This window comes from Saccostrea echinata, unplaced genomic scaffold, assembly GCF_033153115.1.
Source record: "Saccostrea echinata isolate AGI-Se365-2 ecotype Australia unplaced genomic scaffold, CSIRO_AGI_Sech_v1 ptg000054l, whole genome shotgun sequence".
NCBI lineage: Eukaryota > Metazoa > Mollusca > Bivalvia > Ostreida > Ostreidae > Saccostrea > Saccostrea echinata.
Genome location: NW_026889803.1, coordinates 65,086,865 through 65,147,812, shown reverse-complemented (window position 1 = coordinate 65,147,812; position 60,948 = coordinate 65,086,865). Strand labels below are relative to the sequence as shown.

The 60,948-nt window shown below is 33.8% G+C and overlaps 3 protein-coding genes and 1 long non-coding RNA gene across 5 annotated transcripts; 3 read left to right on the top strand and 1 right to left on the bottom strand.

The window, feature by feature from the left end:
- Positions 1 to 1,056: 1,056 nt before the first annotated feature.
- On the bottom strand, positions 1,057 to 21,069 carry LOC133205735 (coiled-coil domain-containing protein 150-like). 2 transcript variants are annotated; one of them, XM_061341602.1, is made up of 21 exons: positions 20,992 to 21,069; positions 19,494 to 20,113; positions 16,265 to 16,450; positions 15,095 to 15,224; positions 14,508 to 14,644; positions 13,794 to 13,901; positions 11,758 to 11,867; positions 11,392 to 11,569; positions 10,527 to 10,688; positions 10,110 to 10,301; positions 9,687 to 9,878; positions 8,758 to 8,927; positions 7,345 to 7,471; positions 6,951 to 7,145; positions 6,485 to 6,715; positions 6,215 to 6,259; positions 4,934 to 5,020; positions 3,904 to 3,983; positions 3,283 to 3,391; positions 2,036 to 2,182; positions 1,057 to 1,933 (listed from the first exon to the last, which is right to left on the bottom strand). In XM_061341602.1, the coding sequence occupies exons 2-21, from the start codon at positions 20,025 to 20,027 to the stop codon at positions 1,886 to 1,888; spliced, it is 3,168 nt and encodes a 1,055-aa protein (XP_061197586.1). In that variant the 5' UTR covers positions 20,028 to 20,113; positions 20,992 to 21,069; the 3' UTR covers positions 1,057 to 1,885. The 2 variants fall into 2 exon arrangements, with proteins under 2 accessions (XP_061197586.1, XP_061197585.1); XM_061341601.1 differs by having other exon boundaries at positions 19,494 to 20,137; positions 20,992 to 21,046.
- A 95-nt stretch (positions 21,070 to 21,164) lies between these two features.
- On the top strand, positions 21,165 to 22,750 carry LOC133206259 (uncharacterized). The gene is made up of 3 exons (XR_009723725.1): positions 21,165 to 21,220; positions 21,505 to 21,675; positions 22,555 to 22,750. It is a non-coding gene; the product is annotated as an uncharacterized LOC133206259 (long non-coding RNA).
- Positions 22,751 to 32,715: 9,965 nt separating this feature from the next.
- Positions 32,716 to 38,946, top strand: LOC133171576 (uncharacterized). The gene is made up of 12 exons (XM_061306344.1): positions 32,716 to 32,962; positions 33,743 to 33,962; positions 34,200 to 34,339; positions 34,816 to 34,969; positions 35,088 to 35,408; positions 35,501 to 35,788; positions 35,917 to 36,201; positions 36,316 to 36,470; positions 36,597 to 36,753; positions 37,538 to 37,674; positions 37,789 to 37,933; positions 38,045 to 38,946. The coding sequence occupies exons 1-12, from the start codon at positions 32,938 to 32,940 to the stop codon at positions 38,376 to 38,378; spliced, it is 2,361 nt and encodes a 786-aa protein (XP_061162328.1). The 5' UTR covers positions 32,716 to 32,937; the 3' UTR covers positions 38,379 to 38,946.
- A 16,618-nt stretch (positions 38,947 to 55,564) lies between these two features.
- On the top strand, positions 55,565 to 58,659 carry LOC133171547 (uncharacterized). The gene is made up of 7 exons (XM_061306314.1): positions 55,565 to 55,830; positions 56,145 to 56,349; positions 56,831 to 56,976; positions 57,087 to 57,249; positions 57,517 to 57,653; positions 57,783 to 57,930; positions 58,132 to 58,659. Exons 1-7 carry the CDS (start codon positions 55,806 to 55,808, stop codon positions 58,409 to 58,411), a joined length of 1,104 nt encoding a protein of 367 aa, XP_061162298.1. The 5' UTR covers positions 55,565 to 55,805; the 3' UTR covers positions 58,412 to 58,659.
- The last annotated feature ends 2,289 nt before the right edge of the window (positions 58,660 to 60,948 follow it).

The window sequence follows — 60,948 nt, the reverse complement described above, 5'->3', positions numbered from 1 at the left end:
TCCTGGATTGTTAAGAACAGAACCAGAGAAAATGAGACAATTATGTTTCACTGAGCACAGAGATTACTCACTGAGTACAGAAATTATTTTTAAATCTGATGACTAGGGAATTTTTTTTTCATTTGAATTAATTTCAGTTCATCTGCAAGGCAGATTTTACTGTCCAGAAATTTACATTTACATCCTTTCACCACAGCCCATAGATATGATTTTATCTCACATCCAAACATCAACACATTAACCATTATTATACCTCCTGCAAACAATTTTTTTTTTTGGGGGGGGGGGGGGGTTATATAGAAATTACTTTGTGTGCTTGCCTGTCTGTTTATCTCAGCAATAATGTTTGGGCCATAACTTTGTAATGGAGAAACATTCTAAGCTCATATTTGACACAAATATTACTTGTGAGGTGAAGATGTGTCATGACCTTCACCAAAGGTAATTTCTGCAATTTCAAGGTCAATGTCAGAAAAAAAAATGTAAAATCTGTGTCTTTTCCATAACTTTCAAATTGACATTACCTCATATAAAGATTGCTTATGACCTGAAAGTGTGTCATGATTGACCCAAGGTCATTTTATCAAGATCTCATTTAGAAAAAATGTATAACTCCTTTACTGACTGTATCTTGTAATGGAGAAACATTGGAAGCTTAATGTTATTTGGGCAAGTACAAGGTCACTTGCAGAAAAAAAGTGTAAACCATCCCTCTAATGGATAAATATTGGAATTCAATAATTCAAAAAAAAGAAGGATATATCATAACCATAACCAAAGGTCGGTTTTGCAAGTTCAAGGTCACTCGCATAAAAAAAGTGTTTTGTCTGATCCATAAATTTGGAGAAGCATTGAAGTTTCTACTTCACACAAAGAGAACTTGTGACCAGAGGGTGTGTCATTTTCTTAAACTAAGGTCATTTTGGCAAGTTTAATCATTTTTAGGAATTCATATATTAGCACTTTAATAAAATTGCAGTGAGGATATAATTTTGTTAACTTGCTTACAGAACTTGTACGTCTAGTTCACTCTAGCAATCTCAACGAAGCACCAAATTCAATTATATATAATTTATTCAGTTTATGCTTGATTTCAGGAAATGCAAAATAAATGCTTAGATGCAACTGTATCAAATGTAAAGAATTCATGTTGCAGATCAGTTTACTTGTACTTGCTATTAAAAAATATATCTGATATTTTATATTTGTTTAATTTCATAATTTCAAAAGTTGTACATATTTACTTAGTTAACTCAGGTAAACCATTACCATATCTGAATAAGTCAATGTCTTTATTTAAAGTCAAATAGAACTGGAAAATCAGCACAAAATGCAGATGTATAAATATTAAGAAAAATAAATATTGCTGCACATATAGATATCACAGACATACACCAGCACAATAATGTCATCAGATTGGTGATATGTACAAGGAATGTTCCCTGATGATTAAGGATTCACACAGTTACATACACAGTAAACACACATGTATACTAGACTAGAAAAGAGAAGACAATGGCAGTTATACACATGTACATAGTCACACTTAATGGGAATCACAATGAAAGGGCAGTAATGCAGGAAGGTGTTGGTTTTGACAATTTCCTGATCTTCAGCTGTATGAGTAAGTTTGTCTGGAGATAGACCAGTAGTTGTCTCTTTGCTGTATGTATAAGTTTGTCTGGAGATAGACCAGTTGTCTCTTTGCTGTATGAATGTTTGTCTGGAGATAGACCAGTTGTCTCTTTGTTGTATGAGCAACACTTTACTGGTAGAGTCTACTGGACTTTGATCTGGCCTTGTCATTGATCTCACCATCTTCAGTGCTGGATTTTGTAGATTTCTGTGGAAGTGATTCTGAGGACTCTTTACATGATCAAAAACGCTAATGGAATTCTTTTAAGAGGTGTTCTAACTGACGTGCACTGGCTTCCTAGAAAACAAAATTAAAATCGCAGAGCTTAACCGACATCTTAATTTCAGCTGTACAAATTAGGTCAATTACCAGTGAATGGATAAGTATTAAGCTTTGTACCTTATACTTCTGATGTTTCATCTCCAGGTATTTAGCATGATCTCTTTCCTGTTCCAGTTCGGCCTGAAGCTTCAGTAGTTGATGTTTTGTATCAGTATCAGCAATCTCTGCATAGTTAGCTAACTGACTGATTGTCTGTCTGCTTGTCTGTGATATCAAAAAAAAAAAAAAAAACTCAGATTAACATTACACATCAGGTTTGTGTTTAACAAAATAAATATCTAGATGTTATTGGAAAGCGAACATGTTTTACTTTTTTTAGTAAGAAAATCTAATTTATTTTCTTCCACTACATATTCAGAGTAGTCTTTTTCTCTTAATTCTGTCTTCAGATTTTTTTTTAATTCAAAACCATCACATTTTAAAAGTTTAACAAGTTAGTACCCAAGTACCCAGGATAAACTTTTGAATTTATAATGAAAAGGTCACACAAATCACCACCTCTTATACCAGTTTGAAAAATGGTAGGGCAAAAGTGTAAATAGATTGTGACAATTATTAAACTGGAACTGTTGAATTGGTGCATTGAGACTAAAACAGAAAACTACAGTACAAGTCTTTGGTAATAAACAGATACATGTATGTATAATTCATATTCATTGCAAATGTATTTGCAAGACACTTTGCAAATATCAACCAAATGTTGTCTGGAGATAGAATTTGATTGGAGGGGGGGGGGGGGGGGGGGTTATCAGTAATTACATTGTAAAGGGGTTGATGTTATAGTTGTTATGTTGATGTTCTCCGAGTGCAATGCATTTGTGAAAGCATAGAAAAACTTTGAACACATAGCACTCTAAAAAATTTTACTTGAAAGAAGAATCAGAAATGAATCCATTCAAATGCCTCTCTACAATAAATTCTCTTACTATTGTTAAATTCAGTTATTAATTTTTTTTATTGCATGGGTGTGGAATTTGTTAATTAAGTGTATCTTAAAGATTTGATACATCCTCAGTTTACACTGGAAAATTATATTAAGCCAAGTGTCACATTAGTAGCTGGTGCTAAAAGCTAAAACTGTCACTAATATAGTACCACGTTTCTTGGCTTCTTTTCACCCTGAAATGCCTTAATGTAAATGAAAGATACAAGAATAAGTATAAGAAAATATAAATGTACAATAATTATACACTTTCTTTTTACAATACGTCACATAAGTAGATAGTGTTAAAGTGAATTAATACACATTCCTTGATGACAAGACACAGCTTTGTGATGTGTTGTTATGGTTACTGAATGGTTACCTTAATCATGTCTTTTGCCTTCTCTGCGGCTGCGTGGGCCTTCCATCTTTCTACCTCTAGCTGCTTTTTTTGTGCCTGATTTTCATTTTCCAGCACATTCTGAGTTTTCCTACAATACACCAATAAAACAAAATAACGGTGGTGCAGGAATTAAAATATTGACCAAAAACAATAATTACTGTGAAATCATTTGATTTCATGGTGGATCAATTTTCATGGAATTCGTGGGTACCTCTCATCCACGAATTAACATTCTCCACGAATTGATGAATAAGGGTTACAATGTCACATTTCCTTTGGTAGGTATTAGAGAATACCCGAATTTATGTCCCCATGAACCCGTAAAATATAAGCAATCCACGAAAATTGGCCCCCACAAATTTTAATGTTTCCAAAGTATTATAATAATTTTTCTTTAAAACACATCTATTTTTTCACTTAAGTTGCAAATAAAAGTACATTTTACAGTGTTAGACTGAGTCAAATGTAGGACAAGATTTTTTAAGGTATAAATCATAGCTTACAGTTCATCAGCATGTAGATATACATGTTTCAATTTGACTATTATCTGATAGATAGTTACATTTACATAATGCTGTAATGAATCTTGTTTATATTTACCTAGAGTCTAAAATTTCCTGCTGAAGTAGATCAAACTTTGTCTTGAACCATTCATGTGCATCCTGCAGGTGTCCAGATACCTTTTGATACATGTGCAGTTACAATATCAAATGTATTTCTTCATACACATACATGTTAAAAGGACATCCTTTCAAAGGATATACAGATATGATGATATTCTCTTAAAAGATGAATATTTACAAAGATACATCTAAAACTACATGTTTGTACCAATATTTCAACAATACAAATTTGTCTAAAGTGTAAGAAAAATTTTTAACAATAATATGCATTGGCCTTAAACTCTCTTTTTTCAGAATTATTCAAATGAATATTCTTTTTATGGCGTCGAGCTCTAGAGCACGAACGTCATCTAGTTTTTCATTTGTCCCTGAAAAAGCATTTACAGTAAAACATGCCTATAATAAAGTGCCAGGGATAAATAATTTTGCTTCGTTATAAGCGTAATTTGTTATATCCTTTAGTTAACAATACATTTTAAAATTGATCACAGGGAATAAAAATCACTTTTCTGTAAGCATCAATTCATTATAAACATGAGTTTTGGTGTGTTTTACTGTAGTTTAAGAGTTACTTAACATTCCCTTAACAATGTTATCCTACACTGATGTTTTCAAATTCACTATATACAGCTGTTAACTTGTGATCATATAATCTACATGGAAAGAAGTCAGTGTGCCTGGAGAAAATCCAAGTTCAAATGGGCATCCAATTTTCTCTATCTGTGAACTAAACCCTGATCAGAAGAAGCGAGTTTACTATCATTCCACAACCAAGACACCTTAATGTTCACAGAAAGGACATGTCATTTGCTCTGACCTTGATCTTGGATGTGACCTTCAATTTCATCATCTGTTGCATTTTACCATATTAAATTTTACCATGAAGTTTTACAAAAATGATGCAAAAGAAAAAGTCCCTTTATAACATATATATATATGAATGTGAAAAATTTACATCAATGGACAGACACCATGATGATGATTTGTCTGTATATTCAATTACTGACCTCCATAGACTCGTTCTGAGCTCGGCGAAGTCTTTCCTTTGTCTCTCTCCTCATTTTCTCCACTTCATCTTGATGTCGCTTAGATTCCTGAAACATAATTATTTTTCACTTAGGTTAGAGTGCCCATCAAATGTATACATGTAAAGGCAAATTTTCACCCAAGTTATCTTCAGCATCAATCACACCTAAAATTGAAGTGGAGGGGGATTTCTGAGTATAAAATAATGTATTAGACACAGCACACAAAAACATTAGATATAGAAAGTAAAATCAGCAATCCCTTTTCACTGTTATTGCAGTACACGTTACATCTCAATCTACTGGTCCTTATTTTTATATGTTTTAAGATGACCAAGTAAGATTAAAACCCCTGTATATTTCAGCCTACAACCTGAAGATTTCTATTTCAAGAATTCATAAAAGTGATTGTATCTTTGTATTGTATGTTCGAGGGGGGGGGGGGGGGGAGTTATTAAAAAACCAAAAGTATGTGTCTGAAGATTGTTTTTTGACTAAAATGTTTGGAAATACTGTACATGAGACAGACAGATGTTATGAATCATAAAACGAGATACCATGTGAAGAATGACTGGAATCTGATTCTGGAATTCTAGATACAAATAACAATATATGACAGTTAAATGCATACAAAAGTATCTTGAGATGATTTGTGATGTATTTAAGAATAAACCAATGTTCTGAAATCCATCACTGATCCTCATTCTCCATTTTTTAAGAGCAGTGCAAGCTGTAGCAGAGCACATCATTTATCATAAAAAATTATGTATTACATACACCGCTAATATTCTGTGACAAAAGCTTATAAAATATAATCCAAAGAAGTCAATTTTAGGTAAAATAATTCAAAAGCTTTCAAAACATTTTTAAAAGGTGCAAAATGGACAAAACTACAAAATAAAGTTTACACCAAACAAGATGACCACATGACATAAAATGTTCTATGAAATGCTGGTGTAAGGCAAATGCCATAGTAAAAAAAAAAAAAATCAAAGTTCTATAAATACACATGTACCTCTTTTGACTACACTATTCCTTTCTTTACTAGCTAAATGTAAGTGCAATATAGATACATGTATATTAACAAAGTAGTTAAAAGTTTACTAAATTCTTTTGTATATTACATTGTAGGTGAGAGTGCTAAATGATAGATTTTTATCTTCATTACAGGATATTCTTTAGTGGGTGAACAATCCATTTTATAAGCACACATGCACCATTCTACAATGGCTTCCACAATCTGGGGATTTCTGACACACCTACCTTAGATTTGTTTTTATGTCTTCCATTTTCTGTTTCTGAAGAACTCTGTCCAAATACATCACATTTCACATTTCAAGACTGTTCATTATCAGTTTTTGGTTTTATTTCATAATTTATTGTTCTGTTAGTGTTCCTATCATTAATCAGTCAAATCAGCTTTTTTCTTAATTTAGGAGGCCTTTCCACAGGTTTAATGGCCAAAAATGTAAGAAAATTTGTCAAAGTCTTTAATCAAAAAAAAACAAAACCAAATAACACAATGACCCTTACCTTGTACTTTTTCCTGAGTTCATCTTTGAGCATTCTCTCTTTTTCTATAGCTTCATCTCTTTGTTTGACCAGATCATTAGTTCTGAGCTGAGCTTGAGCGAGCTGTTTCAGCTCCTCTTGAAGTGAGCTAATCTGAGTCATAAACATATTGATCATCTCTCCTTGTTCTGCGTTTCTATGGATGTACTCGTCTCTGAGTTTCTCCAACTCCTCCATTTCTTCTCTCATTTGCTGTCAATCAACATCACAATACAATAGTTATACTCATCGCAGCATCTTATTTGTTTTATATTCTCTAGATACAACCTACGTAGTAAATTGTAATTATCAAATGTGGTAACTAAACTTAAATTTAAAATACTCCAATAACAATCAAGATTCATACACTTTTTAATGATAAATAAATTCTTGAATTCTTAGACTGTTAAAGACAGTGTAAACACTGACCATCTGAGATGTTCATTACCTTTAATCTGTCAGAGTTATCCTCCATATCTTTCTTTGATCTGTTCAGATACTCGATCCTCTTCTTCTGCTCAGACACTTTATCCTTTAGGTTTTGTATCAGAGTTTCAGTTTCCGAGTGTTTGTGGCGTAGTTCTGTGTTAGCTTTCACCAGCTCCATGTTCCGAGTCTGCAGATTGTCATTTTGTTTCTTTATCTGTGTTAATTAGAATATTTAATAACATACACTGTAGTGATAAAATCAAAAGAAATCATCAGGCATTATAAGTTCTTAAACATTTTACTTCTTTGCAGGTTTTCTTTGTACAGAAATTTTCCAACCTACTGGTATTACAGAGTAGTCTCCCTGCCTGTTCACCTATAAATAGTCAAGGATTTCCCCTTGAGAGCCTCACCTCTGCTATGTCCCTGAGATTCTTCTTCTGTAATTTATCTTTTTCTTTCTTCAGGTCCCCTCGGAGGGCCTCCATTCTTTCCTCAAACTTCCTCATTTCCTGCTTCCACTCCTCCTGCTCTTTGTTTCTGTTTAAAAACAAACAATACATTGAGTGTCTGTTTGTTATTGTATCTTGTAAATCTGCCTTAAGGATTTTATTTCATATTGGATGGAACAAATTAATTTCCTGTCACAGATATATTAAAATTGGCATGATAAATAGAGGATATTCGATGTTTTGTAGATGAATATGGAATTTATTTCACAAGTGGGACAGGATTTTTTGATATTTTCACGAGTGCGAAGCACGAGTGAAAATATCAAAAAATCCTGTCTCACGAGCGAAATAAATTCCATATTCATCTGCAAAACATTAAATTTTCTGTTTATTACATTTTCTTTGGTTTTCCCTTTGCCTCTGTCTTTTCTTAACACAGTGTTATAGGCTTGACGTCATAGTTGAGCGGTTGAGACGTCATAGCTTAGCAGTTGTGAGATTGGAAACATAACATAGCATGGAATTTAGCAACATATTTGGGAAGAATTTTGCAGTTTTAGCTCTATCAAGATGGTTAGTTATTATCTCTATCTTATGACAGGCCAGAAATTATTTTTTTACTTACTTTGATATCCTTTCACAGTGTGAGAGAATATCATTTTGGTATCCTTTCACACTGTGAGAGAATATCACTTTTATTCAATAAATAAATCACAGTATTTCACTGTTGAAAATGTAATAAAATTGAATACGGCACTGTGATTCTATAAATGCAATAACGACTCTGATAATATGTGTTTGATCATTTGTATGAAGAGCAAATGTGTTCCAATTTGTGTTGGACATGGACAAAACAATTTACAAACAAAAACCTTCTGTAATGTTACAGTACAAATGAACATCATTTCACAGCAGTTCAAATCAACTTTACAATACACTGTAACAACAAAACTGAATCATAATACACTCAATTATCACAATGTAAATGTTCTTGTACACTGTATAATGATGTTACGTATGATGCATTGAATATCAGTTTTTAAGTATGTAAACATGATGAGAAATACTGATGATTTAAACAAATGTGTAAAAATGCACACAGAATTCAGTGTTCTACAACATTTACTTACATTTCATAACTGAAATTTAAACACATTTCATGTTTAAAGAGATAAATCAAAAATTACTAGTCACTAATATTAAAAATTTAGATTTAATTGATCTGATAAAATTCAATCTCAAGGACATTAAGACAAACATGTACAACTACATGTTTTTGAGGAAGCATGGATCTCCTAAACCAGTACCTAATGTGACAATGATGTGCTTAATCTACAGGGAGACCATTTTTCTACTCTAGTTATGAACACCTACTTCTCTGACTTGAGCATTGCTATTTGGGAGTCCTTTTTCCCAAGGTCCACTTGGAGCCCCTCGACCACTGACTGAAGCTGGGAATGGGAGGACATAACTGCCTCCAGAGTGGACGCTATCTCCTTATTGACTGCTTTGGCATCATCCAAGTTCTTCTGTAGACTGCCCACCTGTGAAATTAAAGCCAAGTCTACTACTAGGTGTTGATCTTTTAATGCTGGAGATGATGACTATCTTCCATAAAATGGAAACTTAAAGAATGATGCAGGATAATGAAAGCCATAGAATTTTAACTCAATGATATTTTTTATAATTCTCTGAGCTTCCTAGATGATTCAGAAACTTTAACACTGACCCCTCTACCCACATTAATTTCCTTACCCCTGTTATACAGTATATATGGTATTTAACATGAGATAAGGATCAAAGACACTTCTAAATACATGTAGGTTAAATGCTGTTTATGATGTTATGAGGTTAGAAAAGCAGTTCAGTAAGAACTAATGGAATCAGATCTTTGTCTGTCAGCTGATCTGTACACACAAACAACACGGATTTATAACATCAACATTTCACATCAAACCTCAGATTCTGTAACTGTAGTCTGTAGTAACAAATTCATATGCAAAGTACTGAAATTTTTCCACAGAACAGAAAAAGCATCTACATGTACATTGAAGAATTTATCATTGTCATGATTTTTTAATGTCAATAAGACATTTTATAAAATCCTTTAATTTTACCATACTGTAATGCCTAAAGTACTGGTATATACATGTTTCATAAAATTTCATTTCCCTCTGTCTGTCAGTTTTTACAACTTTTAATTTTCAAAATTATTTTCTTATATTTGAGCAAATACCAGTGAGCTTGAATCTTTAAATGTTAGGCTTCACCATAATTCATGCTTTATTTTCCAGATTCGTTACCTTTTTCTTTTCCCTCTCCTCCGCCTCTTTAAGTTTTTCTATCAGCTGAGTTTTCTCCCTTAGTGCCTCATCACGGGTTGTCACAGCAAACGTGTAATCCCTCTCTCTGGTTTCCACGGAGCCTTGTGAGGTACGCAACTGATTTTCCAATCTCTGAACATTTATCTTCAAATCACTGATTTCCTTTTGAGCCTGAAATAATGTAAAATCAGAATTTCTTAAGTCAATGATTTTCCAAATTGATAATGTTTTATTCAGAATACCAAGATGGTATTTTTTTCTTCAGAATAGGATATTCCTTCAACTTTGTTTAGTTTTAAATGCTCATATGTGGCATATCATGGAAACTAAAAGGTCTTAAGATTATGATACAACTGTTACACCTTAAATTTTCCCATAATTTTGACAGTAATGAATACACACATAATCATATCGAGACTGAAGACTGCTGTTTTTAGCCCTGAGATGCTCTGAGTCAGAGCTGGAGGTTTTGAGGATGTCCACTTGACCCCTTAATTCCTGAACCTCTGTCTGCAGACGTCCGTTTTCATACGCCAGTTTATTTTTCTGTTCCATCATCTCCTTCATCACATTCTCCACACGAGTCTGAGAGTCCTAGATATCAATATGGAAAACAATTGAGTAAAGTTTTAAGTCTTCAGTACATGCTTTGAAAACTTTATTCATTATTAAAAATTTCTTAAAAATAAATCTTTAATAATCGCTTTGAAAACTTTATTCATTATTTGAAATTTCATAAAAATAAATCTTTCTAGCAACATGACATATCATACAAATATAAAATAATTCTTTATAACACATTATGGTAATTAGGAGTACCCTTTGTTGGTCAAACTGTGACACCCTCTCTAGCAGGGTGGCATTCTCCTGCTCCAGGGCATTCCTCCTTTTGGTCTGGGTTTCCAGCTCTGATTTTAGTTGCTGTATCTCATTAGTCAGCTTGCTACGCTCTTCCTGCATGGAGTCAACAGTCTGACTTACCTAAATAACATTAATATATGAATAATAAGTCCTCATAAAGTTTAAATTTGTTTACTTACAAGGCTGTTCGGAAATTATAGTGACATTCTAAATAATGCCTTTTGGTGAAAATTGGCGTATATGATTGACAAACACTAAGAATTTATAAAATTAAAAAAAATATTTTACAAATATTTTTTACAAATATTTAATTTCTTCTTTTCAAAGGTATATTAATATGTCAATGGAAGGGGTACCCTATGCAGTCGCAAAATCAGATATTGAAATATGTAACACCAATGTTCTTACTCCCTGAGGACCCATAGTAAGGGTGAAAAATAATTCAAATTATTTTTGTAATTTTTCAATGTTATTTAGTCTTCATTTTGTGCAAGTTTGTTAGAATTTTGATCAGAAATGTTGACATCATAAAAGATTTAAGCACAATATGGAAATCTGACTATGACAACAAAATGGATTTTGACATCAAAGTGGCACAGCAAGCATATCTAAAGTTTTGTGTAGCACTGTGAAGCTCTTGTCCAGACTAAATGACCTCCTATTTTCTCTCATCATAAAGAGTAAAACACATCAGAAACAGAAAATATGACTCTAACATAACACTCACCTACTCATGAGGAGTAGAGCATATCATAAACAGTGAGGATGACTCTATTATAACACTCACCTCCTCATGAGAAGAAGACTTTATCATAACACCTACCTCCTCCAGCAGATTTTCTTTATCTTTGGTCAGTTTAAGTTTTTCTTTGTTGATTATTGTGTATTTGTGTTTAAGTGAACTGAGTTCTTTCTCCAGCCCTTCTGATGCTTTACTATACTCTTCATCCTTTGCCACATACTTCTTGTTCAAACTCTGCAATTCTTTCTCTAAGTGAGCTCTGAAAAAAAAAAGTTATCCATTCCCTGTTTATCAACACGTCTATAAAGACATATAATACCTTATACAAGTAGGAACATTATTACCATACAAAAGAGTGAACACATCATTGCTCATACTAAAAAATAGTGATACAGTGATTTTTATATAAGAATCATTTTTTGAGATTTTTTTTCCCATTAAACTTACAATTTTTTCTTTAGGGTCTCATTTTGTGAAGAGAGTTCCTGGACACGGAGTTTACTCTGCAAAGCGTCTTCCTCAAATTTTTGTTTTTCATTCACTCTCTTTTTTTCAGCCTATTTTTACATAAATATGAATATTAGAACGTAACAAAGTCATGTACATATATTGGATTCTCAAAATTGTTTTAAATAAAAAAATATAATATTGTTTTACATTGTTTTTACAAGATATAGTAGGAAGCTTTGTGGCAGTATACAGAATACATAGATCACACATTTATTGAAATCAGTCAGAGATTCAGTGTATAACAATATTGCTGTAAAAGAAAAAGATCTGTGACAAGGAGAAACAGTTCATCTAAGAATGAGAACATGTCAGTAAAATAAATGTTTATATAAACAAATCATTAATGTCTACAGATTGTAAACAGTGCAGTATAATACTGTTCACCCTACACCATACAAGCCTTCACCAACACTCTGTAACCTGAACTATGTCAAAGGCACACATCAACTGATATAAAATCAAATAGCACTAGATTAATGAGTCCATCTCCCTAACTACTGCTGCTGTTATGTAGTCATAGGACACATGTATTTGTTACGTAAATGTTCAATAGTACACATATTTGTCATGATGTTGATCAAGAATGACAAAAGTGCTTACTTGGCTACTTCATATAATCATGACTTAAGCTTTTTTTTCAAAAAACAAACATGTATATACTTTTATGAAAGAAATGGCCACAGTAAAAAGACAATGCAAGCCTTAAAACAGATGGCAATATCATGTACATGTGCATGTATATTGATTTAGCCTTTTGATGATATTGCAAAAGACATCAGGCTTATGGTGATGCACATACATGTATCAATCTTATGATATACCTATATAGATATCAGCAGACAGCCACATCATGATTTACACTATAGATATTAGCCTTATAATGATACAGATATCAGCCTTATAATGATACAGATATCAGTAGATATCAGCCTTAAATGATACAAATATGTAATGGATATATGCCGAATACTGTTCTATATGTAAAATTATCAGACTGTTTGAGGCCCGTTAGGGCCGAAAACAGTCTGATAATTTTACATATAGAATTGTATGAGGCATATATCTTACTTAAAACATTGCTATTTAAATGTCCAAAAGTTACCTGGAGGAGTCCGATAATTACACAATAGGAGTTCAGGCATCAATAGTTTTCTACCTGAAACCATCTAATAAGAAGACAAAAGAAAAGAGAAAGTTTTTCCTTTCGATAGTAAAATCAGTGAGTGAACTCTTTTGTTTCATTCATTCAATGGCAGTCGTTTGGCTTAGCAGGAACTATGGACAGTGGTCAGGTGATGAAGGATTTTTTTATGATTCGGAATATTTTTTTATTAAGTGTGTTTGATCATGTTGATATTGATACAGATACAGTGTTGGATGATATCTTCAAAATGCATTTAAAGTAAAAATGCGGACTTTTATCTAAAATTTTGATTGAATGATATAATGAAAATCTTGGGTTTTAAAACTGTGGTCATTGGCGAACAAACCTCGTGAAATGAAGAGATTCGCAGTCTGGTTCTTTATCAGAAATGGATCTAAATTGGCTTATTCACAGTGCTGTATCGAAAAGGCTTTGCAAAAAACCGAATGGAAAGTGTTACTTTTGAGGAAGGTTAAAACTCCAGTTTCTTCTTGGGTTTGCTATTCTTAACAACTTAATTTCCTCGCGTTCCCTTTCCCTGAATTTTTTCTCCCTAACTTTTTTTCTGGTTTCTGAACAAATTAAACCTTGATCTCACTCTAGTTATTTTTTAACTACTGTCCGATTTTGTTATCACTGCCGTCCGATAATATATTATTGGACTGCTAATTATTATTATCAGACGGCTACAGGTAAATTTTTAGACTGCAAGAACAAAGGCATGACGTCACAGCAATGTTTTAACTGTAGATATCAGCCTTGTAATGATTCAGATATCAGTAAATATCAGCTTTATAATGATTCAGATATCAGTAGATATCAGCCTTACCTCCAGCTCTCTGTCATGCATGGATTTCATCCTCTCCTTCTCCTCTGATGCAGAACTTAGGATTTTGTTTAGATGTTCATTCTCTTGTTCTAACTTGGTGTTATTGGACTGATACAAACAAAATCTAATGTTAGCACTATACACATATATACCTGTGTATTAACATACTAGTATTCAACCTAAGTTATCTTCTATTTTTCTGTTATCTTTGTGGTTAACGGTTTGACAACATACATGTAATTCATGTTACTTCACAATAATTTGTTATATTTTATTATAGCTGTTTTAGAACACTCAAACTGTAATATACTATATGTTAGATGTTTTCCTTATCCCATAATGCTTAGTCATAATAGTATCCCATAATGCCCTTCACAGGCTTACCTTTAAACGAGTAAACTGATTGGCTAATGTGATTTTGTCTATCAGAAGCATTTCCTGTGTAACATACTACCGTTATCAATAGAAGCCTTCAGAGTAAGAATTCAATCAATACCCCTCACTAAGGGTAATACATGTACATGTACTATAAATCATATATTGTCAAATGTCATGAAATACAGAACATACATAAAGAGGTCTATTTATTTCTAAATTTTCCACATATATTTGAGTATTATGAATCAGTGTCTGTGAACAACCTGTAAACATTTACTTCCTATTAAATTTAATAATCAGTGTTCAGACTTAACTAAATTGTTTAAATGTTCCTACCTTCTGTTGATCCACAATGACCTGTGTTTGCTCCAGTTGTTTGATCAGGTCTTCATACTGAGTCCTCAGTCTCTGCATCTCTGTTATCAACAACTTTCTATCAGACTCCGCTGATTCGTAGTTCTTCCTGAGTTGTTCTATCAAAAACAAAATGTTTCAAAATATCTGTCTTGTAATTTACATGATTTCTAGAGAAATATAAATTTTAGTATTATACATACATTATAACGTGGAGTTTCTAGTGTAATAGTAATGTAGTATGTCATGAACACAAATTAGAATACTGAACTCAGAATTATTTGGAATGGGTGATCAAAATACCATTTGGCATGAAAATATTTTTTTTTAAATAAAAATACTTAACCATGAATCAGTTAAATATACAAAGGTTGTCTCTAAGACCCGGGGGCCAGGGAATTTCCAGCCTATAATGTAATTCCCCTGTTATTCTGGTATTCTCCCTCCACCCCCTCTTAGGGGAGGAACCCCAGATCCCATTCTACTTTTTTAATATCCCCTGCTACTTCAAATCTTAGGGACAATCCTGTATACAGGATGATAAATCTGCTGACTAAAGTTTTCCATACCATTTTCCTGACTGGTTTGTTTAAACTGTGACTCGTATAATTCCCTCTGTGATTTCTCCTGCCTCAGCTCCTCTCTCACTTTAACAGCATCATTCCTCAAATGGGAACAGTCATTTGATAATGTCTGTACCTACAACATGTACAATAAACATGAAATTTATATCTAACATTATCCCCATTTACCATAAATGAAAGACTTGATTACTGTTCTTATCATAAATCAAATATGCAAAATTTACATGTCAGTTAGAACATTTTTTTTAAATACTTGCAATACATAAATCCAATTCATTTAGATTGTACCTCCTTCAAGGACATTTTCTGAAGTCTCAAAAATACACCTGTGCATTAATTTACAGATAAACTCATTTCCTTGAAGTGACACATACTTAGAAGATGAAACTTCCATGTACACAAATATATATATTGACACAAATGAAAGTTTTTCTTATCTTTTTTCATTGTGTCACAGATGTTTAAGATTGTATAGCCTTGCAATTGTATCTTGGTGATGACAAAGGACTTAATTCTGTTCCGCTGTAAGTAAATATTGAGTGGACACTGTCAACAGATTGGGAATTTCCTTATTGACCTACTTCATCATAGATTATTGTTTTTCATTCACCTGTATTCCAAACTCATGTCTTATCAACTGATTCTGACCCAACCAATGACAGAAAAAAAATGTTAGATCCTCAAAATTCATCTGTGTCTTATCATTTAGCATTATTCTTTGATAGGATTTAAAAGAATTTATATCCATGTATAAAACCCTATAGGAAGTAATTCATTTGAAATTTGAAATAAAAACCATGCTACAAAGACTTTGAAAGTTCTGAACATTTATAAAAGAATGTTAAAACTGTTTAAATATAATTTTTGTCACATGTTTACTCCTTTATACAGTGGATATAGCTCATAAGATATATCATTTTAATATCCTCACGGTTGTGACGTCACAATGGTTTTTGTGTGAATTTGTTCAAGTCAAATATTATGGATCTACATATATGAATAATGTAAAACATGAAATAGTTATGTGTAAACCGTGATAAAAAAAAGTCTCCCATGATTTGTTGTAAAATATTATTTTTTTTATTCACTCTTTGTGTGGTTTTCATGAAATTCATATACAATGAAGAACAAACTACACTATAGTAAAATACAAACCTCTTTTCTTTCTAACTCCACTATTGATTCCATTTCTCTTATCCTGGCTAGTAATGTGTTATGAGATTCTTCTAAACTGTGTCGCAGACTTTTTTCGCGTTCAAGTTCTTCACGAATTTCATTAATACGCTTCTGAAACTTAGATTTCTGAGCTGATAATTCATCTGTTGCTGCAGTAATGGTTTCCTGTTAGGAGGGAAAAAATTCAAACATATATTCATCTATCAAAAGACACTATCTTTTATGATCCAAGAAAGTAATGGATGTCTTGGTATGAATCTCAGGATATGTCAAGTGACAAGCAATATTTATCAAACTATTTAGAAAACGGTACAGATCCACATATTTTATAAATTCAAACAACATACTAGAAGACCTCGTATTAATATTAACTATTACATTGCATGAGAAATCCATGTATTAACATGATAAAGATAAAATTAGTGTGCAACAAAATCATTTAGGAATCACACTGTCATGATTTTAACCACAAATCTTTTCTTTTATCTACAATAAAGTATACCCGGTATAAAGGTATCTTTTTTTTCATCTTTAATCCTGCATAGTGCATTTTTGAGGAAACAATTCAATACAAGAGGCCCAAGGGCCTTAACGGTCACCTGAGTACAATACAACAATTTAGAGGATCCATAGAGTATTAAAATGAAATGAAAGGTGAAGCTTTGTTGCCCAAAAGCAAGAAAAATAGGGTGATCAGGATCAACAAAATAATTAGTCTACTATTCATTAACAGTTCATAAATTAGGTTCTAATCTGTTCCCCATTTATCACTATCACCATACAGCATATTAACAAAATATCAGTGCTTTTGTACTGTTTTAATTCCTTGTTGTAATCTCTTACATTGGCCTCTCTTGGTCTTTGATGAACATTTAAGTTATTTTTGTCTCATTTTTATTTATCTATTACTTACAAGTCCACATGATCATTAAAACTAAGAAAATACTTTTTGTATTATACAATAAAAATTCTTGCATAATTCTCTTATTCTATTAATTTTTCAAGTACATTATTTACAGTGATTAATTATCAAAAGTAAACGGCAAAGGGGAATAACTCCTCTCAGTAGAATGCAAATTAATTGAGCCCTGGCTAGGACCAGAACACCTGACCAAATGGTCCAGATGTTCAAAAATCTGGTAAAAATACCCTTCCTTATTACAACTTTTACACTTTTTGCCTCTGATATGCCCAAGTGCAGAGAAGATTTTTAAAGAAATAATGCATTTTCACTACAGATTCACTATATTATCAATAGAGCCCCTCCCCCCCCCCCCCCTTCACCACCGAGAAACACCAGAGCCTCTCACCCTGGGACCAGAAGTTTCAAGTTTACTCATCTTAAGTAATCACTTTGTTTAACTGCTTAACATTAAGGAGCAGACAGGATTATTTAATAGAATTAATGCATTTTCACTACATTATCAACAGCCCCACCCTTATACCAGCACATCTGACCCAGGGGTCATGCAATTCATTACTCTGGAAGAAGCACTCTTGCTCATCATAACTATATACTTAGCTTCTTTGCTTTTTAACCAGAAGCAGAAAAGAATATTTTCAAAGAAATTTTGATTTTTCACTATATAATCAATAGAGCCCCCCCCCCCCCCCTTTTGACCAGAACCCTTGACCCTGGGACCATGACATTCACAATTTTAGAAGATCCATCCTTGCGTATCATAACAATGTACTTAGTTTGTTTAAATAGTACCCAGGGGCAGAGAAGAAGATTTTCAAAGAAATAATTCACCTTCACTGTAGGAGCTATATAGCCCCACCCTAGCACCAGAACCCCTGTCCCTGGGGCCATGAATTTCACAATTTTGGAAGAGGTGTCCTTGTTTATCATAACAATGTACTTAGTTTGTTTAAATAATACCCAGAAGCAGAGAAGATGATTTTTAAAACATTAATGCATTTTCACTATATAATAAATAGAGCCCCGCCCTATTATCAGAACCCCTGACCCAGGGGCCATGAAATTCACAATTTTGGTAGAGTCACTCTTGCTTATCATAACTATGTATTTAATTTGTTTAAATAATACCCAGGAGTAGAGAAGAAGATTTTCAAAGAAATAATGCACTTTCACTATATGATCTATATAGCCCCCCCCTCCAGCACCAGAACCCCTTACCCTGGGGCTATGAATTTCACAATTTTGGTAGAGTCACTCTTGCTTATCATAACTATGTATTTGATTTGTTTCAATAATACCAAGGAGTAGAGAAGAAGATTTCTAAAGAAATAATGCACTTTCACTATATGATCTATATACCCCCCCCCCCCCCAGCACCAGAACCCCTGACCCTGGGACCATGAATTTCACAATTTTGGTAGAGTCACCCTTGCTGATCATAACTCTGTATCTAATTTGTTTCAATAATACCCAGGAGTAGAGAAGAAGATTTTCAAAGAAATAATGCACTTTCACTATATGATCTATATAGCCCCGCCCTAGCACCAGAACCCCTGACCCTGGGGCCATGAATTTCACAATTTTGGTAGAGTCACCCTTGCTTATCATAACTATGTATTCAATTTGTTTCAATAATACCCAGGAGTAGAGAAGAAGATTTTCAAAGAAATAATGCACTTTCACTATATGATCTATATAGCCCCGCCCTAGCACCAGAACCCCTGACCCTGGGGCCATGAATTTCACAATTTTGGTAGAGGGCTCAATGCTTATTACAATCATGTCAACAGTTTTACTGCTTGTTGCCCAGGAGTAAAGAAGAAGATTTTTAAAAATTGCATTAATTTTGATGGTTTTAGCCCCACCCCTCAGGCCCCAGGGGGGCAGGGACCATGAAAATCACAAATTTTGTTCCCCTTCACACATAGATGCCATATGCAAAAATTGGCTGAAATTGGTTCATCGGTTTCAGAGAAAAAGCTGAAAATGTTCAAATGTTAACACACGACGCACGACGGACGACGCACGACGACGGACGAAAACAGATAGCAATAGGTCACCTGAATGACTCAGGTGACCTAAAAAGTGGAAAAGTATGCATGATGGGGATAAATGAAGCTTACACAACACATATGATGAGATATATTTTGCATAATATTCCCCGTACATGTGTACCAATGCTTTTGTACATGCATTTTATTCACATCGCAGAAAAAAAACAAACATAACGGTTTTGCTCCAAATAATTCACATGCATAAATATTCATATTTACAGTAATTTCTTACTTTTGAAACTGTTGCATTCTCCAACTCTGTTTTCAGTAGCCTTATTTCCTCTTTTGACTTTAGTCTCGCCTCATGCTCTGTTTTTAAGTCATCTGTCACCTGGTCAAGTTTCCGTCTTAATTTTCCAAGTTCTTGTTCATATGTCTCTTTTAGCATATCATATTTTTGTTCTTGATCATCTGAATTCTTCATTTTTAAATCCCTGTCACCATGTAAATTTATCATATTCAGTTTCAGTGTTTGAATAACACTTTCTGTTTTACACACTCTTGAAACAAGGGTTTCATAATTATCCTTCAGTATATCTACATCCACAATCTGGGCTTGGTAGGGGGAAATAACCTCTCTTTGATCTATCACATCTCTCTCTGCTGGTCGAATATTTTTGCCAAATCCCATTGTGCCTAATTTTTCAATTAAGTCCTGTGTATCTTGTTCTGCTACCTCCAAACGCTTCTCCAAAACATCCAGAGTCTGCTGTGAAGAAGGCCCCTCCATTGATAGTGACATTGGTGGAATAACAGCTCGTGACATCTCAATCCAAACACTCCACTTTGCTAATTTGCTGTCTGAACCTGTATACAGCTTTTCATTGCTGAGATGTGAGATTCAAATCAGTCCTATTTAAATATATTAAAACTGACCTGTGAATCAAAGATATTAGATTTTATCAATGCTTTTCAGCATGCTTCACACGTTTAAAGACAAGGCAATGATAAAATTCCTAATTATGCTAGACATTGACATTAGGGGCGCATTTAAATATCCATTCACCACAGTGATCCCATAATGGTTTAAAATTCTTGCAACTTATGCCTGAACAAATAAAAGCTTGGATACAAGTTATTGACAGCTTCAGTGATTTACAGATTTAAGATAGCACACAAGACAGTGATATTTTCCCTATACAATGTGACTGAACGATAGAATTAAACCTCTCTGTATGTACAGCAAACATACTGTAGGGGCTTTAATAACTTGAATTGTTGACTTTTCGGCTATATGTCGTTGTAAGATGAATGAGGTGTATAAACTTCTCAAAGAGTAGCATTGCTATTATACTCCATAAAACACACAAACTTTAATAAAAATGCAGTGAGCTACAAATAAAAATCAACAGAAGCATACTTCACTGCTTATTTAAAATACAGCAGATTTGTAGTAATGCTACATTAAACATGTCCATACTTGTACAAAATGCAAAAAATAGGAAGCCTTATTTGAAATAATAGAATATGAATATTACTTGCTTCTAGTTACTTTCTTTAAAAAACAAATATGACTCACCCAAAATTTAATACATAACTAAGTGGTGAAACTACATCGATTATAAGAGTACATTTTGTATCTACATCTCGTCATTTGTGCATTTTTGATGCAAAACTGAACAAGTTAGAAAGGAAAGATCGTTTAAAAATAATTTAAAATATCAAGTTCTTGGCTTTTGAAAAGTGTAAATACATTTAAACAGTTTCGTATGCATGTCAAACAACATTACCAGAGCCTATGAATATCCACATTCGAAAAAGAGCACTCTTTGGAGGCCATATTTGTATACAAAGAATTTCATTGGTCACAGGCACTCGTGGTCACAGGCGCAGAACTCTTCAACGTCTGTTAAGTGTTTATCATAAGAAGTGTATATAGCAAAGCGCTCTATTGATTGTGATCCTGAAGTAGAAAAGCACAGGAAACCTATAAATTTCCGGATGCACGCACCTGCTAAAGTAAGAAAATTGTTTATTTTTTGATCATCATGTGTTATAGTTTAAACAAGGATACTAATATATGGTGATGGTATATTTTTTCTCCTATTAAAGTACACTGAAAATCATTATTCTATAAAAATAAGACTTGAAAATGATCCATTGATTGGCTACTTTCACTTCCATCTCCATTTTGTTTATTTAAGAAGTGTTAATAAATAATAAACAATCTGGTTATATAATTCTGATTTATCTTGATTATTTTTAACCTTTACTTTTATTATTTCCCCCGTTATATTTTACAGGGAAACCAGACCATGTACAGTTTGTACACTTGGTATTGCGCAACTTGACGAAAAAAAGAAAATCGGTTGACATGGAAACGCTTGAAGAACTGCCATACACTTTACTGGTTGGATCCATCGTAATGGTTTTGATGATGTCATTTATTGTTACACGGGTCTTGACTGGCACATGTATGCTAACTTTACCCCTGTCCCCGCAACAGCTATAGGGGGTATACTGGAATCACTATGCAGAATCCGTCTCTCTGTTTGTCCGTCCTTCTGTTCAGGTCTGGAGGAACCAGGGACGTTAAATACTTTACATTAGAATACTTAGTGAAAATAAGGATTTAGCCCCACAAAAATAATGTCTGGTGATCTTTTTGCTCCCTTTTTGCTTTTCAAGAATTTCTGTTAGGTTGTATACCTTATACCCCCTTCAAATCACCCCCCCCCAATTGAAATTGATTCCTACAGACCTGTTGTATTTTTTTTTTTTTTGAAGTTGAAGCTCTGTGTGTAGATTACTTCCTGGCTTATTTCAAGAGGCTATTTAGTCTGAACTTGTGGATAGTAAATACACATTTTGAATGTGCCTGGGAGGGGAATTGTTCATGCTGGGAAAACTTTCAAATCAAAATTGTGAAATTGCTTAGCTTTTTATTTTCTTTATCTGTACATGTATAGAGATTTTCACAATTTTACACAGAATAAGCATTTTTGAATGTGCCTGGGAGGGGAATTGTTCATGCTGGGAAAACTTTCAAATTAAAATTGTGAAATTGCTTAGCTTTTTATTTTCTTTATCTGTACATGTATAGAGACTTTCACAGTTTTACACAGAATAAGCATTGTTGCCAAATATTTTCTTAAGAACAAATGAGAAAATAATAATTTAAGCATATGGTGCAATTCTTCAAAAAATATCTATGTGATACACCTAGCACTTTTATGTAAATGGGAATAAATTACATGTATTAAAATAGAAAAAGTATAATTTCACTTGTAGGTAATGTTTGCAAGGAGAAAAAAAAGAAAGGATTAGACACTTTTTTCTCGTTCTTTTTCTAGGCAAGAATACTGGTGATTTTCGTCCAAAGCCAAAATCAACCTAATACAGCACTACAACTTTATACAACAATTTTGTCAATTTATTTTATATCAGCATGTTGGAAGTATTTTCATTGTATATTTACATTTTTAAAATGTTTGTTGCTTTTTGGATTATTTCCACTTTAAAATGTTTTATATAAATACTTTTACTTAATTTCATATCTTCAAATTTATTTTTTAAAATATGTTGAAATGGACTATGAACATCGTGTATATAATATGTGCAGTTGACAGATCAACAAATGTTAACAATATAGAAGACTTATACACCGAACAACAAAGGAATCCTCCAAAACATTTCTGCCTGATAAGTTTACAGGATTTGTGATGCCCTTTTGGAATTTAATTTTCCTAACCTCAAAAATATTTTATTCTTTTACTACTTCAGCAACTGTTCTATAATAACTTTGTTACACTCAAAATTGTTAATAATGCTTTTTACAAAGGCTTTATTATAAGTATGCTCAGCATAGGAATGACGGCACATGGAAATGGACAAACTGCTAAACGTTTACTGTATTCACTCCTCCAGAGAAGAAGTAAAGGTCGCTGCATGCAACGTCTTAAACATGACTGGTTGTTTGCTTATTAAGGTGCAATATTGCTGCAAAATTCCACTCAGATCTGCACCAAAAAACATTTTTAAATGACCACTTCTTCATATAACCAGACATACATGTATTTGGAAAATGTACTTAACTTATAGAACCTGAAACCTTGTTGCAGACATAAATACATCGTCGCAAACCTTTCCCATTCTGGAGAGACCTATGTGCGACTCCGGACCGTGACTTGAGACGATGTCCTTAGCAAATTTAAATTCTTAGACTGCAAATGTAGAAAAATAAACTCCTTTCATAAGGAAACTGAATTTTTTTATCCCAAGGAGCGAAGGAAAGACACCAGTAACAGTAGACGCTAGGAGGACACCAATATTAAGTATGAATTACACTCCATATAACCCCTTTTGCAAAGCCAAGGATATTTTGGTATGATATAAAAAATAGTATAATCCTTTTAAAGAAAATTTTAAATCTCGAGCAAAAATTACAATTGTGGTTCTACAGATCCTAGCACCACATAATATCCTGTTCTTTTCTATTATTACTGGCAAAGATAAACGGGCTCTTTTTTTCATTAAGAAAAAAAACACTGCGACAGGTAGATGTATAAGGGAAATTATACCTAAGGTGTTTTCTATGTTAATAATATTAACCTTATTTTATTTCATAATCAAGTTGTTATCATGATCGCTAATGATCAAAGCAACACCTGTACAAGTAATAAATGTTCAAGTTTTATTATAATTCCCTCTCGTAGCACCACAAACATCATCACATGTGCACTGCAATAATAGTTAAAAAATTATTCCAACATGACTGGTTGTTTGCATTAATTAAGGTGCAATATTGCTGCAAAATTCCACTCGCATCTGCTCCAAAAACATTTTTGAATGACAACTTCTTCAATAACCTGTCATACATGTATTTGAAAAATGTACGCCACTTACAGAACCTGAAACCTTAATTATTGTAGACATAAGTACATCATGGCGAACCTTTCCCATTCTGGAGAGAGCTATGTGCGACTCCGGACCGTGGCTTGACACGATGTCCTTAGCAAATTAAGATTCTTAGACTCCAAATGTAAAACAAAATAAACTCCTTTCATAAGAAACTGGATTTTGTGAATAATATCAATTATGTGATTACACTAGCTAGAATACAGTGGACAGAGAGGTGTTAATTAATTGGAATTTAAATTCCCGGCTACGAAGCGAGTGTCTAAATTAGTTTTCTTAGCCAGACAGAGGGACAGACAGGACAAAAAAATTTACCCCCCCCCCCCCCCGATAGCATGAAAACATCAGATTGTGCAATAGATTCAATGTCTTGGACCAAGAACAAAGCTTACATACAACTGAATGCACATTTTTGTTGAGTTATAATGACATACTAGGAAAAGTTATAAAAAGCCTACATAAGGATATAATCAAGCTTGTCATTGCCATTTTTGTTAGGCAAAAATTGTTAGACTCTTTGATATGGATTTTATAAATTTTTGTTCCGGATTACAAGTGCTCTAGGACAACCATCAATTAATGCAAAAGCAAAACCGTACTTTTTTTTGTTTTGTTTTGTTTTTTTACATAAATTGGTAAAACTTTTAAAAAATTTCAGTTCAAACGAAATGCACCCTGAAACAACGAAATGTAAACAGTTGTAAATGCGCCCAAAATATATTTCATATACATGTATATAGCGTACTATATCCATTCTAGAACTGTGAATACTACATATAAACTGTATCAATGACAAGTATACCTACACCCAGTATATAATTAACCAAGTTACTATTATGTAACTAAGTATGATTAAGCAGAGATGTAGAGAATTATAGAAATGAACATATATTTTTTATGTCGTAAAAACTCTTCGTCTTGTTTTTCTTGTACACTTGTATTGTGGTCAAACACACACAGTATCTCGTGATTGTGACTAATTAGACTGTGGCCCAATCAAAGTATTGGCTAATTAGACTGTGGACCAATCAGAAGTACTCTGGTCCCATTCATCGTTATTTGCTTCACAGACCTTGCTGTAGACAGTCACTGAGAGTTAACGCGCACCTGGAAGTACACCAAAGTGTAAACTACGTACATTCGTGACGATCGCTTTCTGAGATACCAATAAGAAAATGTAATTTAGATAAGTCCTCAAAGAAACGAACAGCTTTTACACCCAAAGTACCTACATACCTACCATTAACGTTGTCGAAAGATAAAATATGTGATCAAAAATCAGTCCTGGTATTATGTTTTATCGTCATTTATTTATTTATTTAAACATTTTTTTTCCTAGTCAAATTCATAATCTATATAAAAAGAATTTTACCCTATTTTTGAGTACAAAGACCGGAATCTATACAGCACTTTCAAGAACTCACATGTAGGGTTACAGCTAGAGTCAAGGAAGAATTTAATTCCAGTTGTACATACGGCTGCCTAGCGTACAAGAACTTGACAATTTACATAAATAAAATTGTATTTTCTCTTTAAGATAATAAACTGTTTGTCTTTTATTTTAAACTATTTGTATGGACTATACAGTATACATATATAAAAGAACCCACCATATCTGCATGGAATGACAAACTGTATTGTACATGTATATGCATATGTTGTTTTGAACATATTTTATTGAAGGAATCAAAAGGATTGAAAACAAGTTCTTTACAACCTACTGGTTCCTCTCCTTGAATATAACAATTCTATGTCATGCAAGTGGAATAGTACATAGAAATATAAATGACAGGTGATACAAGTGAAAATTCTGTTCAATAACGTAACATTTTAACATCAGTAAATTTATGCGAAGCAGCAGTTTTGGGTATCGTATTTTGATGTTCTCACGCTTGTGTGGGACAATATCACTGCATTCAGTTCAGTGGCGGATCCAGGAATTTCGTAACGAGGGGGGGGGGGCTGCATTGAAGCCCCCAGTGGGTCTAGGGCAAAGCCCTTGTGGGGGTCAGGGGGGCGAAGCTGACAAATTCTTACAAATAAGAGATGTTTTTCCTTGAATTTAGGATAATGAACATATAAGTTCTACATACAAAATATTCAAACCGGGGGGGGGGGGGGGGCGCACGCCCGGCGCCGGCCCTGGATCCGCTTTTGCAGTTATACATGCATATGTTTTTCTGATATCCTGTAAGGCAAAGAATATATTTTTTAACTATTCATAAATGAAAACAGACTTTAGAGGCATTATTTAAAGTATACACGGACTATTCACTCTTCAGTTAGAACCCTCCTCTCCTCTAATATGTCCATTGGACAAATACTAACTGTATTTTAATTGAAAAGTCTGCATGAAGTAAAAACATCACCAAATTACTTAGTATGCTGCAGGAATGACGGTGTAGTAGTCCAAAGAGAAATATACAAAAAAGTATAAATACGGGAATAAATATATTTCTTCAAACTGGAATAAAGGGAGAATTAATACAATGGCCGCAGAAACCCGGGGGGGGGGGGGGGTGCACCCCCCCCTCATAATTTTGCCGATATATAGTATACTATAGAAAACAGAGTTACTTTATGGATGTGCCTCCTCGATAACACGCGTGATGACATTTTTTCCCCTTTTCTTTCTTTTTTCCTACTTGTCAAGGAATATTTTCTTGGTAGTGCTCCCCCCCCCCCCCAACTGAAAATGTTTGGTTGTGGGGCACAAACTGAAATTGCTTCCGACGGGCATGATGTTTAAAGAGTGAACGTGTAGAAATCAATGCCAGAAAGCTCCGAGAGATAAGAAAGACAGGGGTTCATGCAAAAACGGACTTCCAAAACACTCGCTAAAAGTGACATATATACCAAAGATGTGTGTTGTAGGACATTAGTGATACATGTACAGTGATACATTCTAACTGTTAGGCTTTTTGTAACTCTTCAAGAAGTAAGTTTTGTTTGGTTTAAATACTGTGAAGTGTGAACCAATATATAACTAAGACAATTTATTTATTCAATTATGTCATAAAACAAACTAAGACAATTTATTTATTATTTATAAAAGAAAATAGGAACAATTATATTTATAATTGTTAAGGCTAAAATGGAAATAAGACAGAGCAAATGGTTTTCTTTTTTTTTTTTTCAAAAAAGCTGTTTTTTTCCATATCTTAGTAAACATTATTATACATTGTACGTGAACATGGTACTTGTAGTCTTTTGCCGTAAGAGTGGGCTAAAATGTGCTTTTCTCGCTTTTTAGTATAAATTTATTTGAAAATCGAACAAAAGGCTACTTTGAAAAATATGAACATCAATGCCAATTTACCAAGCTGTTACAAAAACCTTACGGGGCCGTGTACCAAGGTGTCAAAAACATTACATAGGAAGTTGTTCTACAACAATCCGATAAGTAATTACATATACAGATGTCATGTAATTACACGGGGATTACAGTGATGTCAAAAAATCAGGGCATTTGTACAAGAAACTGAAATACATAATATCTTCATAGAATATCAATATTTTGATAAAATTCAATCGAACACGATTTATTAAGCATAGTTTCCCTTTAACTCCTTTTTTGTTTGTTTATTTGTTAAGGTTCATTGATATACTGATAAGAGAGGTAACTCTCACTGTGTTCTATGACTATTATCCCCTTATTTAAAAAGAAGTCAGGTTAACCGGTCATTTTTATCAAATTCTCCCCGCAATCTACGCTGAAATATTCAGTGCATTTTAATTATAAATAAGAATTCTTTTTTGGAAAAAGAACATAAGCGTTGAGTGACAAATTTTATATGAGCTGAGGGATGGTGGCCTTAAAGTTTTCTTTTCTTTTCTTCAAAATTTAATTATACAATCATTCAGATGTAGGTAATCGATCAATTCTCATCGAACATGGATGGTATTTATTTTTAATTTTTTAATTCACTTTTTGATTAATTATTTTGTCCTTACAATAAAAACAAATAAATAAATATTATCTATACAGTACAGTTTGCATTCAAAATTAGTTTAAACCATATTTTATTTGAAAATGACAAGCAGAAAACACAGGCAAGTAGTACAAAAAAATCAAAAAGGATTCGGAAACAAGTTTGAAAACTTATATACTAATCCGTTTCCTTATTATTATGATTAAGATGACAGACCCTTATTAGATAGTTACCAAACTTCAACATACAACATCTTTAAAATATCAATATTGATATTATAAAAATGAAAGCAACTTTTCATTGTTGACAAAATTACAAATGTTATATTGTTATTCATTAGAAGAATAAATTAGGGTTACACTTGGTCTTATACTCTGCCTTAACACGGTGTCAACCTTTACTGTAGGTGGAGGAAGTCGTGTTATCACAATCAGGGACATAATCATTACACAGATCTTATCTAGATTACCTATATATTACATATTCTACAGAGATGTCAATAATGCACAGGGATCTAGACAATTCTTAATTACAAGAAAATAATGACAGAACAAAATCGACCTGTTGGAATTTTAATAAGAAAATATAATTGAAAAGATTTGATGAATAATGAAAGAAACCATATAATTATATGTTTATTTAGATGAATTCATCACTTACTTGTCAAACTTTTATACAGCAAAAATAACAGTTGACCGAGATAAATAACAGTGAATCCATACAATATTAGTTTAAATTAATGAATGTATGGAAATAAGAGCCATTTTAAAAAATCTATTTCCAACTAAAACCTCTATATCATTTCAACTTGTAAAAGAAAAATAAATTGTAATATCTTAAAGGGGAAAGATGTTCATCCGAAAACATATCTTAAGGTTGGACCGGCTTTCAAAAAAAAAAATTGTCAAATATTTTTTTTTCATTTAAATGACTAAAACAACTTATAAGCTAACAAAAAAGCCCATATAAGACATACCATCCTTTTTTTTTTTACATACAATGTGTCTAGGAGTACATACCCTTCAAATTTAAACAGCCACTTTTTAGCACAGAAAGTTATGATCTCGTGTTTTATTAAAACACTAGATCTATAACTTATGAAAATTTGAATTATTCACTTGCTAAGAGAATCAATGATGCTTTTCAATGGAAAATGTAAATAAATTTATGTTAAATAATCACAATATACCATAATTTTGAATATTTCGGAAAATTCAAATTGTTAACATGCAATTTAAAAAAAAAATATAGAGAGAGTTAAATCTAAGGTTAACAAAAACGCATATTTTAACATGGTTGATTGCATAGATTTTGCATAACAGTCTCGTGATCATGTATACTCCCATTTTAGTGACTAAGTTATACAGTAATTCTTGCAAACTTCGAAAAAATTAAACTGAAAAAAAACTTAAAATTAAGAAAATATAGTACAAGACAATTTGTGTTAAAAAAAATACAGAAATTTTGGTCTTAAATGTAACAGACACTTATAGAAAACTGCGGATAAGATCTGACCCCTTCCTTTTCTATGTATTTTATTATTTGCTTAACGTCATTATATATTTTTCAGTCACTGAAAATGAAATCAGAGGAGACTATAGGTTGCTTTCCGTTGGTCTCTGTCTGCATAATTGAACGTTTTCACAATCATTTTTTCTATTACATGAATTTACAGAGACCGTACTTGCCATGTTTACATTTCGTTGCTTTCTCTAGTCTTTGAAGCCGACGGAGATTCAGTTCTTAGGAAACATGCCTTTCGTGATCGCCGCATTCAGGTATTGTTAATTTTTCTCTAATAATTAATGTGTCTTTGGATAATTCAATAGGTGAAGTGATTACGGAATTTCTTTTAAGATAAAAAAAAGTGATCTTTACAATATTTACAAAGTAAATTTTATGTACAAACACATTTTTGCTTTACAAGAACTGTCAGTACCTGTAATATTGTCCTTTGAAAAGATATATACCGTGTAAAAGAGTAATTTTGCGGTTTAAAAATTTTGCTTTTGATCCTTCGGAGGCAGTTGTTTTCAAAATTTCTGCTTTTTTAATTTTGCTCTTCAATTTGATTTGCAGTATACATGTATATCTGCCATTCTAATTGAAGCAACGTTCATCCCCGTAAAAACAAGAAAGGAAGAAAAAATTAGTTTAATTTTTTTTTATATCTTTTAATTATTTGTGTAGATGCGTGATACTGTGCAAAATTTAGTATTATCGATCCCGTAAATTACATTGATGGAAGAGTCATGAAACAGCTGACCTTTGACACTTAGATGCTAGCTTTAGAAAACCTGACCGAACTTAATACTTAAACTATGGTTACCGAAACAAGTGCCTGTGTTATTACTTCCAATAAACAACAGTTTTCATACGAAACAAAGAAAAAAATTCAATGGATTTTTAAAAATATGCCAGTAATGATAATTAATCATGAAAACTAGTGAAATATTCCTGAAAACACTTATTTCACCAAACAATGAGTTTAGCCTTGCTTCTTAATCATTATCATAATTCATTTTTGGTCCGAGAGAATGTTTTCAATCAAGTAATTAAGGCTTTCAGAATTTTAGAACTTGAATTGATATCGACCGTGTTTCAAAAAAAAACAAATTGGGATGGGAAATTTGAAATTTGTGACATGTGAAGTAAAATTAAAAAAAAAATCAAAATGAAAAAGAAATGTTTTGGTTATTTAAAATTTTAGTCTAAATTCAAACGCGTTTTTGAAAGTTTGAAGTAAATTTTAAATTATCAAAAGACAAAAATGGTCCTGAATTTAAGATTATTTATAAGCGTAAATTTTCTGAACAATAAAAAGATTAAAAATTTATAAGTTTAAAATCGATTTGGAAATTTTAAATTTTGAATATCAAAGGTAAAAATCTTTTTTTAAAAAGTGTGTTTTGAAAATTGGATTTTTGATCTAAAATATCAAATTTCAAAATTAATAGGAGTTTTTGAAACTAAGAAAGATTTAAACTAAAATATTAAAACTCTAAATATTTTAGAAATTTGAATTGTTACACGGATCATTTTCTTTTTATTGACCTACAATCCAGATTTCGTCTTTTTGAATTTTAAATCATATTTAACAATGCGAGTTAAATTACTTCAAAGGGTGCGTGCAAAGCTTGTCTTTCTGCTTTACCCTCTAAAATTCAAATTCACAAAATTACATATTATTTATGTCCATGAAACTTCGATATGGGTTAGTACAGACACAATACCCGGATATTATACATATCCATAAATCTTGTTATAACCAGTATTGCTGATTACGACATGAACGTGTTCTACACAGGTAACATATCGAGTAGAAGGGTAGCACTTCCCGGGGGCCGAGACAAATGACCTGTCACAGCCAACTACAAGGGGATACACAAATCTATTTGGACTATATACGAGATAATTAAGTCTAATTCTTAAAGAATTTTAAAATAATAATGTCTACAACATGTCCAAAGCTACAAAGGCTATATTAAAAAGAAAACCTCTTCGAACAATGCAATGTATTCACTTAGAAAGAGCAGTGTCCCATTCTTTAAGTACTTGTATTAATCTTAATCCAAAACCAAAGTAAAAACATATTCTTTCCAATTATAGACTAAAAACAATAGTACATGACATGGCTATATCATCAATCAATCAATTAACAGAAATGGAATCAAAGATAAAACTTCCTGGGGAAATATTCTTCCAATTATGAAATAAAAAAGGAACCGCTAGTTTATCATTGAAGTAAAAAAAGGTCCTACATGTTACGCCAATCATGTTTCCTGACTAATTAGCAATATACACACCGCCGTTTCGGCTAATCTTCTCTTGGTCTAGGATAACGTAATGGTATCTTACCTCAAAAGGTGCGACTGGTTGAAGACCCGACCCATGACGTCCCTAATTAGTGTTCATTATTAGTGGTCATTAATCATGGACGGATATTGCGGTAATCCGTTATATTCGGAAGTACTCTGAAGTTGTTTTTTTTTTTTGTTTTTTGAAAACCTTGTACAACAATTTGCATAAAATTAACCGGTCTCATTTTCAACAGCTTCGAGCTATATATTGCACACTTAACTGTCACTGGACTGTGAGTTTTCTGTCGTAAACTTCTGAAGAGAACATAGAAATTTGTTCCTTTTTTCACGCGATTCCTTAACATATGCCAATGCATCTTTTTCTGTATATACAAAGAGTTTTGAAGTAGCATCATATAGATTTTTCACAATTGATGAGATGTTTCATAATTTATGTATTACCGATTTCAAATGAAAGGGTTTTAAAAAATGACACACATTTCAAAAATTTCAATTAATATCATGAAAAAGTGAATAAAGCAATAATGAACAATTCACAATGATATATAACCCTTATATCTTTATATGCATGTCACAACTCAATAAGTAATTTTTTTTAATGAGCTGGACCTCAGACTGAACTTATATTCAAAAAATGTCATAAGGGTGAACTAACCAAAAATAAATAAATAATTTAAAATAAATTTATATATATTTAACATAACAATATTATGAAGGGTGTTTATAAAACAATTTTGAGTAGGATCTGTATTTTCTCATTGACAGGTGCGTGATGGATGACGGTCGCTTGTTGTAGGTGACAGAGGTTACGCCACAATGCCCCTGGCACCTACTGAATAACGACCCACGGGACTCGTTTCCTGGTCCTTCCCCCTATTACCTGTCTCCTATATCTACCCAGGTAACCATCCCGTGTCAGACAGAAGCAGCAGCACCACAGAAGGGTGAACATCACAAACATCACTTCACAAGGGACTATAAGGCTTTAATATTTAGGTTATATTCACCTTTTCGCAGTTGTATGTGAAGTGCCTTCAAAGTTTGGGACACTTGATTATTATCCAAAATGTGGAAATTTATTATCCTTTTAGGTGAGTATAGCAATATTTTATTATTGCATTATTTTTTTTTAATTTAGCTAAATATCGAAAAATATAGGATTTTTTTTTTTTAATTTTAAACGGATACTAATTCATATTGCTAAAACGAATGCTAGCAATAAGAGTAAGATGAAGGGAGGTGGCTATGTGAAATAAATACTTCAGAGGAAAAAAATACCCTGCTATAATATAATAAATGTATTGGTATTTGGTAAGTAATTTTAGGATATCTAAAAATTTTAACATTTATAAAGTAAGTTTTAGTTTAATGCTACAATTGCAAAGCACTTTCTATAAATTTTTCTGAATATATAATACACAACCTTTATTTAACATAAAGCGAATTCTTCGAAACAAATGATCATAGCTTATTTTGTGTACATAACATAAAGAGAATTCTCGGAAACAAAACGTCCCTGTCTTTCTCCGTCCATTAATGAGTAGCAATGATGATTGTAATTATCACCACTAACCGAGGCATGGCCTCAATGTGACGTTTTATGTCCGTTTTATTCCGGACATATTTGCCATATTAGATGTCGTTTTTCATTGACCGCATATTGATTGTTTTTGGACGATTTTATGTTATACCTGTCCATAGCAACCTACTATGTGCTGATATTAACAAACCCTTGATTGAAACTCTTATTATAAATAAGAGTTCACCGAACAATACCAAATGTTACATTTCTTACAAAAATGTTTAAACAGAAACTTTCAGACTTAAAAAAATGAGCTAATCATTTAAGAATATCTTTCCAATTGTTACAGGTATAACGATTGGCGGTGCCATAGCGCAAGGTCAACAAGGACAACAGGGGTCACAGTTCAATTCTCCATGTCTGCAGACTTTTGATCAAATGTTCCGGAAGTGCTTCATGGATAATGGAAACTTTAAATTGGAGGTCATCTTTTCATTGGTTACTAACGGTTCCAGTGGTCCCCTTCCGCAAGGCACAAGTAGACCCCAACTTATGCAAACAGTCTGCGGGTACGTCATAATGGTCACATGACTTAGGATCCATACTCTAAAACGAAGTTTACTTTTTGGTACAAACCAAATTTTTCAGAAATATAAGAGCAAAAGAATTTTGAAAATTTAGTGTTGAACTTGAAGCGTTATTTTTTGTCTGCTTTTAGTTAAGCTATCTTTTATTATATTGTCTAGGATTTTATCATAATACATTCTCATTTTCTTTTATTTAACCCTTTTCATATTATTCTATAGAAATAGAGAGAAAATTGACGCGTGCGTGAAACCAATTATGCAGAACATTCAAGTTCAGTGCAGTGACCGTGAAAAGATGATGATGGACTCCACCATCCAGTCCACTGGGAGAGCCATCGCCGTCATGTGTGGGGTCACACGTAAGTTTACCCGTACTCTCGTACATTATCGGATCCTCTGTATATGCCTGTTGATATTCTACAATTCAATATGGAGATAACGAACAGTACTAGTAATCAAGCTAAAAAATCCATTGAAACAATACAAATCAAACACGAACCTCTAAAAACATCAGAGGTGGGGTCAGGTACCATGGAGGGGTAAGCATACCCTGTCGACCGGTCACAACCGCCGTGTGCTCCTTGTCATGATCAGGCAAACGGGAAAATCCGTAGACAATTGAGTGTGTTCATAATGACCTAATAATTAGTATGAAGAACGTCAGTCAGCATTCAACTTAATGATAGATTATATTTGCTGACAAGGTCATTGTATCGACCATAGAACTTGCCAAATGTTGACTTTAAGCGAAACTGTTGATATCCTTGTTTCATCAACTTGTTTGTCAATAGTTTGCCTCGTTTTAGAAATTTACAACGTATTCTATTTCTTACAGCTGAAATGCCACCATGCTTGAAAAAGTTCGATGACAAATTCAAGTCCTGCATGACGCAGCAGAATGTCAATCAAGAGAACTACTTTAAACTTCTGGCCAATCAGACGGAAGGAACCGGGATGACATTTCCTCAGCTCAGAGACAGTACCTGCAAGTAGGTCCTACAAATCTAAATAATTCAACAATATTCCATGTCTAGTGCGCCTTAAACTTTGTCTAGAATATTGGTGTTGGTAAAATTTTAAAATATGTTTTTTATTTACATCTTTTAGCAAACCAACACAACAGGTTATTGTTGGGTGTGCATCAGGTGGTTTACAGTCATTGGCTAACGAATGTACAAAGCAAGAACAATTCATGGTCGGTCAAACTCTTCAAAACATGATGGCTTCCTACCAAGCAGTGTGCACTGGTCAACCACTCGTAGGACCAGGACGTGCTCCAAGTCCCTGTCTCATGAAGTTTGAAAAAGAGATGAATCAGTGTTCCATTGACAACATGGGTGCTCCTCTCAATGACATTATGATTCTGCTGACGAGAGGACAGGTGCCTGAAGGACAAGACATGAAAACTCTCAACAAAACAATTTGCGAGTAAGAGTTTGACAATTGTCTGATAAATTCATTGGATTATTAAATGTTAACCCGAATTTTTTAACATCCTTCTGTTTATTTACCTATTTCAGCAACTTCCACAATTTTGAGGAATGTGGAAAAAAGGTAGTAATTGAGAATCAATGTAAAGGAAAAGATCTTCTGATATCCGAGGGAACATTTGCGAATGTCATCATCACTGTCGGAGCCTATTGCCACGATACTACTGTTCCTGGAGCCTGTATGCTCACCCTACAGCAACAGTTCACTAAATGTTTCTCTAAGGTCGGCCTGGACCCCGCTGTGTACTTCTCCAATATCACAGCACACAAAGGAGCCATTCTGGGAACCAACGAAGCCTCAGCCACCAAATACTGCAGGTAAAATACCGCTATACCTCTCAAATCACCAAAAAAATATCTTAAGTCTTCATAATGAAATATATTCAGGTAAGTTTTGTTAGTTTTGTTATGACGAATAAGTCAATAGTAAATCGATGTTTTAACAGCAAAAGGACAGAACTGTACACTTGCATGAAGAAAGTGATGCACCAGTGTCCCGGGGCTGAACAGACAATGTCAATGACGGGATTTGATCTCGTGTCCATGGAGCGGGCTGTTGGTATTCTTTGTGACGACATCCCCGAGTACCTTGCCGGAATTAATTGTTTTGAGAAGCCCAGTGACAAGGCCCGAGTTTGTATCGCTAACATGGGACGAGATATCACTCAGATGTCCGCTAAACAAATGGCCAAAGGAATCACTCTTGACGGATTCTTGAACGACTTCTGCAAGTAAGTTTGTGAACAGTGCATTTACGATATTCACTTTTAATGCTGGAATAATTAGGAATGCTAAAGATTTATTTTATATTGCTAGAACCTAAGTCAAAACTGTTACAATTTTAGAATCCGTGTAGATCATGTGACTTGTGATTCGCAAGCTTGGCCAACCTGTGACCCCAAAGCCATTGCCCTGAAAACTAAGTTCGAGTGCCATTTGTTACCGGTTAGATGCCATGATGTCAATGAGGACGAAATCTCAAAAGTTTGTCCAGCAGATGGTAAGTGGATTAGTAACTAAATAAGTCCAAAACATGCACACACAAACACAAACCACACACATATACGCATGTATTATGGTTGCTGTTTTATATTGGTATATTAACCACGTCTTTCTTTTTTAAAAGCCCGTCTTAAGCCAAATACCTGCGTTGATGACGTCAAAATTAACATCGGAAACTGTCTGGCCCCATACAACATTGATCCAGAAACATTTATTGTCAACGTAACGCACGATCGCAGTAGTATGCTCGGAGGCCGATCGCAAGCACAGAGATTTTGCCAGTAAGTTTCGAGAGAACACATATAATTCGCATAGGGGCTCGGTTTCAGGATGGAGAATTTTGTGTATTGCATATTATTCTATGTCTGTCTAAATATTCTCAAAAATCACTGAAATTCGCAGTTTAAAAAAAGTTCGCAGTTTAAAAAAAAAGGTATTTCATATGACCATAAAAAGGGATCAAACTCGTCATATTGGATTCCGGGAGGGGGGTGCCTCGGTTCACTCTTGATTTTAATCAATATCTACATTTTTCCTACCGTCGTCCGGCGAAATCTAGCTTCAAAAACGATTAACTCCCTTCTATCGTCTGTCGATTTGCACCTGCAGTAACCTAAACGTCTTCGATACCTAAGCACTGAAATTGAAAGCAACGGAAGTGATGCTTTCTAACCATGTTAAGTGTAGAGGCACCCCAGAATTGCACGGAAAGTCTAGAGAGGTCAGAAACCGCGCCAAACTTGGTTCTCTCTAGACTTTCCTTGCAATTCCAGGGCGCCTTCCCTTTTCTTTTTTATGTAAATTGAATTACGATTTTTTTTTTAAACTGCAAATTTCAGCAATTTTCTATTTTTATTATAATCAGTATATTTAGACAGACATAGACCATCCCATAACCGAGCCCCAATGGTAATTCGAAAATATTTTTTCAAAGTCTATGCAAGTCTTCGGAATCGAGATATTTCTCTTAATGGAATTAAAATGTAATATTGTTAAACCTTTTATAGGTTTGAACCTTTCAGAAAGTTAAATAACGACACTAAGACAAAATGTATTTTTTAATAGGAACAGGAAGTCCGTTTTTAAATGCCTTCGGGACACCCTTGACGGTTGCCCTGGAGCTTCCGAACTGCTGGCCTACTGGGGTCACCAACAGGATCTGCTAGAGGACGCACTAGATCTACTGTGCCAAAATATGAATGGTAAGATCGATCCTCCTCCTTTGACAAAACGCATGTTAATCACACTGTACCATTATCTTTGACAGATTAAAGAAGAACTATTTTAAAAAAAACTCATTTACGTCTATATTCTAGGATACGAACAGCTTTCTACCTGCGCTATTGGTTCAACTGCTAAAATTGATCAGTGCAAGAAGAACGCCGAAATGAAAATGGGAGATTTAACAAGAATGAATCCAAACAACCAGATGTCGTCTGCATATTTCGCACAGTTTTGCAGGTACACATCCATATCACAATAACAAACACACATGCTGTGTTCCAGCAGATTAAGTTTTGGAAAATACACTTTTTAATGCAATAATGAATGATATCATGATTTGTTTTTTAGTGTTCGAATGGAACAACTGCAATGTGACCTTGATGCCGTCCGAGACACTTGTGACGCGGTCTCTGTTGGTCTGAAGACCGAGTTTGAGTGTAACCTTATCCAAGACAGGTGCCAAGGATTGAAACGATCAGCATTCAAGAAAATCTGTAATGTTAACAACTACGCACGCTCCAACCGCCGAGGAAATTCTGGTGGTTCACAACAGAATTCAGGAAATACAAATAACATAGCTAATACTAAAGGTGGACAACAGGGAAATAATAGTGCTAGTGGAGTTTTTAGTTTCTCAGCTGTTGTACTTACCATTGGACTTTCCCTACTTACATTCTTTTAAGTCAGATTTCAATTAAATACCATTCATTATACCATATTCAGCCATGATGAGACGTCAAGTCTCTGATTTTGCCTTTAATTTCTGGCTGTTACTGAATTAGGTATCAATGGATATAAGTCGGGGGTAAATACTAATTAATGAATAGCTTTCAAACAAAGCAGAAAAGCAAAATTAGAAGAAAAAAATTCTGATGACGTCATACAGACCGAGGAATTGTCTAAGGGAGGAAAAATGTCTCATATATTGTAAAAACGTACATTTTTATGCGTAAAATTGTGTTTACTTTGAAAATGTGATGATGCAAATCCTTTATAAGTAAAGCTACAAAAATGTAGAATGGACCAATGTCCCACCGAAGAAATTAATTTGTATTTTTATTGTGATATCCTGGGTTATGTCTCTGTGAGTCCACTTTCTGTGTTTGAATGTTTCTTGATGTGTGAGTGTATTTTGTAATTTATAAGTGTGCGAGTCTTGAATGTACAAGAATTTATTTATATGTTGTGAAAACAAAATGAGCGCTCATTTTGATATTGTTGATTTTATAATAAAACATACCTTTAAAATATGTTGCATATTTTTTTTTTCAAAGGTATACCAGGGACAAATTTTTGTTCCTATTCATTACAAAGACCGAGCAGTAAACATTTTCTTTCATGATTTGTTTTAAGTACCAGATGATTTGATTTTTTTATCTAGTAATTTATTTTTTTAAAAAATCAAAACTCACAAAGATGCAAAGCCTATTCTTTTTAAGATGGTCGCACTAGTTTGAAAAATAATTTGTTGTTTATATAATGTTTCCAAAAAAAAAAAAACCAAACAAACAAAAAACAAAAACAAAAAAAAGGAATACATGTAGTTGAATTTCAAGCAAAATACTAGTACATGTAGATTTCTTTTAACATAAAAGCCAACAGAATGCTTTGAATTGTTTTTCAGAAACAACACTAATCAAAAATGTTTTAAGATTTCATGATCATATGTCAGCAATATTTTATGATTTCATGATCATATGTTTGATTTGAAGAAGGAATATCATAATTTATAAGAATATCTAGCTATGACTTGTGGCCTCGTAGGTCAACATCCAATGAGAGAAAACGGTCAAATGACAAAAATGGAAAAAGTGAATGAAATGAAAGTTCGGGATTCGTTACAAGAAATCTGATTGGATTATATTATATCGAATCTCTGAGGATCAGGATGTAATTATGTAAATGATGATGTCACGGGGTAAAAGCTCATTCATCAAACTTGTCGCGTAAGAGCAGCGTAGGTAGGATTGGGCAGTTCGTAACAATCGAGGGAAACATGTCTCACCGTCGCCAATCATTCATAAATGAATACAAGTTACAAAGCATTATAGTTTCAGTGGCGGATCCAGGAATCTTGAAAAGGGGTGGGGTGTGGGGGCGACCAGTTTGGGGTCGGGGGTCGGGGCCCACGACCACACCAAAGAATGATTTATTAAGACTTATGTATATTTTGGACACAAAAGGAGGGGGCGGGCCCCCTGGCCCCCTCTAAATCCGCCAGTGAGCTTGGATTATTTTTTTTACCTATATTTCAGATCGTCATGTGTAATGATAATCAACAAATTTTCATCTGTTGATGTTTAAATATTTTTACCAGTCTGCATTGGTGACAAAATCATTGAAAAGCAAAGGAAAAGTCATTCAACAGTCCTTCACTACGAGCATTTTAGGTTACTTCATACTATACTCTGTCCCACATGAGCGCTTCAACCACATTGTAAACGATACCAAATAAATTTTACCTAGTTTTCGAAGAAAGTATCAATTAAAAGTTTCATAATTTCCAAACCAGTTTTAGCCATATTGGAAATATACATACAACATAAAACAAACACATATGACAAGATTTTTCTTAGGCCTATGCTTCATCATTATTATTGACTTGCTACGGAATAACTCGAGTAAAGATGTTCTCTTTTCCGAAGTAGCGGCCATTTCTGTAAGTGTTAATACGGATCTCGCTATTCGCAATGGCGTGAAGTCACGCCATTGCAAATAGCAATATCGGTGGAGGATTAATCCACGTCGACTTTGAATTTGCCGCTTTGTCAATATACTAGTTGAACACGACCTCCTATCAAGCCTAGTATTCCGACGGTCCGATAGTCCGACGGCCCAATAGTCCGACCGTCCGATAGTCCGACGGCCCAATAGTCCGAAGGCCCAATAGTCCGACATGTTAACCATCACCAAAATTTTTATTAGAGTTAAAATTATTCCTATCAGACTTTATTTCAAGGAAATTACTAGAAACCACCAAAATCGACACGGCCTGATTATAAATCAGACAATGAATTTCTGACAAAAGCCATTCAAGCGTGAACTGAAAATCATAGAAACCGGGTATATAATAATGAAAATGCACACTGCTAACTGATGAAGTACAGGCAAAATATGTAGTAAATGACCATTATCATAGCAGAGAAGTTGCTTCAATTGAAACCTTAATCAGTTTTTTACACGGACGGACAAATTTCATCTAGCTCTAAACCGGATTGCTTTAAAATCCGGCGAAAACATATAACAGTGTTATGGTTAAATCTCTCAGTACGTGTCCTACTCCCTGGCATGATAAAGTTCTTACCTCATTTTGAGAACTCTCTGAGTAGATCATGAATTCTGTAGTCTATGAAATTATTATCAAAATAAAGATGCATAAGATATTCTGGACGATGATGAAAGACTGGTACACGTGCTGTAAGTTTTAATTTGTATTAATAATCAATCAAACCAAAATGAATGTTACAATGAGCTGTCGTCCACAGAAAGTGAAATAAAAAAAACTTGTTCACATTTATAATGGTATGATTTGGCAAAAATAACATTCATTACACATTCATTCATAATACTTTCGATAATTATGTTTGTTGGGAAAAGAGAAGAGGGCGAAAAAGTGACCTAATTGTAAAAGAAGCTGTTACGATAAGGCGTGATATATGCGCTAATTTAAAAAAGATTATTTTTGATTACAAATAAAGTATATAATGCGGGTTAATATCCCTCCTAATTAAAATTGGTATAAAACTCAAAATATTACTTAAGTAACCGAATGAGATTATAACTTACAGTTCCATGCCATTAAATGGCGTCTCTGACGAAGAAAACGTTTACACTGGTTTATATCAAAGTTATTTTTAGGAAAAACAGCCTAGAAATAAAATGTTTATGCCATTCCTAGTAAATCTATATTGCTTAAATCATAGATATTAAAATAATGTCAGGTAATCCTGTCATTATTTGTATGTTTGTAAGACTTTTTCGGACCCTTTTTTCTGTTTAGGTGTAAGACATCATACTCCCCAGTATTGAATTACAACTCCCAACGTATTAGAATGTTATTCAAAAACAACTTTCCATTTCCTTAATTTCTTAGTTAAAATGAGAAACGAGAATCATAACCGAATTTCCCCTTATTATGTAATTTTTTTGCAATATATTTATCAGATACCAATGACTAACTAGAAATATATCCACAGGACATGAATGAGGTCAAGGTCAAATGAAGCGCTAAGGTCAGATATGTTGATGCAGTTCAATAGCTTACATCAGTATGTATCAGCATATGAAGTTTGTTAAAAATATCTTTGGTTTCTTTGAAATGAGCTAAAGGCAAAGCGAGACGGAAGGACAGACAGAAGGACCTAAGGCGGAATAATTGGGGGGGGGGGGAGGGGTAATGATAATAACGGATTACGGTCATTGAGAAATAAAAAGCTTGCACCTATGGAGAAGTCCATATTTACCGATTTTATTTCGATGTGTGGTAAACGTTCAGCATCCAGGTCGAAAGCATTAGTAGAGATTGATGCTCGACATGTCTTCCTCCAGCATCTCCAATGATAAATTATCCGCTTTTTCTTGTTCAACTGGTACCGATAACCTTCATTAACAAGAACTTTTCCCTTTTTTTCATACCATCCATTAAGTAAGCCATGATGGCAAAGTGTGATGTCACCTTACCGGAAATGAATTCAGAGTATCGACTTATGTCAAATTTTCAGAAATTTAACATCTCCTAGGATAAATCTCGGTAGAATTGTAATTTTGTCCTCTTTTGAATAAAATAATAATTAAAGACCCAAGTAAAAGTTTAACACTCAGTGGTGGGGTTGAAACAAAAAAAATGCAGATTTTCATTCCCCTGGACCGAAAAATCGAGCTCATATTTGTGTGGGTGGGTGGGTGTGGTGTGTGTGTGTCTGTCTTCTTCTGTCTGTTTGTTTGTCAACTTTAACCTTCACCATAACATTTGAGCCGTGAGTGATAGAGACTCCATATTTGGTATGCATAGTCCAATAATAAAGCTCATTAATTCAAATGACACCAAGTTCAATGACGTTGTGATCTTGACTGTGACCTTGATGCAAAAAAAAAAAATTAAATTAAATTAAAAAAAATAGCGTTTTGAACATGGCTGCCGCCGGGGGCTTGTTTCAACAGAATACGTTAAAGAAAATTATGCACTCAAAGGAAACTGATAATTTAATTTGCTTTCTAATTTCTATATCAATTATAATTGAATGTTTTATAACAGAAAAAAAAGATTTTTGTATTTGTTTTAATACCTTATATAAAGATAGAACTTTTCTGTAAATCACACAATTAAAATCAATCGCGTTTCAAAGATATTAAAAAAAAAATAAAAGAATAATCGATTTATTTACCGACCCCTGGCCCACATTTAGATAACAAAGTTTAAAGTCAATTTAACTATAGAAATCTGCGCTTATTCAATTTAAAATCGGTGAAATGTTTAATTTGAACGTAAATAACATATATCATGTATATCTACACTTAAACTCGTATTATTATTTTTTAGCTAAGACACGCCATATATAGCTTTAAGAATCACTAATACTGAAATCTTTTCTGCCATACAACCAGGGATGTAGCATCGTTTTTGAAAGGGGTAACCAGAAATAACAAATTCAACTTATCTGAAAAAACTTGACAAGAAAAAAAAAAGGAAAATTGTCCAAACGTCGAAAATCCTCTTTCGTGTTGGGGATGGGGGGGGGGGGTTCCAACGACTTTCTCTACCAAATTATATATATATATATATATATATATAGAGAGAGAGAGAGAGAGAGAGAGAGAGAACCTCGTCGGATAGAAATCGACCTTATCGTATGCAACGTCATAATGAGAACGAAACGAATAAAGTTAAGAAAGATTTCCCAGTATTTTTTCTACACATGGTTTTCATCTTATGGAATGTTTTAGACATTATCAAATGGAATTCATAAACTTTGGGGGGGGGGGGGGGTTCGGGTTATTTTGAATATTTACTAATGAAATACATGTAAACTAATTTTTAATTTATTTCCCTTTGTAGAGCCTTTAACCTTTTTATTGTTACCATGGATTAATGTAAACACAGGCAAAATGATTGCCCTCGGTTCCTCGGCCATGTAATGAAATTATTTGCAATTTAATTTCGATGACATCACTGAACATCATTACATGTAGATGTAGGTTGAACCCGATCAAATTTTCCGTGCAAAGTCGCTCTTGACAGTAAAAAAATGCCCAGACATGCGGTACTTGTTTCTGTTTTCTGCTGTCTAAAACATAGGAAATTGTTATATGTGACTACAAATTTTCGGACCGTCGGACTACCGGGCTGTCGGACTATCGAGCTGTCGGACTATCAGGCCGTCGGAATACTGGGCGGTCACCCTGCTTCAAAGCAGAACGTTTGGGAAAATTAAAAATGATCTAATGGCCAAAGCTAGTTGAAAACCCACTGGGAGGTACTTCTGTATTTTGAGATACATGTATAATGCCAAAAGTGATGTGCTTGGTACCGTGGAACAGACTAAAGATAAGTAACTACATGTTAGGGAATCCGCCATCGTCAAAAACCACGGCCAAAATGTACGATCGAGAGAGCTATGAGCGGACTCCGGACCGTGGCTTGAGACGATGGGAATCCGCATTGTATCTTCCAGTTTAAGTTGTAATTTTCCGGATGTTTTTACTACTCCAACCAAACGGGGCGGGCTCAAGCATATTATTGCCCCTCTTTCAAAAGTTGGGGGCGGGGGTTATTCCATTCGATCGTTTACTAATTAAGGGTCCTCAAAGGGAAACAGGGAATTACAGTATACAAGTGTAGGATATGTATATGCAATATAACTTTCACACACAAAAGAGAGAAAGAAAAATAAAAGCAAAGGAGATGGGCGAACATAGCGTGCAGAAAGCCTGTAGATTCAGATATATAAAAATCATGTTCAATTTGTGAATTTAGTATTTAGAGTAAAGTTCTCATTATTGAAATTTATAAAATGGTGATAAACAAAACTTTAAACTGTAAAGTCATGATGGTATTTAAATAATGTTCGTGATATGACCCTTGACTTAATGGACTTCAAGTATTTCTCGAAAAGATGCGAATGTTATGTCATAAAAGTATATTTTTAAGGTATAGTGGGTCCTGGCTCCATATTTTTGGTAACCAAAAAAATGTTTATTTTTATGCAAACTATGAGGATTATCTTTCAAAAAAAAAAAATGGACCCACTCATATCGAAAAATTATGTTATAGTATGAGAAAATGACTCTTTTTGTCCTCTTTAGTGTGTGTATAATATTTCATAAGCAAATAATTTCAATCTTCTTGAGATTTTTGCCAATTGTAGAGATTTTGCATAAAGTATATTTTAATGTTAGATGAAATATCAAGGAAAATTTTGATATAATTGAGATTTAATTTTTCACCTTCATGTTTGTCACACTATAGGCTTTTCGCTCGTCATGTTCACCCATCTTCTTCATTTGAATTCGTTTAACAACATAAGGACCTCAAGAAGCAACAGGAAATAACAGTATAGTAGTATAATTATGTACATGCATATACATGCTGAACAATATTAATTACTTTCGCGCAAAAATGAGAAAAAAATTGCATGATTGACATACAATACATTATGATATAGTTCAAATGATAATTTAGGGTAATGCCTTTTGTAGGAATCTACTAAGAGAGTATATTATACATGTATCTAATTCTTCACGATTTAATATCCAAAATAATTTTTGTTTGTAAGGCAAATAGGTAAAATGTTTTACCTAAGAGTAGATTAAGTTATATATTCTCTCTCTCTCTCGTTAGTAAATTTGCATATAACTATGCCATTGGGACTGTTTTAATATCTATACCATTTCTGTTTCAATGCAACAAACAGATTTTGAACCACACGAATGCAAGTCAGTGGCAGATCCAGAATTTCAGAATCGGGGGGGGGGGGGGATCAGAATTTTTTTGACCAGCAAAATACTTTTTTTCGGGGGGGGGGGGGTCTCATAAACAGGTCGATTTTCTTCATATATAATACATGTAAAACTTCTTCTTTCTAACTAGGAAATCCAGGATTGGGGGGGGGGGTCAAATATATTTAAAATATATTTTAAAAAGTTAATTTTTTGTTCTATTAATTTCAATAGCTTTTAATATCATTAGAGATCCAGATCCCGTCCTACCCCGGGGTAACAACATATTTCACAACATTTCCTGTGTTCATTATATATATCTCGAAAAAAAAGAGGCACAATAACGCCTTTCCAAAAGGCGTTATTACGCCTTTCTAAAAGGCGTTATTACGCCTTTCCAAAAGGCGTTATTACGCCTTTTAAAATGGCGTTATTACGCCTTTTAAAAAGGCGTTATTATGCCTCTTTTTTTTCAATACATGACTTACTTAGCCCACCCTGGGGACTGATTATAATTAGATTTCTAGGGAAAAAGATTTTTAAATGTGTAAAATATTTTCAGTGTTAAACCAACGTAGTCCTTCTCTGATGCCAGACGCTTCTACCAAGGTGTATGGATTTCAGAAATTTTGTTGAAGGCTAATTGCTCATTATACCTATGCAAATACTGATTATAATTAGATTTCTAGGGAAAAAGATTTTTAAATGTGTAAAATATTTTCAGTGTTAAACCAACGTAGTCCTTCTCTGATGCCAGACGCTTCTACCAAGGTGTATGGATTTCAGAAATTTTGTTGAAGGCTAATTGCTCATTATACCTATGCAAATACTTTGCCTGTTTTTTACCAAGAGGAGAGAAAAATATTTCAAATTTGACATGAATTTTTAATACGTGGCTAGCAAAGCCCAAAGCTGGTTCTGCCTATATCCTGGATTTTCAAAAGTAGAGTGTTGATTTCTCTTAATATGCATGCAAAATGCAAACAACTGTCTGCGAGATGTGCAGGAATATAAAAAATTCTATAATTTATAATATAATTTATAATATTAAAACTATAATCTAAATATTGCATAAATAAAGATGGCTTTGGTTCAATCTTTCATATATTTATTATTTTAAAATAACGCCTTTCCATTTTTGGATACAACTCCTTTTCAAACAGGCCGGTAGTACGAATGTGAGTGGAAGGGGGGGGGGGTCCCCCACCCGACTTTTTGGGAGAATAGTCTTGCTATAGTTTAAATATAAAAAATCATAAATTCATTGCTTGGTCCCTTAACATTTTGTTGCAGTATGGTTAAACTCGGGCAAGTCATTGCATTTAAAAAAAGTTTTACCGAAAAATTAGAAAAAGTTTCCCCTCAAGTTTAGGCAGTTTATTTTTTTTTCGGGGGGGGGGGGGTGTTCTTGTTTTTTTGTTTGCTTGTCAATGTTATGGGACCCCCCCCCCCCACTTTAAAAGCACGGAACTGTCAAAGACATAATAATGGCCCTTCAAAAGGCATAATAACGCCTTTTTGAAAGGCGTATTAATGCCTTTTAAAAAGGCGTAATAACGCCTTTTAAAAGGCGTAATAACGCCTTTTTAAAAGGCGTAATAACGCCTTTTGGAAAGGCGTTATAACGCCTTTTAGAAAGGCGTAATAACGCCTTTTGGAAAGGCGTAATAACGCCTTTTGGAAAGGCGTTATAACGCCTTTTGGAAAGGCGTAATAACGCCTTTTGGAAAGGCGTAATAACGCCTTTTTTCGCGTTATAACGCCTTTTGGAAAGGCGTTATTACGCCTTTATTTGCGTTATTACGCCTTTTTCCGCGTTATAACGCCTTTTCAAAAGGCGTTATTACGCCTTTTTTCGCGTTATAACGCCTTTTGAAAAGGCGTTATAACGCCTTTTAAATTTTTTTTTACCGTAGTTTGATTCTAATAGGCTTTCGTAGAAAATAACATTTGATTTAGATGAATAATTCGAGAGAATTTGAAACTCATTTAACGGTACCACACAAAAGTGACATCAAAAATGTAGTCATTATTTCCTATGCCTATCTTACGCATCGGTCCACAGGCACTTGAATTTTTATCAATCAGTCGCTTAATAAGCCAAATATTGAAAAATTCTACCCCCTCTCTATATAAATATACGTGTATTTATATACACATGCATATAGAGGGGGTAGAATTTTTCGGTATTTGGCGGCTTATTAAGCGACCGAGTGATAAAAATTCAGGTGCCTGTGATCGGTCACAGCCTTATATTTACTCCTGTGCATTGAGGTCTTCGGTGCATTTATCTCTCTCATAGGGATATTACCCAACCCTTCCAACAAGGTAGCCCTTAGCTGGACAAGAACGGCTGGAATATTCTGATATTTAATCTACAGTCCAGTTAGTCACACAAATGTTCAACTGGAGACAAAGGTGGATTGTACGGACAAAGTCGAGTATGCATGTTAATGTGATTTCGATATACTCTGACTATATTGGGTGGGGTTAACATGCTGAAAAAAATAGGCATACAGCGCTCACGTGCGCGTTTGAGATGAACACTTCCCTTAAGTTGACAAGCTCGCAGACTAAACTCACGCAATCGGTTTCTTCCAGTTTTGGGGTGGAAGTGAAGATTGTGATTGCCTACTGTATTAAAAGCGGTTTTTGTGGTAGTGACGTCGCGATTACGCAGGTGGTAGGATGGAAAGCCCCGTCTTGGCTTCGTTACGCGCTGACTTTCCCGTCACCTTTGGTCAAAATCCCTTACACTCTTTCTCTGGGGTCTTAGTACTCGTACTAGGGTAGAAAATCCACAAGAAATATTGACAAACCTGTCATTGTCAATCTGAACGTGGTTTTGGTTTTTTACCACTTTCCCTATGTGACGTCATTTCTTTTACGGTTGAGTAATTTTGAACACTAATTTAGGCGCGAAGTAACCTAGACACTTCTCAGACAAATTTTCATAATTTTCGGTCAAGTAGTAAAATAATTATCGAATATTATGTTACCCTGCGTTTCTTTTTCCTTTTTAAGTAATATGAACATTTAATCGAGCACCATAGAAAATGCGAATATCATTGATCAGTAAACTTATTTGGAGGAGAGACACGATTAATATTGATTTGAAAATGCACTTGTATTAAGAAACTTTCAACTGGTTTGTTCGTTTATTTTAATGATTTTTTGCTTTTGCCACCTAAAGGTGAAAGGTTAACCTTATAAGAAAGGTTATCATTGTCCCATTGCTTCATAAACTTCAGTAAGTTAGTAAGAGCAGTTTGAAACGAGTGTAATTTTCTGATTCCTGAATGTGATAAGCATAAGATATCAAAATTTGACAAAAGGTTACGGATATGATTAGCTACATGTTTTTCAATGATTTTTGACAAAGTCGGGACAAAATTGATAATTACCAGGGTCTAGTCTGTCTCTTTTCTTGTATAGGGATGTAAATTTTGCAATTTTTAATGTGGAAATATCCCTGTAGAGATACTGGTATTGATTAAATGAGGGATTGATTTGTAATAGGACTGGTACAGCCAGATATTGATTAAATGAGGGATTGATTTGTATAGGACTGGTGCAGCCTGATATTGATTAAGGGATTGATTTGTATAGGACTGGTACAGCCTGATATTGATTAAATGAGGGATTGATTTGTATAGGACTGGTACAGCCTTATATTGATTAAATGAGGGATTGATTTGTATAGGACTGGTACAGCCTGATATTGATTAAATAAGGGATTGATTTGTAATAGGACTGGTACAGCCTGATATTGATTAAATGAGGGATTGATGTGTATATGACTGGTACAGCCAGATATTGATTAAATGAGGGATTGATTTGTATATAGGATTGGTACAGCCAGATATTGATTAAATGAGGGATTGATTTGTATAGGACTGGTACAGCCTGATATTGATTAAGGGATTGATTTGTAATAGGACTGGTACAGCCTGATATTGATTAAGGGATTGATTTGTATAGGACTGGTACAGCCTGATATTGATTAAATGAGGGATTGATTTGTACAGGACTGGTACAGCCTGATATTGATTAAATGAGGGATTGATTTGTATAGGACTGGTGCAGCCTGATATTGATTAAATGAGGGATTGATTTGTATAGGACTGGTACAGCCTGATATTGATTAAATGAGGGATTGATTTGTATAGGACTGGTACAGCCAGATATTGATTAAGGGATTGATTTGTATAGGACTGGTACAGCCTGATATTGATTAAATGAGGGATTGATTTGTATAGGACTGGTACAGCCTGATATTGATTAAATGAGGGATTGATTTGTACAGGACTGGTACAGCCTGATATTGATTAAATGAGGGATTGATTTGTATAGGACTGGTGCAGCCTGATATTGATTAAATGAGGGATTGATTTGTATAGGACTGGTACAGCCTGATATTGATTAAATGAGGGATTGATTTGTACAGGACTGGTACAGCCTGATATTGATTAAATGGGGGATTGATTTGTACAGGACTGGTACAGCCTGATATTGATTAAATGAGGGATTGATTTGTAATAGGACTGGTACAGCCTTATATTGATTAAATGAAGGATTGATTTGTATAGGACTAGTACAGCCTGATATTGATTAAATGAGGGATTGATTTGTACAGGACTGGTACAGCCTGATATTGATTAAATGAGGGATTGATTTGTACAGGACTGGTACAGCCTGATATTGATTAAATGAGGGATTGATTTGTATAGGACTGGTACAGCCTGATATTGATTAAATGAGGGATTGATTGGAATAGGACTGGTGCAGCCTGATATTGATTAAATGAGGGATTGATTTGTACAGGACTGGTGCAGCCTGATATTGATTAAATGAGGGATTGATTTGTACAGGACTGGTACAGCCTGATATTGATTAAATGAGGGATTGATTTGTACAGGACTGGTACAGCCTGATATTGATTAAATGAGGGATTGATTTGTATAGGACTGGTACAGCCTGATATTGATTAAATGAGGGATTGATTTGTATAGGACTGGTACAGCCTGATATTGATTAAATGAGGGATTGATTTGTACAGGACTGGTACAGCCTGATATTGATTAAATGAGGGATTGATTTGTAATAGGACTGGTACAGCCTGATATTGATTAAATGAAGGATTGATTTGTATAGGACTGGTACAGCCTGATATTGATTAAATGAGGGATTGATTTGTACAGGACTGGTACAGCCTGATATTGATTAAATGAGGGATTGATTTGTACAGGACTGGTACAGCCTGATATTGATTAAATGAAGGATTGATTTGTATAGGACTGGTACAGCCTGATATTGATTAAATGAGGGATTGATTTGTATAGGACTGGTGCAGCCTGATATTGATTAAATGAGGGATTGATTTGTACAGGACTGGTACAGCCTGATATTGATTAAATGAAGGATTGTTTTGTACAGGACTGGTACAGCCTGATATTGATTAAATGAGGGATTGATTTGTATAGGACTGGTGCAGCCTGATATTGATTAAATGAGGGATTGATTTGTATAGGACTGGTACAGCCTGATATTGATTAAATGAGGGATTGATTTGTACAGGACTGGTACAGCCTGATATTGATTAAATGAGGGATTGATTTGTATAGGACTGGTACAGCCTGATATTGATTAAATGAAGGATTGATTTGTATAGGACTGGTACAGCCTGATATTGATTAAATGAGGGATTGATTTGTATAGGACTGGTGCAGCCTGATATTGATTAAATGAGGGATTGATTTGTATAGGACTGGTACAGCCTGATATTGATTAAATGAGGGATTGATTTGTATAGGACTGGTACAGCCTGATATTGATTAAATGAGGGATTGATTTGTATAGGACTGGTACAGCCTGATATTGATTAAATGAGGGATTGATTTGTATAGGACTGGTACAGCCAGATATTGATTAAATGAGGGATTGATGTGTATAGGACTGGTACAGCCAGATATTGATTAAATGAGGGATTGATTTGTAATAGGACTGGTACAGCCTGATATTGATTAAATGAAGGATTGATTTGTATATAGGACTGGTACAGCCTGATATTGATTAAATGAAGGATTGATTTGTAAATACCGGTATGACTGGTACAGCCTGATATTGATTAAGGGATTGATTTGTATAGGACTGGTACAGCCTGATATTGATTAAATGAGGGATTGATTTGTTTAGGACTGGTACAGCCTGATATTGATTAAATGAGGGATTGATTTGTATAGGACTGGTACAGCCTGATATTGATTAAATGAGGGATTGATTTGTATAGGACTGGTACAGCCTGATATTGATTAAGGGATTGATTTGTATAGGACTGGTACAGCCTGATATTGATTAAATGAGGGATTGATTTGTTTAGGACTGGTACAGCCTGATATTGATTAAATGAGGGATTGATTTGTATAGGACTGGTACAGCCTGATATTGATTAAATGAGGGATTGATTTGTAATAGGACTGGTACAGCCAGATATTGATTAAATGAGGGATTGATTTGTATAGGACTGGTACAGCCTGATATTGATTAAATGAGGGATTGATTTGTATAGGACTGGTACAGCCAGATATTGATTAAATGAAGGATTGATTTGTAAATACCGGTATGACTGGTACAGCCAGATATTGATTAAATAAGGGATTGATTTGTAATAGGACTGGTACACCCAGATATTGATTAAATGAGGGATTGATTTGTATAGGACTGGTGCAGCCTGATATTGATTAAATGAGGGATTGATTTGTATAGGACTGGTGAAGCCTGATATTGATTAAATGAAGGATTTATTTGTAAATACCGGTATGACTGGTACAGCCAGATATTGATTAAATGAGGGATTGATTTGTATAGGACTGGTACAGCCAGATATTGATTAAATGAGGGATTGATTTGTATAGGACTGGTACAGCCTGATATTGATTAAGGGATTGATTTGTATAGAACTGGTACAGCCTGATATTGATTAAATGAAGGATTGATTTGTTTAGGACTGTACAGCCTGATATTGATTAAATGAGGGATTGATTTGTATAGGACTGGTACAGCCTGATATTGATTAAATGAGGGTTTGATTTGTATAGGACTGGTACAGCCTAATATTGATAAAATGAGGGATTGATTTGTATAGGACTGGTGCAGCCTAATATTGATTAAATGAGGGATTGATTTGTATATAGGACTGGTGCAGCCTGATATTGATTAAATGAAGGATTGATTTGTATATAGGACTGGTGCAGCCTGATATTGATTAAATGAGGGATTGATTTGTATAGGACTGGTACAGCCTGATATTGATTAAGGGATTGATTTGTATAGGACTGGTACAGCCTGATATTGATTAAATGAGGGATTGATTTGTAATAGGACTGGTACAGCCAGATATTGATTAAATGAGGGATTGATTTGTATAGGATTGGTACAGCCTGATATTGATTAAATAAGGGATTGATCTGTATAGGACTGGTGCAGCCTGATATTGATTAAATGAGGGATTGATTTGTAATAGGACTGGTACAGCCTGATATTGATTAAATGAGGGATTGATTTGTATAGGACTGGTACAGCCTGATATTGGTTTAATGAGGGATTGATCTGTATAGGACTGGTACAGCCTGATATTGATTAAATGAAGGATTGATTTGTTTAGGACTGGTACAGCCAGATATTGATTAAATGAGGGATTGATTTGTATAGGACTGATACAGCCTAATATTGATTAAATGAGGGATTGATTTGTATAGGACTAGAACAGCCTAATATTGATTAAATGAGGGATTAATTTGTATAGGACTAGTGCAGCCTAATATTGATTAAGTGAAGGATTGATTTGTGTATGACTGGTGCAGCGTGTTTCAGAAGACGTGGACCAATAGTATCAATACCAGCCAACTTATTTACATCAAGTTTGTTCAGTGATAATAGAATTTTGTTTTTCACGGATAAGGGGAACTCTAAAGTTCTCATGTCCAAATTTGGTTTGTTTTTAAACGCAATTTAATTTTTGTGTCGCCTGCAGAGCAGAGCGACACTTAGACTGTCTATCTATTTGTCTGTGTGTCCCTCTGTCATATATCTCGAGAACTGTAAGAAGTATGGATTTGATATTTTGTACATGTATTGCTTGTTACAAAATACATTGTCTACCGACGTCCTTACCCGTGAACTTGACCTTTGACCTACTTTTCAAAATAGTTCATAGTGCCGATATACAGAATATATTTTTGAAATTTAAGTATTAAGTCTATGCTATTTAGCATGTGTAATGTTAGTCATAAAACATAATGAAATTGCCAGCGTTACAGTCAACTTGACCTTGACCTTTGACCTACTTTGCAAAAAACACTCCTTACGATTAAGTTTAACTTATATCTTTTGAAATTTTAGAGGCAGGGTTTTGATAATTAGCATTTACACATGAGCTCATGACATTGTACTTTGAAACTGTATGATACACAGTTACCATACAAACTAATATGGAAATACATAGGGACGGTATTCCATAATGGATCGTGTAGGTTGACAATTGCAGTAAAGACAGACTGAAATCTCTTTTGAAACACGTTTTAATAAAATGATAAATAATTATTTCTAATAATTTCAATTTCATTATTCATTTGAGGGTTGCTTTGGGGAACCATATTTAGATCTTTGACTGCCAGATTCTATCGCAGTTTTATACTATCCATAGATTTTTTTTTTTTCTTTGCAGGCAAATGCATGAACTATAATCCTAGTAGCAAATAAATAGCTGACCACTCTTGGATTTATTTACATGTTTAATGAATCTACATAGCAGGCGACACATGCATTCCTTGGAATACTCTAGTTCACAATCAAAGTCTTCTCCAGCGATATTTGAGATAAGTTGTTCCATATATCTGTAAAATGATTATTAAAAACTAGCAACAATATCTTCCGTGTCCTCAGTGGTGTAATAATTAGCAAAAAGAATTGTGTTTTGATGCAAGTTTTTTTTATTGCTATTCACATTTGTGATTTTGTTCTGCTCATTGGTTTACCTATTATAGCTGACATTTGCACTGTCTATTATTGCTGTGACCTTGTTTCTCATATTTGAATGTTTTTAAAATCACATCTTTGATTAAAATTATCATGCATGTGCTATACCTAAGTAATTTCTGATGTTAACCATTTAGGGCAAGTATCACTTTTCACTCGCTTGGTTGAATTTTTGCATTCTTCTCTAAGACATTGTTAAAAAGTAAATATTTTTTTTCCAAATTTCACCGGGATTACATATGATTTCCAGGGACGTAAGATTTCCACCTTCTAAATAGTTCAGAAAAGTATTGATTTTGATGATTTAAAAATTAATAATTAAAACAAGCCGTTAGATTTGATAATTTGGAAGGGAGTGCATGTTAAGTTTATTAAAGAATCTTCCTGATGTGTCTGTATTTTCTAACATCTAGCAAAAAACAGACAACTCTAAGCGTTGGCAGTAGCAATCCATAAAAAAAAAAACAAAACATTTCAATATCCTTTTAACAAAATAAAAAGACATGCAATTTTTAAACATAAAATGTTGTTTTATCCTTTTCAAGCTGTGCATTTATTTATAATATTTAAATTAACCTCGGTGAGTGTAAAAAAAAAGGTACATGACAATAATATTAAATCTCATATAAAGTTAAAGTAATTAATTAAGAATTATATAAGATGCATGTATTTGGCGTAACAGATGTCATAAAATATAATTCGATGGTTTTATTTCGTTGACTAAGTAGCAATTGCACGTCAAATCTCCTCAGGATACATGTTCTCAATTTTTGTATGCTTCAATTTTTCATACCTTATAGACATTATTTTATATTCTGAAATAAATTCAAAATTTAAAAAAAAATCATATACTTAAACAGAAAATTTAAAGTAATAAAAAAAATGCATTTGAAAAGCTACCCTGTGATAATTAGCGGCCAGGTCAGTGGTGTCGGAATTTGGTGATACATGGATATATACGTACAAGCGACAGCCGTGACGAATCGCTGGAATGCACGATGGGTCATACTACTGCTAAATATTTTCCGGCATAATATTCACATGTATTAATCATCAATTCAAATACTTAAAGAGTGCACACTTCACATTTGCCCATTTTACTTTTAGTTGGAATACTGGTATCAGCCAAGGTTAAGCTATGTACCTCTTTCTTTTCATAATAGGTAAGTCCAGTTTATAGGGTTATATTACATGTATTTTCCTCAGCCAAAACTAATATTCCCTAAATGTTATATTTTTTATAAATAACCCCCCCCCCTTTTTTTTTTTAAATTCCTTTGGTTTTCTTTTACGTTTTCTAGAATGATACTTGTCCGAGAATTATTTCAATAAATATTAGTTAAAATACATTGCCTACGTACCGGTATATATACTATATGTGGTATCTTTTTTAGATAAATGTATTACAGTTTAGCTAGACACATTTGAATTGTCATTATTCACTGGAAATGTATTACATTCAGACTATCATTTACAGGATTCTATACTATTTCTCTCGGCAATGGTCAGCAGCCACAACCAGTCCGAAATCAATGTATGCGAGAAGTCGAACAACTTAGTGCCTCTTGTTTCCAGCGTTCAGGCCTTCCGATGCTGACCATTGATGCTGTGTTGACCAATGGAACTATAGCACCGCTACCCGCCAATTCAAATATAATGGACCTTAGGAAGACATTATGTGGGTGAGTCTTACACAGCCACTTGGTTAATTATTTATTTTCTGTCTGTATATAACTAAAGATTCTTATCATGCTTAAAAAAAGACATTGGTAAGACAATTTTCTTCAAATATGGCCGCTGATTGTGAAAACATTTATATAATTTCATGGTTATATTGATTTAAATGTACACTGAATCAGTTCTATACGTGACGTAACATTGAATACTGACCATTGCCCATCACGTGACTCAGATAATTTCATCAATCAAATAATCGTCACTGACCACAGCCAGCCTGCAGACGACAGTTTGATAAATTTATGTTTTAATAGACTCGTAACGCATGAAAAATTAACCGGCCATCTTAAAAAAATAACTGCTAGAGATACAGATAGTTCAATCGAATCCAAATTTCTGAACTATATTTCATTCTATATATTACTAGCAATGAATTACATCTGGTTTATGCTTATTTGATTGTTATTCTATATTATTTTTTCGCAGAATAAGAGCCCAAATAATACAATGCATAGTACCAACAACTTTAAACATGCGTGGAAAGCCGCCATGCACAGACAGCGCGGAGTTTAACTTCGCAGAAAATCAAGTCGTCAGAAGATTAACGGCATTACAAAACGCTTGTGGTGCAGGTACATAAATAAAGATATACTCTGTTTACATTGATTCTGGCTTTATTTGTATAAACGTCCCTCAACACTTAATTAAGAATAATTAATTACTTTGTATCTTTAATCTAAAGGTGTAATGCCACAGGCAAACTCTTGTATGCGAATGCTGGACAGAAACATGCAGCAGTGTTATACAACAGCGGGACTCAGTCCGAGCATGTTTGGCTCCAACGAAACGGATATCAAGGGTGCCATCATAGGAAAGGACAAAGAGGCGGCAGCCAGATTCTGTGGGTGAGTTCAGAGTTCTGTTTGAGATCAAGAGAGGAAAAGGAGGGGGTTATTCCGTCAGGATATTGTTCCAATGAATTACAAAGCATGCAACAGTGTATATACTAGGATTCTTGAAAGCGGATGAGCTTCTTTTTTTTAGTCTCTGTTACTCTAAAATATTCAATATTTCAATTCTTGATTTGCCATTAAAGATATATTTATTTAAAAAAAAACATAAAACCAAATTATGAATCACTTTCTTTTGTATAAAAAAATATTGTCTTTCAGAGTACGAAGTACCTTATTTTCGTGTATGCGGAACGTGATTGACGGATGTGAAGGAGCCAATGAATATATGTTGCTGACTGGTTATGACCACGCCTCCATGGAAGCCAGCATCGATCTGCTTTGTGGAGACATTGATGGTAGGGAACTGGACAAGGTCTCCAATGAAATAAAGCTGATAAATAAGTACATAAAATATGTATAATGAGACAATAATGAAATACAGATATGTCTACAAACCTTGCTTCATGGTTTCTGTTCTGTTTCAGTGTATGTGGAAGGATTGGTGTGTTTCCAGAAACCCAGCGAGGCCGTGCAGAAATGTTTGGACACCATGTCCGCCAGCATGGTGGACCTAGCCGCCCGGCAAATCCAGCAGAACCTAGATATGGAAGCTTTCTTCTCAGAGTATTGCAAGTAAGATCAATCAATCAAATCAATCAATCAATCAAACAAATAAACAACAAATCAACTGTTTAGCATTCCAGCTTGAACATTGTACAGTTAAGAATTTTGGGGAATGTCGCCAACATGAACTTGCAAAACTTTAAAAACTTTTCAGAAATTTTACAAGAAACAAAAAGGAATTTATTTTAATAAAGATATGTTTTATGACAGAGTGCGTGTGGACCATTTAAGCTGTGATATGGGTGCATGGAAACAGTCGTGCAGTAAAGCAGGTGTGGGACTGAAGAACGAGTTTGAATGTACAATGCTGCCTTCTACCTGCCAGAAAGACATCACCCTGCAAAACATACTCAAAGACAATGTGTGTAATACTACAGCCTTCTATAAAGAGTTTCGTCAACCTCCTGGAAGAGGTTCTGGATCCAAGCTTAGTCTGTCTATAGTGTTAGGATCTCTAGTGACCTTATTGTTTGTCATGGTATTTTCCTAACCTTTATAAGAATAAGATCATTGCATAATACTGTTTGAGTGCTTTATTGTACATACCTTTCCGGATGTTTTTTTTTTTATCATTTTGATGACAATATATGATTGTACATATCGGGGTAATAATAGTTCATTGTATAAAGAAATCGTAAGGTGCCTCCCAGAATTGAGGATTTGGAGACTGGAATTATTTGAATGTCTTGGATGAACCCAAGCAAAATACAGCAAAAAACCAAATAGATAAGGAATCGACTGACGTTAATATGTTTGTAGTTATTTCTAATGTTTGTATTTCAAATAAAACTTTCATTTTTAAAGAATTTTAAACTGTTTCATTTAGTTACGATTACTTTTCCTAGTACAAAGGATTAACACTTTGTTTTTATGTCGATAAATCACAAATGTGATGTCACAATTATTAACTGTTTCAAAAAATAGACAACCTTGAGAATGGCAGTATGAAGTGCAAAAATGATCATTCAATGCTTCATACAATGGTGCAAGAGTACTTTTACAGATATTACGGAACAATATAAACGCCACAAGTATTGGACATTTGAAACAACTCTGCAGTTGGGCAAGATGTCAACTAAGGCATTTTCTTGGTTACTTACAACCATAGCTGAACATGGTTCAGTATTAGCTAACAGAGAACATCTTATACACAACCCTAGCATGATTCTGGGACAAGGTGGTGGACTCTGTTCTGTAACACTGTGTACACGTTTGAAACTACAGCTATTTCTAGCATCTGTGCAAACAGGGCGTCTACTCGCCGTGTATCTAAAAGAAAGCTTAAGGAAATAACATTGATCTTTGATGCCGAAGTTCAGATACAACGAGAGGTCAATACATATACAATATAAAATAACTTTAGAACAGCACGTGCTTTAGAAAAAAATTACCAATCATTATACTTACTGCTTACCAAATACAATAAAACTTGTCTTACCCGGATGATATGCATTCCGAAATCTTGCCCATTACAATGAACTCTAGAAGTCGCGTTCTGTTTATTCGATTGTTTAAAATCTTATCTTATCCGGAATGTTGTTTAAACCGGCCAATTTCTCTGGAACAAATGGTGTCCGGATTAGACAAATTTTACTGTAAATTTTTCTAGGTAAATATTTAAGATGTGTTTTGTCTCAAGTACTTGTACTTTGCGAATCCAGTGCTTAACACTTTTAAGATACTGCATATGATACATAAATATCCTCGATCAGAAAATGATAGGGTTCTATAGCACCTTTTAAAAGACAGTTTTACATAAGGAAAAAAGGCCATTACATAAACTGACGTAAGAATATGCAGGAACACTTCATTATACGAGTACCTATAAAAATTACTTTTACATATCTATAATTTACAATCTGTTTAGCAAAAGGGATTTCACATAGATACATATAGATACGACGTTTGACAAATTTTAGATATGACGTTGAAAGAGTGCTTTCTATTTAAATGAAGACTGATATTATCTATTTTTTTAAAGACTATAAAAATATGGAAGCAATTACTACTCTGTGACCAGAAAATACTTCGCTGTTCTATTTACAGACAAAAGTACAGGCGGTGTTTAACTATGTAACCCTGATTAGAGAAAATGTCCCACCAACCAATATTTGTTTCCAATGTCGCTTGTTGACACTGTTTAATCAAGGCATATGGTATCGATAGCCGGAATGTTAAAATCGACAGAGAATCTCTGCAAGTCTCAGAATGTCTCTGTAAGTACGGGGGAACAGAAGCACAAGGAATCTATTTAAGGACATACGCAACATAGTTTGAACTTTATGGTCTTTTTCCCTGGAGATGAAAAGTTCCAATACTTTAAGGAACTATGTGCTACATTTTAATGTCTATATATGTTATGGTACACTTATTCTAAAACAAGTTTGGATAAAAAACATCTAGAATATATGTTTAGTAATTTTTGTATATTTTTCTTTGAATTTAACAAGAATTTTCATCAACTGATATATTTTCAAAACCCCTGTAATGCATGCTGATTTTTTTCTACGAACATCTGATGGCACTATAATCTTAAATTAAGATTATCTTGAAAAATTATTCAGTAGGAAAGGTACGTTGTTGCGTATGTCCATTATGTACGGCAACCCTGTGGATATTTCTGTTTTAATGGAAAAACAGGATTCTTGGTACATCTAACAACAATTTTTTTTAGATCACATTGGTTTGACAAACCTCGCATTGAGCTTGAAATTAATATACGACACTGCTTTAGGCTGTGGTCGTTTGTACTATAATTAATATACCAGGTATAATTCATTCTCTGCAAAATAATAACCAGGAGCAAATAAAGAAATTTGTATAGGATAATGATACATATTTGTTCAAGATTATGATACACGCCCATCCCCCCCCCCCATTTTTTTTTTTAAAAAAGGCAGTTTATAGTAAATATAAAGTTAATGGATACTTAACCATTCAAGCAAATAGATACTTAATATGTGATGCTAGACAGATTGTAAATGAAAGTCAATACGCAATACACTCTACGACAAAAATATCTCAAAT

Coding starts and splice junctions, on each gene's coding strand:
- LOC133205735 (XM_061341602.1), bottom strand. CDS start 20,027: ATGTCACGAGCTGTTATTCCACCAATGTCACTATCAATGGAGGGGCCT. Junction 5,021..6,214: donor GACATAAAAACAAATCTAAG/GTAGGTGTGTCA, acceptor ATTATGTTTCAG/GAATCTAAGCGACATCAAGA. Junction 1,934..2,035: donor TGAAACATCAGAAGTATAAG/GTACAAAGCTTA, acceptor TTTGTTTTCTAG/GAAGCCAGTGCACGTCAGTT.
- LOC133171576 (XM_061306344.1), top strand. CDS start 32,938: ATGTGGAAATTTATTATCCTTTTAG. Junction 37,675..37,788: donor ACTGTGCCAAAATATGAATG/GTAAGATCGATC, acceptor TCTATATTCTAG/GATACGAACAGCTTTCTACC. Junction 37,934..38,044: donor TATTTCGCACAGTTTTGCAG/GTACACATCCAT, acceptor TTTGTTTTTTAG/TGTTCGAATGGAACAACTGC.
- LOC133171547 (XM_061306314.1), top strand. CDS start 55,806: ATGTACCTCTTTCTTTTCATAATAG. Junction 56,977..57,086: donor ACAAAACGCTTGTGGTGCAG/GTACATAAATAA, acceptor TTTAATCTAAAG/GTGTAATGCCACAGGCAAAC. Junction 57,654..57,782: donor GCTTTGTGGAGACATTGATG/GTAGGGAACTGG, acceptor GTTCTGTTTCAG/TGTATGTGGAAGGATTGGTG.